A 72,089-nucleotide genomic window follows, 5' to 3' on the forward strand; every position below is an offset into this window, starting at 1 on the left:
ATTTACATAGATTAGAGAGCTATAAATTTCATTTGATTAGAAACATTTTTGCATGATTTTAGTGTTAATTATATGATTTTTCATCCATGTCATCTTCTTCAAAAGCTTAAGGATCTTTAATGGTGCATCTTAAATTTTGAAAGGAAATCCACAAATCAATGGATGTTCCAACTCAAAATGGATCTATTAAAATATTTTTGGTCTTATTTATCAAGATTAAACATGATTTATAAGGTAGTTTGAAGAAATTCGAATTTCATCATCTTCATGAACCGGTTTTCCAGATTTTTGTGAAATTGATTTAAATGTGAAATTGATGCTTAGTTATGTGTATTTGGTTTATTATTGATGTTTGGAAGTGAATAGGAGGGCTGGAGAGATCAATTTTGTGAGGAATCGAGTTTTCAACTTGATGTTACAAATTTGGTAAGGTATCTTTTTGAGGGAATTTCAATTAGCATAATTAATTAAAATTTGTGTTTAATATAGCTTTGGAAAGGTGGTAATGTATACTTTACCTCTATTGAAGCTACGAATCTTGAAGAGGACCGAGACAATCGAAATTGAAGCTTTAAATTGTCTAGTTGATAACCTATTGTGGTAGAATAAAATTGTGTGGTGAGTGTTTCTAAGGGTGATTTGGTAAATCGACCCTCAATTATGTTTAATTAGAAGCTTAATTAATGATTACAATCAATTAATTAATTAAGGTTGAATGATTAATTTTGCAATATTGGAATTAAATGTGCAATAAATTGAATTTGTATGAAAAAAAATGGTAAGTGAATTTTTGGGTGGTGTTCTGCTAATTAATTGTTTTAATTTTAAGGATGGTTTAAAGTACGTGTACTGAAATTGTTGATCATGATATACCGATGTTACATTTGGTAATTGAATATGGGAAATTGGCAAATGAATTACTTGATTTAATTGGATGATTAATGGCTATGTTACATGTTACACATAAGCATCTTGTCACATTAAATTGAGCACAATAATGATTGATTTATATACTATGTTTGATTGAATATATTGGCAACATGCATGGTGGATCCATTGGATATAGTTGGCATGCCATAGGATTTGTGGGTACTCACCTTTATTTGTGACATTGTAAGCATATGACTCTAGGTGGACTAATTTGTTTGAAGTAGATAAGGGAGTGTTGAGCATGAGTCTCCACTCAATTGGTTATTTGAGGCGCTATAAGGGAGCGTGTGCTTCGGCCCACTCAACTCAGTTGACTGTATTTGATATTTGTGGGAGTTCAGAGATCCGTTTATCCAATGTATGATCACCCGATTAAGCCATGAGAAATGAATGCCAATATATTTGTGTGTGATTGTTGCCATATCAATTGATGATTGACTGCCATGAATAGATGATTTTTGGTATTGAAAATGTTTATGGAAAATTTAATTGACATGTTTCATTATTTTGGTTGATAATTGGTGATTGATTGGTTGTGAATTAAGCATGAAATGGATGTTAATTTACTTGTCATTTTTATCAACATCCAATAAGCTTTTTAAAGCTCACACCCTCACATTCGTGCAGATAATCATCGGGATTGAGGAGCTGAGGAGTTGAGCAAGAGAGTTCCAAGAGATTTAAGCTTGGTAGAGACTTTATTACGCATTTTAGAGACTGTAGTTAGGCATTGTGGAACTCCTGGGAATTAGTTTAATTTTGGTTGTATTGGACTTTGGACATTGGACATTGGACATTTTATTTGGATGGTTTTATAATAATTTTGGGGCATGTTTGAGTTTAATTGTTGAATGATTTACGGTGTTTTGTTGCTTGATAAGACGGTGTGTGAAGTATGAAATTTTTACTAACGATTATTTAAATGAAGCTTCCATGGAGTGGTTTACTAGTGACTAAGGTACACCACTTGTTTGATTTATTCGGTGTTTGTTATACATGAAATTGATTGCCTAATTCTATTTAATTAAGGCTTAATTGTTGTCCATAAATTTAATTGAAGGTGTATGTATATATATATATCTATATGTTAATTAATCATAGTTAAATTGGGTTTAATTGGCCATTAAAATATGCAAAATCAGGTTTTAAAATAAGTTTTTCACAAAAATAGGTGCAGTATTTTTCACATAGCAAACGAACTCAAATTAAGCTGAAATTTTTAGGCTTCCATAAGTTTGACTAAAAGAAGGTCGGTAAACATTTAGATCCAAAATCAGGTTAGTTTTACCATAGGTGGTAAAATGATGAAAATACCCTTAGGTTAAATTACCTAGGAAAAGCTTAAAATTGCTTCCACGTTAATAATTAACTAATAATCAAATAAGATTGAGGTGTTATAAGGTCGGGGTGTGTCTTGGGTGGTCATTAGCTAGAGAGTCACGTAGGTGATGAATGTAATGCTTCAAATTCAGGTCGATTCGTCCTGGTCGGGTTTGCGGTGTGACACTAATATGACGTTATGTCTGGTTAACCAATCTAGCCTAAGGATAGCATCAAACTCATGAAAGCTTAGTACTAATAAATCTGCCAAAAAGATGTGTTTGCCAAAAGTTAGCGGACAGTCTTTTATTACTCTACTAACTAATGTATTTTGACCAAGGGGATTGGTTACCAACACATCTGTCTCAGAAGGGACAACCTCTAGACTCTTACCTTCCACGAACTTGGTACAAATGTACGAATGGGTTGACCTGAAGGTCTATTAATGCATAAACATCATGTCCTAAAAAGGAAAATTTACCCTAGATAACCTTTGGTAAGTCTACATCTTCCTTAGCTTTCATCACATAGGCTCTGGCGGACACCTTAGAAGTGGGCTTGGTGTAGTTCTTTTTTGAAGTTCCCTAAATTGATCCTGACTTTCCAACTATTTGAATCTTGCCTCCTGCTAAGTACCTTGAGCCCTACGCATAAATTGTTCTGAAATAGTATCAGCCTTTGAAGGGCAGTCTCTAATCTAATGATCAAATGATCCATAAGAATAATAGGCTTTCTTTTTTTTTTCAACAGTCACCCCAATAATTTCTTCCACGACGCTTGCATACTAGATCTCTCATCATCTTAGATCTACCAGTACTCACCCTTGAGGTAGTCTGTCACCCATCTCCTTCTCATCGAAAACTCGAGGGTTGAAAATCTCTCCTTAGTGCAGAAAAGCTTCTATCTTTCGGTTTCTTGAAATTTGACGAAGGTGGTGGACTAGAGAACCCCGCTTCATGCTTTCCTCATCTTGCCCTCTATTTCTTTCTTGAATAATCGTTTCCATCTTCTGAGCCTTAGCTGTTATGGCTGCTAGACTCTGGACTTCTGATGCTGCTACTAGAGCACATATTTTATCACTTAAGCCTCACTCAAATTTATCACAAAAAGTCTTTTTGGTTTGGAACATGTCCCTCACATAACGACTTAATCTGACGAATTCTTGTTCATATTCCATTATTGACATTTGTCTCTGCTTGAGATACAAAAACTCCTTTTTTCATATGCTTGACATACATTAGATTCACATATTTCTCTTTAAAATTCATTAAAAAGAACTCTCAATCTATATATTCTTTTGGGGTCATTCTTTTCAACGCTTCCTACCATTGATATGCCTCTCCTTCCAATAAAGAAGCAACGCATAATATACTATTCGCTGACGTACATTTCAGTTTTGTAATCACCCTTCCTATGCGAGATAACCACTATTCTATTGTGTCGGGGTCATCACCCTTATCCATAAGAAATTCTTTAGCACCACACTTACAGATCTCCCTCACGGGATCTCCTTTAAACTAGTTGGTGGTTATGTTAGAGATGTAAGAGCTACTGGCTGTACCACTTCGGGCTGAAGTTGTTGGGGTTGTTGAGGCACTTGGGTTGTCCCAATAAATTGGTCAAACCATTGACCCATCATTGTGAAAAAGGCATCATGGAAAACATTTTCGGTCATGCTTGAATCACTTGCAAGACCTTATCCTTGCATCGGGTGTACACGTCTCTCAATTTCCTCGTCTGCTGCTTCTCTTAAGCTTTCAAACATATTTCTTAGCTAAAAAAAAAACTCAAATAAATCAAAACTATAGGGACTAAGCTAGAGATATATCATGCATGGCAAGGCATGACTTAACCTTCGATTTTTTGAGAAGCAACTAAACCTAGGCTTTGATACCAAAAACTTGTAGCATCACGTAGTCTGTCAGGAAGACATGGCATATATCAATTAGCCAAACAACCACCTGATGAACTGGGGCATTACTAATAGACTCAAATCCCTTGGCTTAATTTAAATCTTTAAGAAATCAGTGGTAAGGGTTCTCCATTTAGTTAAAGACCATTATTCTTGGTTCATTTAATAACACCTCCTTGAAGAAAATAATAAGAATTAATAAAGGCAATATTTAAAAAATACAATGCCATATATGCCGAATACACTTAATAGAAAAGGTAAGTTTGTAAACTACGAATCAATAGAGTTTGACGTACACGTAAATAATCAAGGGCAGTTCCACTTTAAGACAAAAACTGTACAACTGTGGGATAAAACAAAGTTAAGTCCAAACACATATAAATGCCATCTGCCAACTAGCCATGCATGATACAAACACAGACAAGTGGCTCACTTGCAAGCGCAGCTTTGGTGCAATCCCTTTCTACGAATCTTCTTCTACTAATCAGTTTTTTTTTAAAAAAAAAAACCTGAAGGCCAACTTCAATTTATTGCATCACTTAAAATAATATCATGGATTTCCAAAGGATAATCCATCTCAAAATCCTTAGTATAATTATTAATAGTAGCCCATTTACAAAGATAGTCTGCTACTTTGTTACAACAACTCGTGGCCCAAAAAAAACTAAAACTAAAACATTGATCCATCAATTTTAAACTTTCCTGAATGCGGTAACCCATTGTGGAAAATTCAGCTTTCGTCCTGTTAAGCCGGTTCACCAAGCTGATGCAGTCAGATTCAAATTCCAGCTTTGGCCAATTTTTAGCCCGTGCAAAACTCATACTCTCTTTTAGCGCATATAGCTCAGCCCATTCGGCTTGAACGTTCTTGTCCCATACACCCGCTCGATCGCCAAGAATAAAGCCATCATGATCCCTCGCCACAAAACCAAAGTTCTTTTTCCTACCGTTCGTAGTGGTATCGAAGTTAATCTTAACCATCCCTGTCCAGGTTTCTTCCACGCTCTCTCCATAGTCGGCTTAGGAATCATTGGTTTCTCCAAGAAGTTGAAGATGCAAAAATCCTAGCTTAAAGTAGCAGTTTTATCCCGAGTTACTTTGGCCTCTTTCTTCACATCTCGGAAGACTCTATTATTCTGACTGTTCCAGATATTCCAAAGAACCGTGATAAAATCAGAGAATGCCTTCTTGTCCAGCGAACGAGCCACATCTTTAATCCAGTCAACACACCTACCATTGCAACCCTCAAGAACCATATTATTGAGACCACCATAAACCAACACATCTTTTACCCTTGGGCAGTTTCTCAATGCATGAAGGAGGGTTTCCTTTTCAGTCCTACATCTTGGATAGGTGCTATTAACCTCCCTAAAAATGCCAAAAATTTTCTCATACGTAGGCAAGATGTCGTGCCCCAGGCGCCAACAAAAAATCCTAATTTTCGCAAGAGTTTGCAATTTCCACATAAGCCTTCAGAAAATCCAATGGGGGCCAAACCCCACATGCTTCAGAGTCATCTAGGAGTAAGCGGACTTCGTCAAGAAGGAGCCAAGGGGATTATGGAACCAAATACGATAGTCATCAGGGCCAGTGTGAAGCATGGGAATTTTGCAAATTTGATCCCTCAAGTCAACACCGTAAATATCAAAGATCCTTCTCTAGTTCCAACTATCTTTTTTATTATTCAAAAGATCGTGCACTTTATTCTCTTGAACCTCGCTCTTGTTAAGACTAATCGAAGCACCCGAGAGCCCTTCAAATCCCCAATTGTCTTGCCAAATTTTGATCTCCCTACCACTCTCCACATTTCAGCCGAATCCCTCGTACAAAATACTAGCTGCTTTACCTATACTCTGCCATGTAAATGAGGGCTTGTCAATTTGCTTAGGATAGAGAACGTCCCCTTCCGGAAAATATTTTGCTTTCAGAACTCTAAGGCATAATGTATCTTTACAGCTCATCATTCTCTACACTTGCCTGCCTAACAAAGCCATATTAAACCACCTTAAATCCCTGAAACTAAGGCCCCCCATGCTTTTAGGGAAACACATACGGTCCCAAGCTAACATATGCCAACCTCTATTCTTTTCTTTTCCCCCACCACACATGAAAAATCATAGACTGAAGCTCCTCTAAGACACCATTAGGGACAAAGAAAATTGAGAAACCATATGTAGGGATAGACTGAAGGATCGACTTGATGAAGATCTCCTTCCCACCGTTGGACAATAACCTCTTTGACCAGCTATTGATTTTATTGGCAGCACGGTCTAATATGCTTTAGAAAGCTGCTGACCTCTTTTTACCAATTGGGATGGACAGACTACGATAGCCGTCACGATTTGTTGCCACCTTCATCCTAAGCAAGCTACTAAGAGTTGCGCGACGAGAAACTGGAGTGTTAGGGCTGAAGTAAACCATTGACTTTTCCAAGTCAATGCTTTGGCCAGACTTCCTCTCAAAAGATTCCAAAATCCTTGTGAACGCCTCCACTTCACTTTGTTTGTTCCTGACAAACAAGAGAGCATCGTCAGTAAAAAAGAGGTGATTAATTCTAGGGTCATCCTTACTAGCTCGAATGCCTTTAATTTTGTTAGTCTCTTGAGCATAAATCAACATGCGGGACAGGGTATCCATACAAAAGAGAAACAAATAAGGGGATAACGGGTCCCCTTGTCGGAGGCCCCTCTTCGGGATAATAATGTCAGAAGAGTCGTATTACATTTAACTCTATACCGAACAGTGCAAACACAATCCATAATTCTTTTAGTCCAAACATTAGAAAAACCCATTTTTTTCACCACTTTCTCAATAAAACCCCATTCCACCCGGTCTTAACTTTTCTCATGTCGAGCTTGACCACACAGCCCTTATTCGGACCATTTTTGGAGCTACGAAGATAGTGCATAAGCGTATGGGCAACTAAGACATTGTCGTGGATCATTCGGTTGGGAACAAAGGCGCTCTGATTTTGGCTAATACACATGGGGAGAACATCTTTAAGCCAGGTCGCAAGAGTCTTTAAAACAATCTTGTAGATCACCTTGCAAAGAGTAATTGGATGAAAGTTAGCCATTTCACACGGGTTCTTAATCTTAGGGATCAAAACAATCAAAGTTTCATTAATACACTCAGCACTCTTATTGCCCTTAAGGATATCGTGACACAAGCTAAGAACATCAACACCCATTGTAGGCCAATAATCCTTGAAAAAGATCTCCGAAAGACCATCAATCTTCGGGGCCTTATGGGGCTCCATTTGTTTAAAAGTCGTCAAGATTTCCTCATCAGCAAACTCTCCGTTCAACCTCTTGTTCATGTCCTCATTAATACATTCGGGAACATCATTTAAATCACGCTCGTCTTCCACATTAATAGAAGTCTCAAAAAGATCCTTAAAATAATTTCATGCAATATAGCAGATCTCCTTCTTGTCTTCATGCCAATCATCATGCGCATCTTTAAGTCTCTCAATGCCATTCTTTTTTCTTTGGCCCGACACCCCTACGTGGAAATAGCGGGTGTTCCTACCCACTTCCTTCAGCCACTAGGACCACGCCCTAATCGTCTAATATTTTTCCTCCACATCATATAAATGGCCCAGCTTACCCCGAGCATTCTTAAGAAGGCTCATAGATCTCTCATTCGTTGGAACATCCAAAAGCTTGGTAATCTCCTTTTTCAGCCCTTTTATATTATTCTTCATCCTTCTATAATGCTGATGTTTCCACGGGCCCATCTTATCCAGGACTAGCTCCATCTTTTCCAATATATTACACTCCTCATTGGACCAAACACTAGTAATAATATCTCTAGCCTCCTTCTCCTTTGCCCACCAAATATCATATCTAAACCAAGCCCTATGATCATTTCCCTTCTCTTTTGGCTTGCTCCCATTCGTATCCATTAAGATAGCCTCACGGTCAGATTTAGATTGGCGCACAATATGAGAGGTAAGATACGACATTTTTTCCATAATAACATCAGAGATAACAAATCTATCCAACCTCTCTTTGACACTGTTGTTAGTCCACGTGAATCATCCATTGTAAGTTTTAACATCAGTCAGACTTAACTCCTCTAGGATATCGCAAAAATCATCCATCGAGGTCTTCAGTTTTCTACGACCTCCTTCCTTCTCAGAGTCATTTAAGATGGCGTTGAAGTTGCCTCCCACGATCCATTCTTTATTTATCGTACTCTTCACCTTTCTCAACATATCCCAAGATTGTTGCCTTAAACATGGATCGGTCTGGCCCTAAAAGCTAATAAACCTAAACGAATCGCTATCATCCATACTAACCAGCGAGTCAATGTGAAACTTGGAATAGTTTTAGACCGTTACACTCATGCCTTCCCTCCACATCAAAGCCAGCCTTCCACTTTTCCCTTCCGAGCTAACAGCTAAACACCCCTCCATTCTGCATATAGAATAAATACGAGAAAACTTAATAGAAGTTGCTTCAATTCACGAATTGTCGCAGGGTTCCCAACCCCATGATAATTCCAGCTAAGTATTTTCATTGCTCTTGGTGGGGCTAGTCACTAGCCACCACTTTAAAAGGTGAAACATCTTCTAACAGCTTTCTCTTAACGAATCTAGATGGGCTCTCATTTGTGTTTTTGCTAATTAATCCCCTGTGTCTTTTCCGTTTACTCTTAAACCTTCCTATTCCATCCCTCATAGTCTTATGAACCCTTCTTTCCACAGGAGAGGTGGACATAGACTCCTCTTCACCAGCCTTCTCCTTTCCCCTCTGTCCATGCTATCCACTTTCCTCCCTCGAGTTGGTTTGACTCTCATCCTTATCTTTATTCATTTGAGCATTTGAAAAACCTATTTCCATGCCGTTTCTTCTCATACCCCTCTCTTGATTTGGGTTCACAATAGGTGCCCTCATCCAACTACCGTACTGGAGGTTTAAATCATTCATCCCAACACCCTCATTGTTGTTTTTGCATGTTTTAATAATATGTCCTATCAACCTATAGACATAGCAAAAATATAGAAGCCTTTCATACTTTATTACCTCTATCTTCTCCACTCCATCTTTGTCGACAACTTCCACAACCCTCTTTAAGGGTTTTAAAACATTGATCTTGACTTTAAGCCTCAAAAATTCTGTCCACCCTCCATATCGATCCTTTTAATCGATTGGCACCAGCTCCCCTATAGCATTTCCAACATCCAATGCCATTTGACGGTCCATAAGTTTTATAGGAATGTTATAGACTCTTAACCAAAAGGAAAATAGCCAGAATTTATAAGATTCTATGTCCTTCCCCTTCTCAAAAGGCAGCATTGAAAATAGGCATCTATCAAATAGCCAGGGCGTAAGGTTTAAGATTCGGCTTAGATCCTTCAGGCACCTGAACTTAACTATCACGACCCCTTCTTTTAGTGCAACAAAATCAATCTCATTTTTTGTGTACCAAAGCGATCAAAATACCCTATACATCACCTCTATATTTGGAGCCACTATCACCATGATCTTACCCACAACCTATGACTCAAAACCTTGGATATTTTTATCACCGTTTGTGCTAATAACTTGCACGACCTCTTCATCCGAGAATTTCAACCTCTCTAGGAGCTAATTAATCTCCTTTGCCATTGTTGCTGTATCATTCTCTGGCCTTTCCCCCATAGTTCAACTGAGAAAACATTACCAAGACAGACAAGAAACAAAAGGGTGAAGGCACCAAAACAAACCCACAGACCCAAAGGCCTTGCGCACGTAGGAGAAAAGACGAAAGACATGACAAAAAAATTTAATCTACAAAAGGAGAACAGAAGTGGAAAAATCTTGCGAAAACCCAAAAACAACACAGACCAAGAAAACACACCAACAGGAGAACCAACAAGAGGCGTGTAACATCTAGAAATAGGGCTTAGTCAGAACAGTGGTTTCGGGGCCACAAATCCGAGGCTAAGAAATTATTTTATTAATATTTTTGGTGTCATAGCATGATAATATAAGTGCATGAAAATTTTGGTGAATTAATTTTGCCTTTTGAGTGCTTAATTGCGAAAAAGGGGCTAAATCGCATAAAGGGTAAAAGTTTTGTTTTAGTACCCAAATGTGTTTAATGCTTGGAAAACCAAAATTGGGGGTCTTTAAGGTGCAATAAGACCCTTAATTAAGCACGGCCGGCCACAAGGGGGAACAAGCGAGTTTAAAAGTCAAAATTAGGTGCATGTTAGGTGTTTTAAATGGTAAAAGAATAAAATAAAAGAAAAAGTTGTCATCTTTTTTATTTCTTCACATATTTCACCAAAAATTGCAGCAAAGAATGGGGGTTTTGAGCTTTAAACTTTTAGCCACTTTAAGCCCTAACAAGTAAGTAATCTTTGGTTATTTCTTGATGATTTTTACATTTTTGGAACCCCTAAAGCATAAGCTTTCAAATGAGGGGTCTAGTTTGCAAAATGATAAAGAGTCTAGGGTTTTTCCATGACTGTATATATGTTTTTTGTTGAGTTTTTATGGAAGAATATGAGTTATAGTTGTCTAATAAACAACTTTTGTGAAGGAAATTTGAATGAAAATACCTTAAAAGGTTATTATGCAAATTTGTAAAATAGGTTGTTAATGTGTGTAATAATGATTTTTGTGAGTTGCCATAGTTATGAAAATGGTTTATCTAGGCTTGGATAATCAAGAAGTTGAATAAAAATCATTTTATGAGCCTAGGGGCAAAAATGTAATTTTGACAAAGTTTAGGGGTAAAATTGTAAATTTTCCAAAATATGATTTTTGGGTCAATTTGAACAATGTGAGTCCTAAATAGGTTATATTTCAAATGATAGATCAAGGAAAATCAAGATTCGAGCTAAAATCGAGAAAATACCAAGTTGTGGACAAAATAGTAAATTTGTCGTTTTCGTATTCGAGGTAAGTTTGTGTGATTTAATAAGCCGGTTATTCATGTTATTATTTTTATACATGAAATATATCTTGCTATGATTGCATTTAAATTGATGTTAATGGAAGTTTTATGGAATATGACATTTTAAATAAAATGAGCAAGTTGTATGGAAACATTATGATATGTTATTTTTATTGTATGGTTTAATACTTAATAAACATGAAAATGAGTTGGTTTGATTGTAAATTCATGGTCATCAATGCATATTGATATACTTGATAAAAAAAGAGAAAATCCGGGTTGAAAAAAAGGATGTTCGATGGGTTTCTCGAAAATAAATTGACGGTAAAAAGGATCTAGCCTAGACGGGTGTTCCTTGAGTGTCAAGCCTCCCGAAGAATATGTGTAAAGGATTTAGCCCGGACGGGTAATCCGATTAGGATCTAAATTTTTCCTGGACTAGTAATTCAGATCCGAGCTCAATAGAGTAATTGTCGTTGTAGGGGATTTAGCCTGGACTGGTAATCCCGCCATATTATGTGAGGTTCACGGGAGTACGTATTTTATGACTTGACGATAAATGAGATATCCATCGAGATTCTGAGAAATTCAACGGATTAATATGAAAGATGAATTAAAAGGTTCCTGTCATGATGAACTGATTCATGTTAAATGGTACTATTATGATGCATATGAATCGTCATGTTTGGGCGATCGTTGTGCTAAAAGATAGCACAGGTAAGTACTCGAAACTCATGGATATGTGTTGAACATGAAAAATGAAATGGACATGTAGTAAGAATGTAAATGAATGAGTGATATATATGAGAATAATTTTTGTGGCAATCCTATGAAGGTTATCATTTTGTGGCACTAAAATAGCTTTTACAACATCAGTAGTCCTATTTTGAAAATCCACTAAAAATCGTGAAAGTCGAATTAAAGGCTGAATAAAATATGGAGTTAAATATTATCGAGTCTAGTTTCTTATAAAGGGAACAATGCAAGTAAATGAATCTCATATTAGGAGATATTCGAATTTTTTTGTAAAATAGGGTCAGAGTGATTTCGGGATCCCCTGTCTCAAATTTGGAAAATTGTTAAAAATTGTATATAAATAATTATGGATCATATTTTATATGATTGAAATAATTAATGAATCTTTTTTTAAGATAAATAGACCGAAAAATTATCTGAGTCTCGTACTATAAGATAATAAATCTTTAGTGACGAAAGGTCGGAACTATTGAGCAGCGAAATAAGGGTAATTTTAATGAATAAACTATACTAATTGGATTAGAAAAAAATCCTTAAAATTTTATGGTAAGAAGATATGTGAGTCTAGTTTCTGGGAAAATTAACAAATCTTGATTTGGAGTTCCGTAGCTCCAGATATAAATAATTTAGTGACTATGACTTGAGAATACAGCATGACTGGACTATGAATAAATATGAGAATTAAGAAATAGCATGTTAATACATGGCTTATTATTTTTCATGCGAGCTGGCTAAGCGTAATGCTTACTCCCTCATTTCTATTTCTTTTAGTGTTGTAAGGTCGGCTCAGGGTTGGAGATTTTCGGAGACAGCGTCACACTATCAAGTTAACACGTTTGAAGGATTGATACATATGTGAGGAATATCAAGTGAGTTTGCCATGATAGTGTGGGTTTGCCATGCATGGAAAACCTATTTATTCATAATATGTCTAATGTTTAATATGTGATTATGTGGGTTTTCCATGCATGGTTGGTAGTATGACATGTGTGTTGGATGTATGCTCTTCGACCATTAGAGGTGGTCATAGCCATGAGAGATGGCTTACATTGACTTTATTATTATTCTTATGTATGCTAATGTCTTGGTTGTGGTTCACAGCCATGAGAGTTGGCTAAATATGATATTTATGCATGATAAATAAAGTTAGGTGGATGACATGCTATTGCATGATTGGGGTTGGTTTAATTGCATTTATATGCTTGATATTGTGCCCTATGATGTTGTACGAACATATATATGTGAGGGTGAAAAAGTGGCTTGGAAAATAGCCTTGTATTGTCCACACGGGTAGACGCACGGGCATGTGTCTAGGCTGTGTATGACACACGGCTCACTCCCATGGGTGTGTGTTATGGCCGTGCACCCTGCACTTAAAATTTTTAAGTCATTGTTGTACACAGCCAGGCCACACTGGTGTGCGCCATGGCCGTGTTTTAAATTCAGTGTTGCACACAGGCTAAGGGCACGGGCAAGTCCCAAGCCACACGGGCGTGCGTGACCACATGGCCCGTACCTACACTGGCGTATGGAGCCTTAAAGCATGAATTTTCCAAGTTTTTCTTGAGCCCTCGGTTTGACCCCGAACCATCTTGAATGTATGTTTTGGGCCTCTTAAGCCCAATTAAGGGAGAGGTTGCTTATAGAACGAAAAGTTTTAAATTGGTCAAAATTTTATGGCCCGATTTCTTAAGATTGGTTGAATTTAAGTTCAGTAGCACCTCAAACCCTATTCCAGCGCTGGATACGGGTGAAGGGTGTTACAAGGCGAAAAAAGTGCGAGAACATTATAACCCCGACTTGTAGAGAAACAACCACAGAAAAAGAAAAGAAAACCCAACAAGAATCACAAAGAAAACCAGACCGGTGTCGATAAGTCGAATAAGCCAAACTTAGGAAACTAAACAGAGGCGAAAAAAGCATAAAAAAACTATACATGCATTAAAACATGTAAACTATACGATGGATTATGTAAAAACCCTACTTTCACGTAGAGACGGATCAATTGGGATGTAGAAAAGTCAAAAAGAAATATAAATTTTCTGGTCACCGTGGGACCCTCAAACCTTTTTCAGTGCAAGAAACTGGAAAAACATGCACTACATACATAGGCATAAAAAATAGAGCCACTCAAAACACCAAGAAAACACTAAAGATAAAGAAATCAGACAAAATTCACCGTAAGCATCGAATGCGTAGCCCTACAAGAAACGTCTTGTCCGACCAAATACAAATGCCAGAACCTATTGCATCAATTCAATAGCATCGTACTATTATCGAACAAAACCAAAAAGATTAAAAAACTAACAAAAACAAGCCTCACAATCAAAGCAACACACTTAGAATCCCCCTTACTGCCATAATATTCAAGAGAATAAGGCAGACCCACAAACGAAAAACAAGAAGACAAATTGCCCGATTCTTGGAGAAAAAACACGCTACTGCTTCGTTGCTTGATCGCGTGATTCGTAACAAGTAATAAATATTTATAATGAAGATCAAACCTAGAGTAACTATTATCACAATGAAAAGGCAAGCGCACCTATCGAACAATAGTATAGTAATGGCAAGACCGGGATATTGTACCCAAGGGAACCAAAAGTACTAGTAATAACTATCTTTTTATTATCTAACCTAGAAATAAAAGGGTTTGTTTATTAAACTAATTATTTAAACTAATTAACTGATTTAATTAAAGCAAAGAGAAAATTTGGAAAAAAATACTTAAAGAAAAGCAATTGATAAAGACGACACCTAAGGAGGAATCCACCTAGATCTCACTTGTTATCTGACTCTGAACCGGACGATTTATTCACTTGACTTGATCCGTAGATATCCCTAAGTTAAGTTATTATCCCTATTCAAGACTAAAAACGTCTAATCCCTAGATTGAATAACCGAGACTTTTCTCTAATTAACACTCTAGGGTTGCATTAACTCGATCTATGGATCCCTTTATTAGGTTTCACCCTAATCCGGCAAAATCTCGTAACCCTATTTTTAGGCGTTCGATCAACTCCACTTAATTATGCCAAATCTACTCTTAGGCAGGGTCTATTCCTCCTTTGTATAAGCACATCAAATCATGAATTAATACCTGGAATATTAACTCAAGCATTAAAAACACATAATTAAGAACAAATCAAGTATTTATCATACGCTTGGATAATAATAACAAGATCCATCATAGGTTTTATCCCCTTAGGTATCTAAGGGGTTTAGTTCATAATAAAATAAGAGTACATCTCAAAAGTATAAAAATAACAAAATATAAAGAAAACTCTAAAACCTCTGAAGGAATTTTGAGAGAGATCTTCAGTTTTGGAGTAGCTCTGGCTTTTGAGATGGATCGTCTGGCTTTCTTCAAGTAATACCCGGCATGTGGTACTATATTCTAAAAAAGTTCTAAAAAGAGCAGCCTCCTTCTAGGTCACACTTAGGGTGTTTATATAGGCTTTGGATTGGCTTTCTTCCTCCCTAAGTACCCTTTTCCATGAAAAATACAACTCTTTAAAAAAGGGACACGCCTGTGTGCCACGGCCGTGTGACGTGATTACCAAGCCATGTTCGATCCGTTGAATTACACATGGCCGTGTGGGCTCAATGGCCAGGCCGTGTGAATCGTAAAAACCTTGGCCGACACCCCCGAAGGCCACGGGCGTGTGAGATGCCCGTGTGGCAAGGCTTAGGCCGTGTCATCTTCTCAATTTGGTCCGTTTTTGTCCCTTTTTAGCTCGTTTTTGGCTCCTTTCGACTCTTAGTGCTCTCCTGAGTAAAAAAACATGAAATAACCGAATTAAGAGCACCAAAATCCACAAATCTAGTAATAAACATCCATAAATATGCTAAGTATTTGGGGTATAGATATGTATAATTTGGCGTTTATCAAATACCCCACACTTAAGCATTTTCTTTGCCTTCAGCCAAAATTCTCATTTACTGCTAGAATTTATTCCTCTCAATCACATAATCATTACTGATAATGTTACAAGTTATTCCACAGAAAATCATACAGTGAGAATTCAACTATAGGGGCATTAAAAGCCTCAAACAATCTAAATTGAATACTTTGACAAAAAAATTATAGGTAATCTCCTTCCTTCAAGTAATTAACTTTAGCCCTAAATATACAAGAGATGACATCCTCACTAAAGATTCACTCAAATCACTCAAAGGGTTTAAGGTTCAAGATTAAGACTCGATTGTCTAACATGAAAAGTTATTACCATAGGCTTGCATGAAAATCAAATCTCCACCACTTGTAAATGATACGATATAATAATCAAAAGGTCTTTGCATGGTTGTAATGGGGTTTAGGTTTCAGGTATGGATACAAGCTGAAGAGAAAAGGGTTAGAATCGAGATAATTTTAATATATTACCCCACTATCAAAAACTTAATTACTGAACCACAAACAAATATCTAGAACTATTTTACATGAGTTCATGACAACTTTAGCTTGCTGAGAATTACAATAATAATACTAAGTTTTTTTCTTTTTTTTTTAAGAACAAATCAAGTCGATACAATATAGAAATCATACTTCATGATTCAGTAACAAAAAATGGTGAACATAGCGAGGTAACAATATTAAATTCAATCTCAATAAAAAGGGTCAAATTCAGTAGGAGGATTTCAACAATAATGGGTTAATGGGTTAATGATGAGGGTTAATCAACGAAAAAGGGTTAGTAGGCTCAAGGGGTTTCACTAAGGGTTTAATTATGTGGGAAGGCTTTTTATGGAGTAAATGGGTTAAATCCTAAGTGCCTTTATCATCTCAGTATATCAAATCATACGTGTGATCTCGATATGTATAATCGAAGCAAGTTCTAGAATAACAGTTCAATGTTGATACACTCAAACCACAAAAGAAGTGAGCAAGAAAGAAAGCTATATGCTCAAAAGGCTAAAAAATTTGAGTTTTTGATGTCATTCCTGTATACTTAAGATTTCAAGATAATACCTCAATTTAAGAAAATAATCTAAAAAATTTTAGTTCTCAAAATATCAACTTATCATGCTTGATTCTTTAAGGTCCTATAATCAAATAATCATGCATAATTCCCATGGTCTAATTCATGACATACCAACAATAATTATAGATTAATCAGAATTTATTCGATCAAGATTATGAGAAAATCACTTAAGCATAAGACCAACTTCAAGGATTTGAAAATAATGCAAAAAGTTAGGTTTCATGTTCACCCCCCACACTTTAGATGTACATTGCCCTCAATGTACAAAGATATATTATTCAAAATAAAGAAAATCATAAGAGGAAAGGAGGTGAAACTCCCTGTTATATGGATGTGGAGCTTGATTCTGAGGATGAAATGTTTGGGGAAAGTAGTAGCTACCATTGTTCTTGGCTAGATGAAGAAATTGGGTCATTGAACATGGCACTCATGAGGTATTGTTTCCCTTTTGTTTCCTCATTCCGTAAAATATTCCTAGCAGCTTTGCTTGGAAGTCTGTAGAATCATGAAGAGTTTATTAAGAGTTGGTGTGGAAGAGAGCGTAGTGGAATTACTTGTTAGAAATACCAGAAAATGGAAAAAGTAAAATTTACTAATATAAATATGTCTTTCAAAATAAAATAATAAAATTGAAATGAAAATAAAAATCAAAAGAAAATAAAAATAAAATAAGACTAAAAAAAAGGAGGATTTAATGATCCTCGTCGGTGGGGCCCTCAGGTGGTGGTGCTGGAGTAGCGATGTGGAAGTGCTGGCACAGCTGCTGCATCATGGCCTGCATGTCGTCCATCTGTCTATCACATCGCCGATCTCGCTCGTGAATCATCTCGAACTGTGTAGTGCAATACTGCTCGAAATAGATGAGTCGGTCGAAAAGGTGTGCCAATAAAACAGCCGCATGAGCTGGTCATTCTCTAGGTTGCACGGTAGAAGGCTCCTCATGCTATAAGGGAACATCATCAGGGATGTCCTCAAGATCCTCCACGTCAATGGCATGCGAGAGACGGTACTGGGGAGGATCGGTCCCACGTCGACGCTCGATCATCCTCATGTGTAACATAGTCGTGATGCCCTGTGGGGACATCTGACCTATCAGGGTAAGCGCTGATGACTGGGCCGCGGTGTTGAGGAGGCCGAAGTGTCTGGTAAGGCGCGTTACGTAGGGGCCGATGGAGATCACTCCCTTCCTATGCCGCTCGGTCTGATGGCAAATGGCGAAAGCAATGAAGTAGGCCAAGTCAGTCACGTGTGCATTCGCCATGCACCATAAATAGTAGGCGTCGTGGGTGTTGATGATGTCGGTTTTCTCTCTCCATCCTGTCTAGGTGTGTGCCAATATGGCATGGAGATATCGTAGGGAAGGGGGAAGAGCTGAGGCCTTCGAGCGGCTGGGGTCGTAGTTGGAAGAGAGTGGTGCCAAAGCCTTCCAGCACAAGGAGGGGGAGATGTGGATAGTGCATATTAGTGCATTCATGTCCTCCTCCTCCATAAACTCATCGGTGTAAAGTCCCAGAGCAACTCCAAACTCTGGAACACTCATCACACGAACTAGACCGCCTAATCGAAAGTGAATGGTGCCTAGGTCGTCATTGTTCGTCATCACCACTTGTAAATGAAAAGTAGAGCATAATTCTAAAGTTAGCTCTAAATAAGTTGGCTCAGTAATAGCGAAAAACTGTTTCCATGGGTCTGTGGACAGGAGGGCGTGGATGGCATCAGCGAGCTGGACTTACTCTACACAGCCCAGTCCATGCAGCTACCTGTGGTGATGGGTCGTGCGTGTAGTATTTAAAATAGCTCCTCCTGCAAAGCTTGTGGAAAGTTAAGGAACGGGTGCCGAACTTCGGTTGTAGTACGCACCGAGGAAGAACCCGGTCCTCTACGTCTCTTTGAGGATGGGACCGCGGCCTTCTTTCCTCTTGATGACGACATAATATACCTAAAAATATATGAGCAGTGATAGAATCCACGATACATCAGTAGTTAAGCAAGAGGCCCAAAACTAGTATATGCTATTCAGTGGCTTAAATAATTCAAATATAGAAAAATTTAGAGTAAATTCCTAACTTGTCTAAAGCAAAATTGTAACACCCCGAACCCGAGACCATCGCCGGTGTCGGACACGAGGGGTTAACGAGACAAATCCTCTTAAAGTACCGACCAATTTGGCATTTCCAGACAGGCTGGAAAACTGCGTCACCGTCGCCTTAAAAATCATATCTTGAGTTTCAAAACTCGGAAACTGATTCCGTAAATTTTCCATGAATTTAGACTCATATATCCATCCATGGATTTATTTCTATAATTTTTGGTCGGGCCAATTGGTACAGTTTATTAGTTAAAGTCACCCATGTTACAGGGGTCGACTACGATGACCTTTTCGTGTTAAAACTTGAATATCTCTCTGTACAGGGATTTAATACTGGTGCTGTTTGTTTCTAATGAAACTAGACTCAAAATGGAATCTGAACATATAAAGCATGATTTCTAATTCTTTCTGGATAATTTATAGTAAATTTTCAAAGTCGCGACAGGGGACCTAGAAACCATTCTGGCCCTGTCTCACGAGAACTTTAATATCTCTCGGTATACTGTTCATATTATCGTTTCGTTACTTTCATATGAAAATAGACTCGTCAAGGTTCGTTTACATAATTTATTCACAATTTAATACCCTTCCTACAAATTTTGGTGATTTTTCACATCCACGTCACTGCAACTGGAAGCATCTGTTTTTAAGGTAGGCCTTACCTATTTTGTAGTTTCCATGGACCAACTATAGTCTAGTCATACATAGGTCCACCTATGATCATGTTTAGCCATTCAATGGCTGATCATGTAATAACACTCCCATTCAATCCATAATATCATCATGAAACCATATAAATTACAAACCACAAATGGTCTAATTCCAGTACTCCACTTTTACGAACCATTTTCGCATGGCCGTACACATATACATCACAAAAACACTTGAAAACAACCGAGGGTAGTCCTATACATGCCATTTCAAAGTTCAACCAAAATTATACCAAAATGGAGGCTTTGATAGTGTGGATGACTTCGACTTCAAGGATCCCGAATCCGATAGCTAACGAGCAAAATCTATAAGACAGAGAAATAGAGGAAACGGAGTAAGCAATTTATGCTTAGTAAGTTTGAGCAAGAAATTCCAGCACAACAAAAACTTAGCATTCATAAAGCTAACGGATAATTTCATATGTACAAACTCTCAATATCATACTCATTTCACATTTCAACCCCTATGATCATACATAAGGGATCACCTTAGTCACATACCGGAAACTCATTACTCGATCGAGCGAATATTATTCAAGGAATCAAGCGATTCAAGCTCATATGAACATACCTCATTGCTGGAATTTTTCTCAAGCGCATTAACTGAAATTTTACAGCAAGATTGCTTATTCTAGAATCACGTACCTTCGGAATTTAACCGGATATAACGACTCGCTCAAATGCCTTCGGGACGAAGCCCGGTTATAGCGACTTGCACGAATGCCTTCGGACTTAACCCGGGTTTAGTAACTTGCACAAGGCCTTCGGGATTAGCCCGGATTTATTAACTCGCACGAATGCCTTCGGATCCTAGTCCGGATATAGTCACTTAGCACAAAGCCTTCGGGACTTAGCCCGGACATCATTCGAATAACCGAGCACAATTATCAATAAATTATGACACATTCAGTATTTCATTTTCAATAGCAAAACTCAAACACAAGGCACTTTTTACACTTGCAATTTCGGCTCAATAGCCACACACAAAGAGCATGATTTTAATTTGCTTTAAACATGATCTAATCATTTCGAATTTAAGCTCTATTACTCAAGAACTTACCTCGGACGTGGTCGAACGATTTCGACGGCTATTCGACGACTTTTTCCTTCCCTTATCGGATTTAGCTCCCTTTGCTCTTGAGCTTAATTTAACAAATAAATTGGTTTTATCATTTGAGCATCAAAGAGAATTCAAGATGCCTAGCCAATATATATATATATATACTCATTAGGCATCAAAGTCGCATATGTACAAAATCATGAACCGAACTCAACACATTAGTTAATATTCCTCTTAGTCAATTTTCTAAGCCAAGAATAGGCATCAATATGCTTGCCTCTAACCGAGTGCATGCACACCAATTTCCCCTCATGTGGCCGAATATGCATGTCCATGTTGAGGCCAATTATACACTTTATACCACACCAAAAAAAAACAGCATACATTTTACTAACTAATGCATTCCATAACGTAACTCAATACACATCTATCATTTCCTTCATGATCAAACATCATCACAAGCAAATATACACCTTGAAATAGTATATATGTCATACCAATACATCATGTACAACATATATACATATATATATGCTAGAGCCGAATCTCAAGTTGATTGTAACTAAACACGAACAAAATTTCAAAACACAAATCTTACTTTCCATGCAATGAGCATAAATCACACTTATGGATGTACCATGGCCGAATACATCACAACACCATAATTTTGGTCATGATTAAACAAAGAACTTAGCATCTCATTCGAAAATGCTAAAAGAAAATCTAAGAGTCCTCAATCCCCCCCATCACATGTATCATTATCAAGCTTGATATTTAGCATGCAATGGCATTTACACCACATTTACTTTGGCCGAATTTCATTCCCATGACATTGCAAAGATTTGAACCATGGGATACCAAGAACATCAAGCTAGCAACTAAAAACATGCATGAATTTCATGGCACAATCTCAAACATACCTTAATCTTGATGCAAGTTTAGCCAACCTCTCCTAATCCTCTTCCAAAACAAACATGAAGCAAAATTTCTTCCTTCCTCTAGTATTTTCGGTCAAGAGAGAATGCAAGGTTGGATGAACAATTTTTTTTTTTTTCATCTACAATACACGGCAATGGGGTTTCACACTCACACTCACATTTTTTCTTTTCTTTCTTTATTACCCATGCTTATTTGTTTATCATTTCTCCCTAATGCCCAACAAAACATGTTTCATGACATGTTTAGCCCATGATTCCTTGTCATGGCCGGCCACTACATCTTGGGGTGGGGGGGAAATTTGACATGCAAGTCCTCCCCTTTGACTACATGCACTATTAGGTCCTTATAGATTAGCCTTTCACTTTTCAAAAGTGTCACACAAGTCCTACTAACTGAATTCACATGCAATCGGCTAAATCAGAACTTGAAATTTTCACACATTCATAATTACATATTCTAGACAATAAATTTTATATTCAAACATTTCGGTGACTCGGTTTAGCAGTCCCGAAACCACTTCCCGGCTAGGGTCAATTTTGGGCTGTCACAACTCTCCCCCACTTAAGAAATTTTCGTCCCCAAAAATCTTACCGGTAAATAGGGTTGGGTATCGCTCCTTCATAGAGTTTTCGTTTTCCCAAGTAGCTTCTTCCATCCCGTGTTTGAGCCATAACACTTTCACTAGCGGAACCCGCTTATTTCGCAACTCTTTCACTTCATGTGCAAGGATACGAATCGGTTCTTCCTCATAACTCATATTGGCTTGAATTTCAACCTCTGATGGACTAATCACGTGCGATGGATTAGATCTATAGCGTCGAAGCATCGAAACATGAAAGACGTCGTGAATCTTTTCGAGTTCAGGGGGCAAAATCGACGATATGCCACCGGACCGACTCGCTTCGGATATCTCATATGGCCCAATGAACCTCGGGCTCAACTTGCCCTTACGGTAGAATCTGAGTATCTTTTCCAAGGTGAAACCTTGAGAAACACTTTATCTCCCACGATACTCGATGTCTTTACGTTTGAGATCCGCGTCGACTTCGACGATCGAGGCTATCTTCGACTTTCACGGATTACTTTCACTTTCATTCAAAGATCTCTAATCAAATCCACCCGAAAATTTTGCTTTCACCGAGCTTAGTCCAAAACAATGGTGTACGGCATTTACGACCGTACAAAGCCTCGTAAGGTGCCATCCTAATACTTGATTGAAAACTATTGTTGTAGCGAATTCAATCAAAGGCAAATACCGCTCCCATGAACCATCGAACTCGAGGATGCAACATCTCAACATATCCTCAAGTATTTGAATTATCCGCTCGGATTGACCATCGGTTTGGGGGTGAAAGGCGGTCTGAAATGCAACTTGGTACCCAAAGCTTCTTGCAACTTCTTCCAAAATCGCGAGGTAAATCTCGGATCTCTATCCGACACGATGGAAATAGGCACCCGTGTAATCTCACAACCGAGAAACGTACAATTGGCTAGTTTGTCCATTGAAAAATCCGTGCGTCGGGGATAAAGTGAGCCGACTTAGTCGGTCTATCTACAACGACCCAAATCGCATCCTTCTTACTCACCGACAATGGCGATGCGGATACAAAGTCCATTGTGACTCGATCCCATTTCCACTCGGGTATCGTGATCGGTGAAGTAATCCTCAAGGCACTTGATGTTCCGCTTTCACTTGTTGACATATTAAACATCTCAAACAAAGTCGAGATGTCTCGTTTCATACCATGCCACCAAAATCGACGTTTCAAATCGTTGTACATCTTCGTACTCCCGTGGATTGCCATTCGGCTACAATGGGCTTCGCTCGAATTATCGAAATAAGTTCAATTCTTTGGAACACACGACGACTTCAACCTCAAACAATCGTCATCATCAATTTGAAACTCCGATTCCTTGTTCGAACACACTCATTTCGTTTTGCAAGCAACTCCTCATCAACTTTCTGAGCTTCCCGAATTTGATGAGCCAACAATGGTTTGGCCTTTAATTCGGCTACTAACACATTGTCGGGTAAGATAGACAAGTGTACATTCATCGCTAGTAAAGCAAACAGTGATTTTCGGCTTAAGGCATCCACAACCACATTAGCCTTTCCCGGGTGATAATCAATGACGAGCTCATAATCTTTTAACAACTCGAGCCAACGTCTTTGTCGCAGATTTAAGTCTCTTTGGGTCATCAAATATTTGAGACTTTTGTGATCCGAATACACATGGCACTTCTCACCAAATAAGTAATGTCGCCATATCTTTAAGGCGAATACGATGGCAGCCAATTCGAGATCATGGGTCGGATAATTTTTCTCATGTGGCTTTAATTGTCTCGACGCATAGGCCACAACTCGCCCTTCTTGCATCAATATGCAACCCAACCCAAGTAGGGATGCGTCACTATAAATGACAAACTCTTTGCCCGATTCGGGTTGCACTAGAATTGGGGCTTCACCAAATAAGTTTTCATTGATCGAAACTTTTCGACATTTCTCCGTCCATTCGAACTTAACATCCTTTTGGAGTAGCCGTCATTGGCGTGGCTATCGTTGAGAAACCTTTACAAATCGTCGGTAATAACCTAAGAAGCCCCAAAAAGCTCGAACCTCGAATATTTCTGAGGCTTCCAATTAAGTATGGCTAAAATTTTGTTCGAATTCGACTCGAATACCCGATCAGATACTACATGCCCCAAGAAGCTAACCTCTCTTAACCGAACTCACACTTGCTGAACTTAGCATATAATTGCTTATCCCGTAAAATTTGCAAGACTAACCTCAAGTGTTCAAATGTTCGGTCTCATTTCTTGAATAGACCAAGATGTCATCAATGAACACGACTACGAACCGATCCAAATATGGTTTGAAGATCCGATTCATCAAATCCATAAATACTGCAGGGGCATTTGTAAGCCCAAACGGCATCACTAGGAACTCGTAGTGACCATATCTCGCTCAAGGCGCTTGGGTACGTCCGAATCTCGAATTCATGAATCGATAATACCCGATCTCAAATCTATTTTCGAGAACACCGAGGCTCCTTCGCTTGATCGAACAAATCGTCGATACGCTGTAACGGATATTTGTTCTTTATCGTCGCTTTATTAAGTCGACGATAGTCGATCTACAACCTCATGGTTCCATCCTTCTTTTTCACAAACAACACTGGCGCACCCCAAGGTGAAAAACTCGGACGAGCAAAACTTCTATCCACCAATTCTTACAACTGAGCTTTCAACTCCTTTAATTCTGTTGGTGCCATACAATACGGAGCTATCGAAATTGGAGTGGTACCAGGTACCAATTCAATGCCAAACTCTAATTCCCGAACAGGTGGTAAACCCGGCGTATTCACAAACCACTGGCACAGATTCGGGTTTCTTTTCTGACTCCTTGTCATCGAGCACATACGTAAGGTACGCTTCGCACCCTTTTCTTACATATTTCTGGGCCAACATTGCTGATATTACAGCTGGCAACCCCTTTAAGTCCGTAGACTCAACCCGAATTATCTCGTTATTCGCGCACCTCAGATCGATAGTCTTGCTTTTGCAATTTACAACCGCATCGTGCATGGTCAACCAATCCAAACCAAGAATAACGTCGAATTAAATCGAACGGCAAAAGCATCAAGTCCGCCGGAAAACAAGAACCTCGAAATACTAGGGGACTTTTCTTACACACTTTGTTGACAAGCACGTAATGACCCAAGGGTTTGACACCGAATTACAAACTCGATGAGACTCAATAGGCAAAGTCTTCTTGGATGCTAAGGTTTCGCATATATAAGAATGAGTAGAACCAGGTCAATCAAAGCAATCACATTAGTATCAAAAGAGTGAATGTACCGGTAATGACATCCGGTGAGGCAAGATCCTCGCGTCTGGCGTATGGCATAAGTCCTAGCAGAGCACGAGCCTCGGGTCTTGTTGTAGCATCTCTTGACCCCTCTCGACCGCCACTAGCGTTGCGCATTTTGGATGGCCTACCTCTAGCGGTGGTAGCACCGGTTTCCACTCGACTTACATTTTGTTCAAGCAACCTCGGGCAATCCTTGATAAAGTGGTCGGTGATCCACACTTATAGCAGAGCGATCACGGAACCTCTGACTCCCGAATGCCATTTGCCACAATGCGCACACTCGCTCTCTCTCGGCGATCATTTCCACTCTCATGCGATCGAAGTGACTCGTGTGGTCACAGGGGTCGATCGCGATCTCGCCTAGAAAAGCCCGGCGCCTCTAGACCGGCTCACATCATATCGAAATCTCTTCGATGCCTGTTGAAGAGACTTTCCCGAGGACCTTTTTCAAAATTCTCCAGTTCCCACATTAACTTTTGATTCTCCTTTCTAAGCTCTTGACTTTACAAGCTCGCTCAACAAGTATTATGAACTCGTATTTCGAGAATGCCAACAAACATCCTTATATCATCATTCAGCCCATCCTCAAGCGTTTACACATAATAGCTTGGACGAAACACATTCCCGAGCGTATCTCATGAGTCTAACAAATTTTCGCTCATAGTCGAATTCGGACATAGAGCCTTGCTTAAGATCAAGAAATTTCTTTCGTTTTTGGTCGATGAATCTCTGATTGATATACTTCTTTCGGAACTCGGTTTGGAAGAACTCCCAAGTTACTTGCTCTCTAGGCACAACAGAAGTCAGAGTACTCCACCAATAGTAGGCGGAATCGCGTAGCAAGGAGATAGTACACTTTAAGCACTCATCAGGTGTACAAGATAGCTCATCGAGCACCCGGATAGTGTTGTCCAACCAAAATTCAGCTTGCTCGGCATCGTCATCATCCGTAGCTTTAAATTCAGTGGCCCCATGTTTTGAATCCTGTCGATGGGGGCTTACTTAACCTTATTTGGTCGATTCTAAGGTATTGTAGGTCTTGGGGTTGCATTAGTCGGGAATGGAGGTTGTGGAACAGCCGTGTTAGTTCGAATGTATTGGTTGAACCAATCATTCATCACACTATAAAAGGCTTGCCTAGCCTCATCATTCGGATTGCTGGCCATAGGTTGAGAGTCCGCCGACGCTGTCCCTTGCGCGGGAGCAGGTGCCACACTCTCCACATCATCAGCTATTGCTCGGTTGGGATCGGGATCCATTGCTATAAACAAACACAAATTCAGATTGTCAGAAATCACCACACTATCAATTTATCACTATATGGCATGTATAGTTAGACCCCAAACATATCACGGTAGTCCTAGAATCGACTAAACCGTAGCTCTGATACCAATAAAATTGTAACACCCCGAACCCGAGACCATCGCCGGTGTCGGGCACGAGGGGTTAACGAGACAAATCCTCTTAAAGTACCAACCAATTTGGCATTTCCAGACAGGCTGAAAAACTGCGTCACCGTCGCCTTAAAAATCATATCTTGAGTTTCAAAACTCGGAAACTGATTCTGTAAATTTTACCTGAATTTAGACTCATATATCCATCCACGGATTTATTTCTAGAATTTTTGGTCGGGCCAATTGGTACAGTTTATTAGTTAAAGTCACCCATGTTACAGGGGTCGACTACACTGACCTTCGTGCGTTACAACTTGAATATCTCTCTGTACAGGGCTTTAATACTGGTTCCATTTGTTTCTAATGAAACTAGACTCAAAATGGAATCTGAAAATATAAAGCATGACTTCTAATTCTTTCTGGATAATTTATAGTAAATTTTCAAAGTCGCGATAGGGGACCTAGAAACCGTTCTGGCCCTGTCTCACGAGAACTTTAATATCTCTCGGTATACTGTTCATATGATCGTTTCGTTACTTTCATATGAAAATAGACTCGTCAAGGTTCGTTTACATAATTTATTCACAATTTAATACCCTTCCTAAAAATTTTGGTGATTTTTCACATCCACGTCACTGCAACTGGCAGCATCTGCTTTTAAGGTAGGCCTTACCTATTTTGTAGTTTCCATGGACCAACTATAGTCTAGTCATACATAGGTCCACCTATGATCATGTTTAGCCATTCCAATGGCTGATCATGTGGCCAACACTCCCATTCCAATCCATAATATCATCATGAAACCATATAAATTACAAACCACAAATGGTCTAATTCCGTACTCCACTTTTACGAACCATTTTCGCATGGCCGTACACATATACATCACAAAAACACTTGAAAACAACCGAGGGTAGTCCTATACATGCCATTTCAAAGTTCAACCAAAATTATACCAAAATGGAGGCTTTGATAGTGTGGATGACTTCGACTTCAAGGATCCCGAATCCGATAGCTAACGAGCAAAATCTATAAGACAGAGAAACAGAGGAAACGGAGTAAGCAATTTATGCTTAGTAAGTTTGAGCAAGAAATTCCAGCACAACAAAAACTTAGCATTCATAAAGCTAACGGATAATTTCATATGTACAAACTCTCAATATCATACTCATTTCACATTTCAACCCCTATGATCATACATAAGGGATCACCTTAGTCACATACCGGAAACTCATTACTCGACTGAGCGAATATTATTCGAAGGGAATCAACTGATTCAAGCTCATATGAACATACCTCATTGCTGGAATTTTTCTCAAGCGCATTAACTGAAATTTTACAGCAAGATTGCTTATTCTAGAATCACGTACCTTCGGAATTTAACCAGATATAACGACTCGCTCAAATGCCTTCGGGACGAAGCCCGGTTATAGCGACTTGCACGAATGCCTTCGGGACTTAACCCGGGTTTAGTAACTTGCACAAGGCCTTCGGGATTAGCCCGGATTTATTAACTCGCACGAATGCCTTCGGATCCTAGTCCGGATATAGTCACTTAGCACAAAGCCTTCGGGACTTAGCCCGGACATCATTCGAATAACCGAGCACAATTATCAATAAATTATGACACATTCGTATTTCATTTTCAATAGCAAAACTCAAACACAAGGCACTTTTTACACTTGCAATTTCGGCTCAATAGCCACACACAAAGAGCATGATTTTAATTTGCTTTAAACATGATCTAATCATTTCAGAATTTAAGCTCTATTACTCAAGAACTTACCTCGGACGTGGTCGAACGATTTCGACGGCTATTCGACGACTTTTTCCTTCCCCTTATCGGATTTAGCTCCCCTTTGCTCTTGAGCTTAATTTAACAAATAAATTGGTTTTATCATTTGAGCATCAAAAGAGGAATTCAAGATGCCTAGCCAATATATATATATATATACTCATTAGGCATCAAAGTCGCATATGTACAAAATCATGAACCGAACTCAACACATTAGTTAATATTCCTCTTAGCCGAATTTTCTAAGCCAAGAATAGGCATCAATATGCTTGCCTCTAACCGAGTGCATGCACACCAATTTCCCCTCATGTGGCCGAATATGCATGTCCATGTTGAGGCCAATTATACACTTTATACCACACCAAAAAAAAAACAGCATACATTTTACTAACTAATGCATTCCATAATGTAACTCAATACACATCTATCATTTCCTTCATGATCGAAACATCATCACAAGCAAATATACACCTTGAAATAGTATATATGTCATACCAATACATCATGTACAACATATATACATATATATATATGCTAGAGCCGAATCTCAAGTTGATTGTAACTAAACACGAACAAAATTTCAAAACACAAATCTTACTTTCCATGAAATGAGCATAAATCACACTTATGGATGTACCATGGCCGAATACATCACAACACCATAATTTTGGTCATGATTAAACAAAGAACTTAGCATCTCATTCGAAAATGCTAAAAGAAAATCTAAGAGTCCTCAATCCCCCCCATCACATGTATCATTATCAAGCTTGATATTTAGCATGCAATGGCATTTACACCACATTTACTTTGGCCGAATTTCATTCCCATGACGTTGCAAAGATTTGAACCATGGGATACCAAGAACATCAAGCTAGCAACTAAAAACATGCATGAATTTCGTGGCACAATCTCAAACATACCTTAATCTTGATGCAAGTTTAGCCAACCTCTCCCTAATCCTCTTCCAAAACAAACATGAAGCAAAATTTCTTCCTTCCTCTAGTATTTTCGGTCAAGAGAGAATGCAAGGTTGGATGAACAATTTTTTCTTTTTTCATCTACAATACACGGCAATGGGGTTTCACACTCACACTCACATTTTTTTCTTTTCTTTCTTTATTACCCATGCTTATTTGTTTATTATTTCTCCCTAATGCCCAACAAAACATGTTTCATGACATGTTTAGCCCATGATTCCTTGTCATGGCCGGCCACTACATCTTAGGGGGGGAAATTTGACATGCAAGTCCTCCCCTTTGACTACATGCACTATTAGGTCCTTATAGATTAGCCTTTCACTTTTCAAAAGTGTCACACAAGTCCTACTAACTGAATTCACATGCAATCGGCTAAATCGGAACTTGAAATTTTCACACATTCATAATTACATATTCTAGACAATAAATTTTATATTCAAACATTTCGGTGACTCGGTTTAGCGGTCCCGAAACCACTTCCCGGCTAGGGTCAATTTTGGGCTGTCACAAAAATAGTACAATATCTATGTAAAGCATGTAGAATACTAATGTAGCAATTCAAATTGTAAAAATAAAGTTGAGAAAGTGAACCAAGGGCTGTTGTATGGCGGCACACGGGCGTGTGATGGCGAGCACGGGCGTGTGACGCGGAGAGGAAGCCGTGTGGTGGAAAAAATTGAGGGTATAGAGAGGGGAAAGTGGGGATTAATGCAAGGGAAATGGATTTCAGGGTAGTTTGAGGGTTGGGAAGTGAGAATCGTGGGAATGGTGGCCAGAATAGAGATTAGGGAGTGGGGAGGAGGAATTTTCGACTAGGGTTTAGAAAGGTGGAAGAAGATGAACAGTGGTTTGTTTATATAGGAGAGGGTCACATGGCCTAGGGCCACGCCCGTGTGCTTTGAGTGTGAGCCCGTGTTTTTCAAATTTTTCAATTTAGGTCATGCCCGGCTACTGTTCCACGCCCGTGTGTCTTGGGCGTGTGTGGCACACTGCCATGTCGCACGGCCGTGCCTAGCTTTGTTCGCTTCTCCCACGCCCATGTGTTATGGTAGCACGCCTGTGTATTGCTGTAAACGGCTGATTGGCACGGGCGTGTCGCACACCCGTATATCGAAGAAACAGAATCGAGCCTTGTCCCTGGCACGCCCATGGGTTTTCATTCCCACGCCCGTGTGTTCTTATCAAGTTCACCCACGGCCATGTCGCACAGCCGGGGATTTATCGCACCCCGTGTTTTGGGGAACTCATGTCCTTCTTCAACACGGTCGTATCGCACGGTCATGTCTCTTCCCCTGTTTGGCCACTGTTTTAGGCACGCCCGTGTGCCTGGCCGTGCGGGCTGAAAAACTTTGCAATTCAAAGATTAAGTTAATTGATTCGAAATGTGAAAAAATAAAAATAAAGAAATAAAAATATGTTAGTGCTCGGGTTGCCTCTCGAGAAGCGCTTATTTATAGCCTAAGCTCGACTTACCTCTCCGTTGAATGATCAAGGTGGTTCAAGGAGTTCATACTCCTCATTCCTATTGTCAATTTTAAAATAAGGTTTTAAACGGGTGTTGTTTACCTTAAAAGTGCCGAACTTGGTATGACTCACCTCCACTGTACCGAATGGAAAAATACTAAGTACCATAAGAGAGATTTCCTCATTTGGTGTGGTAGTGAGAATGTGAGGATCAACGGCATCTAGTAAGACTGTATCGCCGACTTGAAGTTGATTAGGAGAGGTATCGGGCTTATTTCTGCGTACTTTTGGTTTATCATGTATTCTCGGTTTGTGTTCTCGCCATTCGTCTAGCTCCTCTATTCGTAGTCTTCGTTTTTCATGGACGTCTTTGTTCTCTTCATGATAGTAGCTCACTGTCTCTGTTGTCTTTGTTTGAGGAAATTCCTGCAAGGACGATTGAATATTAGTTTTATCATCGACAGGTTTTATAGCATTAGCTTGAGTCTTAGAGGTTTTGACTGAGTCGCATGCTTAGAGTGTTACTGCGTCGTCACCTGCACGAAGTGTTAGCTCTCCTGTGCCTACATTAATAATGGTCCTGGCAGTTGCTAAAAATAGTCGTCCTAAAATTAAAGGTACCTCGTTATCCTCATCCATATCTAAGACAACGAAGTCTACTGGGTAAATAAATTTATCAATTTTAATGAGAACGTCTTCAATAATACCCTTAGGAAATCTAACTATTTTGTCAGCCAATTGTATGCTCATCCTAGTCTATCTGGGTTTACCGAGACCTAGTCGTTTAAACATTTTATATGGCATAACATTTATACTTGCCCCTAGATCAACTAAATCATTATTCACAGATAGACTACCAATTAAGCAAGGAATTATAAAACTCTCTGGATCTTTCAATTTGTTAGGTATCTCATTCTTTAGAATAGTTGAGCAGACTGCATTGAGTTCCACATGTGATGTAGCGTCTAATTTCCTTTTATTGCTCGAAGTTCCTTTAAGAATTTTTCTGAGTTAGGCATCTGCGAAAGAACTTCAATAAAGGGTAAGTTAATATGTAATTTCTTTAAGAGTTTGACAAACTTACCGAATTGTTCTTCTGTTCTTTCTTTCGTCATCGCTTTAGGATATGGCACACGAGGTTCATGATTCGTACTTACCTGTTTGGGATCATTATTGTGTACCTCTTTTCGTCCTTTGTTCATCGTGTTGTCTTGCTATATTTCTGGCTCGGGTGCAATGAATCCTTCCTTATCTTGAGTGCTAATTGCATTGAGGTGTTCCCTCAGATTCGGTTTAGCATTACTTGGTAGGCTACCTTGTGGTCGTTTGGAGATTAGTTTGGACAGCTGGCCTATTTGAGTTTCGAGTCCTTAGATCGATGCTTGTTGATTCTTAAGTGCTGTCTCGGTATTTTAGAAACGAGTTTCTGACACCGAGATAATTTAGAAAGCATCTCTTCAACGTTTGGTTTTTTCTCCTGTTGATAAAGTGGCTGTTGAAAACCCTGAGGATTTTGTGGCTTTGGATTTCCTTGACCTCCCCAGGTAAATTTTGGGTGGTTCCTCCAACCTGCATTATAAGTATTACTGTATGGTTATTTTGAGATCTACAGTTATTATTGCCCATATAGTTGACTTATTCCTCTTCGGTTGTGGGATTGAAGGATTAATATTCTGTATGCACACCTCCTCCGCTTGAGTCACACCTCATTACTGGATGTACCTGGATAGAACCAAGTAAACCGTTAATCTTTTTATTTAGAAGTTCTACCTGATTAGAGAGCATGGTGACTGAATCAATGTTATAGACGCCGATTGTTTTCATTGGCTTTGTCCTCACAGCTTGCCACTGATAGTTGTTCAGTGACATCTCCTCTATGAATTCATAGGCATCTTTTGGTGTTTTATTGTTAATGGTTCCGCCAGCAGCTGCGTCAATCATTTGTCTTGTCGAGGGATTCACACATTGTAGAACGTTTGAACTTGCAGCCAAAGCGGTAATCCATGGTGAGGGCACCTTCTCAGTAAGTCCTTGTATCTCTCCCATGCATCGTAAAGTGTTTCTAAATCCATCTGCACAAAAGAAGAGATATCATTACGCAATTTAGCCATTTTAGCCGGTGGAAAATATACTTCTCGGTCATTTGTTCCCAAGTAGTGATAGACCATCGTGGTAACGAGTTCAACCACTGTTTAGCTTTGTTTCTCAGTGAAAAGGGAAATAACTGAAGACGAATGGCATCATCAGAAACGCCATTCATCTTGAATGTATCACAAAATTTCAGAAAATTCGCCAAGTGTGTTTTGGGATCCTCATCCTGCAAACCATCAAACTGAACAAACTGTTGTATCATCTGAATTATGTTAGGTTTTAGTTCGAAATTATTTGCAGCAATAGCAGGTCTAACTATACTAGACTCAGTTCCTGTTAAAGAAGGTTTAGCATAATCATACATAGTACGTGGAGCAAGATTTTGATTGTAGGAGGCAGCTGATCACCTGGGTTTTTGGTCATCTCTTCGGTTGGGGGTTGAGTATCGTCTTCTCGCTTGTTCTTCATGTATCGTAAACTACGCCTTATTTCTCTTTGATTTTTGCGAATTGTACGATCGATTTCTTCGTCAAAGAGTAATGGTCTTGACGGGTTTCTTCTAGTCATAAACTATAAAAAACCTGCCAAGAGAGAGAAGAAAAAAATAAATTAATAAATAATAAAATAAAATAAAATTGTAAGAAAAATAAATGGCTAAATTAATAAAAATTTAATGTTCCTAATATTTCAGTTCCCCGGCAACGGCGCCAAAAACTTGATCGCGTGATTCGTAACAAGTAATAAATATTTCTAATGAAGATCAAACCTAGACTAACTATTATCACGACGAAAAGGCAAGCGCATCTATCAAACAATAGTATAGTAATGGCAAGATCGGGATATCGTACCCAAGGGAACCAAAAGTACTAGTAATAACTATCTTTTTATTATCTAACCTAGAAATAAAAGGGTTTGTTTATTAAACTAATTATTTAAACTAATTAACTGATTTAATTAAAGCAAAGAGAAAATTTGGAAAAAAAGACTTGAAGAAAAGCAATTGATAAAGACGACACCTAAGGAGGAATCCATTTAGATCTCACTTGTTATCTGACTTTGAACCGGACGATTTATTCACTTGACTTAATCCGTAGAGATCCCTAAATTAAGTTATTATCCCTATTCAAGACTAATAACGTCTAATCCTTAGATTGAATAATCGAGACTTTTCTCTAATTAACACTCTAAGGTTGTATTAACTCGATCTGTGGATCCCCTTATTAGGTTTCACCCTAATCCGGCAAAATCTCGTAACCCTATTTTTAGGCGTTCGATCAACTCCACTTAACTATGCCAAATCTACTCTTAGGCAGGGTCTATTCCTCCTCTGCATAAGCACATCAAATCATGAATTAATACCCAGAATATTAACTCAAGCATTAAAAACACATAATTAAGAACAAATCAAGTATTTATCATACAATTCAGATAATAATAACAAGATCCATCATAGGTTTTATCCCCCTTAGGTATCTAAGGGGTTTAGTTCATAATAAAATAAGAGTATATCTCAAAAGTATAAATATAACAAAACATAAAGAAAACTCTAAAACCCCTGAAGGAATTCTGAGAAAGATATTCAGTCTTGGAGTAGCTTCGGCTTTTGAGATGGATCGTCTGGCTTTCTTCAAGTTATTCTCAGCGTGTGATACTGTATTCCAGAAAAGTTCTGGAAAGAGCAACCTCCTTCTAGGTCACACTTAGGGTGTTTATATAGGTTTTGGATGGGCTTTCTTCCTCCCTAAGTACCCTTTTCCGTGAAAAATACAAGTCTTCGAAAAAGGGACACGCCCGTGTGACGTGATTACTAGGCTGTGTTCGATCCGTTGAATTGCACATGACCATGTGGGCTCAATGGCTAGGCCGTGTGAATCGTGAAAACCTTGGTCGACACCCCCGAAGGCCACGAGCGTGTGAGATGCCCGTGTGGCAAGGCTTCGGCCATGTTATCTTCTCGATTTGGTCCGTTTTTGTCCCTTTTTAGCTTGTTTTTGGCTCCTTTAGACTCTTAATGCTCTCCTGGGTACAAAACATGAAATAACAGGATTAAAAGCACCAAAATCCACAAATCTATTAATAAACATCCATAAATATGCTAAGTATTTGGGGTATAGATATGTATAATTTGGCGTTTATCACTGCTACTAGGCGACTACTAATCAGTTACTTGAGAAAGAAAGGTAACAGAGTAAGTTCAATTGAACTTAGTGAGTTCCAAGTAAACACATATTGTTTATCGGATTACTGATAATCGACCCAAAAATAAAGACATTTTTGAGACTCAGTCTTAAAGACACATTACGCCAAGTTACCAGTATAGTTTTTGATAACAAAAATTAATCAAAACAATGCACACAGTATCCTTGAAAGACACATGCTGCCAATTTATACACACTTCTTAAAGTCACGTATGTTTACCTATAACCCAACCTCGGGCTCATTTTCAGAATCTAGAATCGTATATCAACCAACCATATTTTTTTCGTATTCCTTGTTAAATAAACATTTATTCTCCCGTAAGATCGGGCCGTGATCTACCAGTCCAGTTTGCAATAAAGTTGTCTTACCGGATCCATCACAAATAAGTTTATTTCTATATTTTCACATATCACAAATAGTCTAGCATTGGGCTCACACACAAGGTGGTTATTTTTACCTCGACAATGGCCATGCTTACACACACAACATAAACTTATTACACACTTGTTAATGCAAGAGACATCGATCCATCTTTAATAGGGACAACTTACCCTTCATAGCTTACATATCATAGAATTTTCATAACTCAAAGGAAGAAAGAAGGAACTCACCAAGAACTTCAGGATAAAATCTACTCTATTGGTCTTTTACCTCAATTGCTCGAACACTAGTTAGCTTTTTGAGATAAGAAACAATCATAATTATCAAACCATTCATCAACTAAAAATTTGATCATGCATGCACTAATACTAAGACGTAAATTTTCTCAACAACATCTTAAGTGTTTCCCAAGAATTACTAGTCAGTAGTACTTATCAATGGCCTTTTGACAAGCTTCTGGAAACTTTTCTCATCTCCTCTAGCAAAGATAACTAAAAATTTTAGAGATGTATGAAAGACCATAAAGAAACAAAGGTGAAACATGTTGGCTATAGGCATTTTATATAGCACAAACAATGGAAAAATAAGCTTAGTGGGAAGGTCAGACATCCTATTATCACCCTTGAAAATTGAGGCTAAACTTGAGTAACAAGATTTGAAGTCTAATCTTTTTACCAAACAGTCTAATCCTTTTACCAAACACAACTACTACCATTAATCAAAGTGGTAAAACATTGCTTGTACACTTAAACAACCAATTAAATAGGTCATTCGGCTATCTAAAAATATCAAGTTTTCATCTACAATACTCTATTTCAATTCCAACTAGATCTCAACTAAACTCTAACGATACTCACCAAGCTAATGTTTCCATAAAAAGCAATCCTATCACTCCACGAACATCTGAGGTTGGCGGATCTTGTCATAAAAAAAGTCTGCCAAACCTTAGAGTTCACCAAATGGAGAATTCCAACAGGGCGTCCCTCATAAGGGCATACTGATAAATTCAAGCAATACGCCAACCCAATACCTTAATTGATAATCCACTCCATTACTACTTTAACTTACTCAATTATACGCCAAGAACATATTAGTATGATCTATGCCTGGCGAGCTGTTACATGTTTAAACTAAGTATGTTTGTGGATAAATTATAATGGAAAATTTGATGGATTTTGATCTCTCTTGTAAAATTTGTAACACCCCTAACCTACCTCTATTGTAACACCCCTTACCCATAACCGTTGTTGGAATAGGTTAAAAGGCATTACCTAAATTATAACTCAAATCAGAACCACTATACAACAAATATCATTTCATTACTAATAAATTCATTCATTCACATTCAATATTCACATAAAATCAAGTATACAAAGTTGAAACATGCATTCGGGATCAAATTGATAACATATGAAAGTTTCCAAACTTATAAGAAATTTTCCAATTTTAAAAGGTCACACGCTTGTGTGATCAGGTCGTGTGTCTCACACGGCCTAGACACACCCGTGTGTCAAAGCCATGGCAAAACAGAGCATGCATACTGACTTTTCCCCACGGCCAACAGACACGCCCGTGTGCTATAGCCGCGTGATACTTAGCTAGCTACTGATTTAAGCCCAACCATAAAGCACGCCCGTGTTCCCTAACCGTGTCGCACAATGCAGGCTTGGTTTAAGCCAACTTGCCACCCCTTTTTGGGTCAATCCTACAAGAAATTTAAACAAGCATAATTCTACCTCCAATTCAGCCAATCTTTATGCTATGGCATTCATCGTTTATAACATAATAATATCAACCAGTTCTCTACTCATTAACCTTACCAATTCATACTAAACACAAGGTATATTCACACCCAAAACATTTCCTTCTATTCATCATCCAAAACCAAACTAAATCTACCAGAACTTACCAACATTTACCATTTCTTCTGTCCAACTAAAACATACCACAATAGCAACTTAACATCACATACCATAAGCCATTCTCAACTTTGAATTCAAACAAAAACTAGCCAAATCACATGACTAAATATATATATACATCACAAAACATATTTCCTTAACTACTAGCCTATACATGTCATACTTCAAAATATACAATTTCAAAAGTACCAAAATGAGGTTCGATAGTGTGGCGACGATCCTTGACAATCCCTGATCTTGTAGCAGCCTTGAAATCTATAAAACAATGTAAACACACACCAAGTAAGCTTTCAAAAGCTTTGTAATCTCGTACCAAAATATTAACAATAAGAAATATGAAACATCATCACATAAATACTTATAACATCTCAACTAATCCATCAAATTTAGGCCAACACCAACTATATGTTTTTACATATTCAATAAACTTTTAAAAATTTTACCACTTACCTCATAGGTAACAAACTTACCAGAATAATTTCATATTTATTCTTTTTCAATCTCACCCTTTTGTTCGACTACTTTAAAACTTTCCAAAGATCATATTCACCTTAAATATCAGCACACTTAGTGCTTAGAGATTAACCGAAGCTAGAATGATCCCACACACTTAGTGCCATCTCAATTGACCGAGAATAAATTGGTATTGCACACTTAGTGCCTTCTATAGCTGAAGCTATGCCAATTCGCACACTTAGTGCCATTTATAGCCGAAGCTATATTAAACCGCACACTTAGTGCCAGTCATAGTCAAATATCATTCTACTCAAAATCGTAATCAAATATCTATACAATTTATGCATTACCCTCGTAATAAAACATATTTTAACAACATTTATTATGTACGAACTTACCTCGTACTCGAAGTTGTCGACTTGAACGTTTATTCAACAATCTTCGACTTCCCTCAGTCTAAATCTAAATTCCTCTTTTCTTGATCTATATGTATTCAAAATTAACCCTTTTATTCACCAAATCATTCAAAACAATCCATATACACACAATTAGGGCATTTTGCAAATTATCCCTCACATTTTTACATTTTAACACTTTAGTCCCTAATTCACCAAATCACCAAATACAGTAAATTTAAATATACTCATGCTTGGCTGAATTCTCCTAGCTCTTATACGAATCTATACATTTCATTTATTTTACATTTTAGTCCCTCAAAATAATATTTTTACAATTTAGCCCAAATTACTCTATTTCACCAAAAATTCAAAGACAATACATGTAAACCCAACATCAAGCTTTCATATTTCAACATATAGCATCACCAAGCTCATGAATTCATACATGGTACATTTCTAAATCATCAAAAATCTCATGAATTTAAGCATGGGCTAGCTAGAACACTTAACAGCTATCACAAAAACGTAGAAATTATCAAAAAGCTAGTCAAAACCATACTTTAATTTAGTTTGGAAGTAGCCGAATATCAAAACACAAGAACCCTAGCCTTTCTTTCTTTTGTTTCAGCAAAATGGGATGAAAATAATATGAATTGTGGCTTTTTTTTATTAATATAAACTTAATAATAAATTTCCAAATTTAACCTTACTAAATCACTTAAAATCAACTTAATGGATGGTCATAAATGTCCATTATACAAGGAAATGGCTTAATAACCACATAAGGACCTCTCAAATATAAAGCCAAGTCAACTAAGCACTTTTAATAACCAGCATATAGTTTTTACCTTTTACGCGATTAGGTCCTTTTTACAAATTAAACACACAAACAATTAAATTTCTACTAGAGACTTTCACATATATCAATTCACTTATAATGGGCACAAAAAATAATATAAAAATATTTTTTTCTAACTCAAATATGTGGTCCCAAAACCAATATTCCGACTAGGGTCAAAACTGGACTGTTACATCTATCGTCGGATTAGGGTCACAAGCATTACTAAACAATCAAAATATTTAATTTCAACATAATCAAAGGTGCAAGCTAACTATTAACATTCATATTATACAGAGAGTAGAACATGCTAATCTAATACTTCCATATTATTATATTATACAATAGAGTAATGAGATATGCTATGCAATGCTAAACATAGTCTTCCATTATTTACATTTTGATCACTATTTATCCTCACTTGAAAGCTAGAAGTTGGATATCTAATAAGACTATTCCAATTATTAGCATCAAAAAATTGGATTATACTCTGGCTATCTACATTCGACGATATTAGTAGAATGACCTCCTTCACCTAGTTAAGGTAGGCTACTTCATTTAAAATTAGCATAAAAATACTCTTAAAGTTCTTAATACGAGTTTATAGGACTCTAAAAATAATCAAAAAATAAATAGGGACTAATTTGAAACAATTCAAAAGGTTTTATGGAAACTTTTCAAAAAAATTAGAAATAGGGGTCACACGGCCGTGTTTTAGCCCATGTCTCAGCTCTTATAACTCACTAACTTCGGTTACATGGCCGTGTCGCGAGCCGTGTGCCAGACTGTGTGAAACCTGCACTTAAATTAACAAGACACACAACCGTATGGCCAAGACGTGTGTGTCACACGGTTGTGTGATAGATCATGTCACAGACCGTGTGTGCTTAAATGTACCTTAAAACTTAAGTTTACCAAATCATGCTTACTTGGACATTAAACAACTCAATTACCAGCAAATTAATCTATTCAAAACACAATTAAACATGCTTAATACATGTCAAAACATCCATCTTAAGTGCCTAACCAATGTACCTCATTGGTACTACATTTTATATTTGCAAACACATTAGTAAGGCATCAACCATCCAAACTCTCATTCATAGTAAGTTGCCATAATTGAACTAATGTTTTAACTATTTAGGCTACCAAGCTTAAAACTAAAACACATGCAAAACGTTAAGCTTGACTAACATACCAAAACATAGATTTAACCACAACGATATGAACACATAAATACCATTACACATAGAACTCAAAATAACATCAACTAAAAGACCTCTTAGGTACATGCCATTACAAAACAAAACATCACCACACTTGAGTCCGAGATCGTTGATGGATGCTGAGTTGGCGATAAGCTTATAAGTACCTAACCTGCGCACGGGAAGAAAAAATGTACACTGAGTATAACTCAGTGGTATTTTTATAATCCAAAAATTTAAAACTTGATATAAATGATTAAAATGTAAAAAAGCAAATAATTAATGTTATGTACTTACTCATTCCTTGTCCACATCTGTAACACCCCTTGCTTGTACCCGAGACCAGGACAAGGTACATTACTGAAAAATACAAGCTATAAAATTTCGTTTCAATTTAAAACTGATTAAACAAAATCTTATTGACCTAATTACGGATTTACGAGGTCCAAAACATGCAATAAAAGCGATCTGGGACTAAACCAAGAACTTTATAAAACTTTAGGGAATTTCTAGGTTTAAGCCTCACATGCTCGTGTAGAGGCAATGCACACGCCAGTGTGCATTGGGACACGCCCGTGTCCCTTACCTATGTTGAATTATTGGAATTTATTTTTCATTTTGAACCTACAAGGGTTTTCACACAGTCGAGCACACGCTCGTGTCCTTAGCCCATATCCTTCACACAGCCTAGACACGCCCGTGTCATCACCCATGTCCAAAATCTTAGACATTCTATTTATGACGTCATCATCCATCTAGGGGCAGACGACCAAAGCACACGTTCTTGTGCAAGGCCATGTCCTCCACACTGTTGGGACACACAGTCGTGTCTCTTCCCATGTATTTACTATCATGTGTACTGACCTAAAAATTCATAGTGTAGGGGTCACACGGCTGAGCAACATGCCCAAGGGGTAGGCCGTGTGTCACACACGGCCTAGACACATGCCCGTGTGTCTACCCGTGTGGACCCTTCTGTAGGCTATATTCCAAGTCTTTGGTCACCCTCAAACATCCATACACACTAATATAGTCCTTAAGCATCTATCATGGTATAAATATACCCTTAAAACCTTCTTAGCCAAGTCATGCATGTTGCTTCATGTCTCTTCTTACCTTATACTAAAATTACTCTCTTTGTGTTAAGGTTACCATTTTACAATTCATATTATAAACTTAGCTCATTTCATGCGTCATACCAATTATGACCTAAGCCATCTTTAAGTGATTTGGTCACATTACACATATTCATTTATGGTATAACACATTTACCAACTCATGAAATATTCAAGCATAAACATGCAAAATTAGTAGGTTTACAACTTACACCAATATAAGCCATATCCCATGGCCATATACAAAATGAATAAGCATATCATTCAAGCCCTTACATTGGCTAGCCAAATGACACATATAACAGAATGACCAAGAATCCTATACATGCCATTGTAATAAAATAAAAGTTTCCATATACCCAAGCAAAACAAGTTGATAGTGTTGACAATGCTCGAACCATCTTCTAATCTTCATGAGTCCGGGAGCTCTGTAAGATGAGGGAAAAGAGAAGGGGTAAGCATTTACATGCTTAGTAAGTTCGGATAACGGGAAGGTAAAATTACCGGTTATTTAGCATACAACCATAATGGATATTCATGCCAAACATGCATAGTATAATTTTTCTATCACATACACTCAATCATCATGTTAGTTTCATGTCAATACAAATAAACATTGATCTTAGATGAGCTCATCATTTCAAGCATTTCTATTTCCATTCCTCATTTTAATCTCATTGAACTTCTCGGAATCTCGATGGATATCTCATTTACCATCAAATTGTGTAAGTGATCATTTTAAATACGCATTCTCGTGAACCTCGCTCTTATAGCAAGATTACCAGTCCAGCTTAAATCCCCTGAAATGTAAACTCATAGAGTAATGTCGAGATTAGCAGTCTAGGCTAAATCCCTTACAACGACATGTACTCTAATGAGCTCAGATATGAATTACCAGTCCAAGCTAAATTCAGACCCTCATCGGATTACTTGTCTGGCCTAGATCCTTTTTACCGTCAATTCATTTTGAAAAATCCATCAGATATCCTTTTATTTCAATCGGGAAATTTCAATTCTCTTTGAAACTATACTACCACATTTCATGGATATTCATGCAATGAATGTCCAAATTTTCATACATTCAAGTATATACATTTTGTGTATATTAAGAGTTTACTTTGAGTTACACGAACTTACCTGGGAATTACTTCAGGTTCGTATTTCGTTTATCCCAAAACCTTTTGTTTTCCACGGTCGACCTCCGGAATTGGTTCCTCGGGGTTATTGAGCTTCAAAATGTTAAAAACCCTAACTATGGAGACCCTTTAATTTTCGGTAGCCATGGAGAAGAAAATGGCTGAATTTTGCTTCTTTTTTCCCTTTTTATTAATTTTATTACCAAATGACCAAAATGCCCTTCCTTAATAACCTTTCAAATTTTTCCATGCATGCCCACTTTTGTCCAGAAACTTAGAAATTGGGCAAATTTCTATTTAAGGCTTCCTAATTAATAATCCATAGCAATTTCATACTAACTGCTTCTAGAACCCAAGTTTTGCAATTTATTCAATTTGGTCCCTAATTTCCAATTGGACACTTTATACTTAAAATTTCTTCATGAAACTTTAACAAATGCTTATTTTCATATCCTAGACCTCATAATAATCATAAAAAAAATTTTAATGTAGGATTTGTGGCCTCGAAACCACTATTCCGACTAGGCCTAATTTTGGGATGTTACAACATCCAATAGTTTTCACAAATTCTACCATATGGCAATAACATTTCATATGGCATTTGATAATTCAACTTATGCAATGGCATAATTCATATCTATGTTCAATTTATGAATTCATTTCTCATAATTCATTCAATATTCACAATAGATTTCACCATTTCATATTCCATTTCACATCTCATTTTCCCATTTTCCATTTCTCATCCTTATCATTTCAATATTAAATACATCAATTTTTATCATTTACTTTCCCGTATACATGAATCCAACCAACACACCAGTTTGGCACCCAATGCCTTATCGAATAAATCCAAAGCAATAATTGCGCTCAACACTATAATAAGTTGACACCCAGTGTCTCATCAGTTAAACCGAAGCAAATTGGTACCCAGTGCCTTATTGACTTGAAGTCGAAGAAATCCCTAAACTCTTCTTATCCTATGGAATGTCATCTATATCCGACTAAGCTCGAAATAGTTAATAAGGTTTCATTTCACATTTTAAAACAATCAATGTCTCATTTTCATTTATGTACATTCTCACATACAAGCATATATTCAATTTGAAAGCAACCAACTTTTCTCAATACACATATTCCATTCAATATTCATAAAAACACTTCATTTCTTAATATTCATAATTAATTCTTTCTAATAACCAATTGATTCAATTCAACCTAAATTACAAAAATGTTCACCTCAAATCCTTACCATATGCAAACAATTTAATATGCAATAATTTATAATTTGTTTCGGTTTATAGAAATCCAAACCGTATATTCTCAGCTACTCGAAGTTGACCTTGTTGTTCCCTTTCTTACTCGAGGGTTTTGGAATGACGTTTGTTACAGAATAAAATAATTAAAATATATCAATATTACACAACTAAATTTTCTTTAAATTTCAAATTTTATACTACATTTTGCTTAATCTTCAATTTAGTCCCTAAACTGAGACTAATTAAATCTTCACATTTAACCTTCAATTTTTTATACTAATTTCACTCTAAGTTAAATTTAGCTCCCTATTTTTAATTCTACTCCTCAATTTTAAATTTTTCACAATTTAGTCCCTATTGCTCAAAATCAAAAATTAATTTCACTATTTAGTCCTTTTTCACTTCTAACTTAAAAATCTATCAAATAAACCCTTAATGCTTTAACTACTCAACATTGGCAACATCATCAATCTTGAACAATGCCAAAAATTATAACATGGGTCGGCTAGTTCTAAGTATTGAGATTCCAAAAATGTAAAAATTACAAGAAAATAGACTAAATTGACTAACCAATTAAAGCTTGAATGCCTAAAACTCTTATGGCCGTGCGTTTTCTTCCTTTCTTTCTTTCTCAATTTGGTTTTGCATGTAAAAATAAAGAAAGAAATGGTTTTGGTTGTTTATTACCATTATCTATTAAAAAAATAGAACGTCGGTAATGACAATATATCGTAAAGAAAAGAGAAATAAAAATAAAGAACACACAGATTTTACGTGGAAACCTTTTCGAGAAAAAACCATGAGCAGATGAGAAGAAAATTCACTATGTCGAATTTGAATTAGTACAAGAGGAATAGACTATGTCCATTTATAGGCTTTGTAAAGCCTTATTCTAATAGGAGTGTAGTAAGATTGAAACACCTTATTCTAATCAATATAAAATAGATGGGGTTTAATAAGGTTTAAAAAACCTTATTCTAAAATAAAATAAAATAAATGTAGTTCTATATGGATTTTATTTTTATTTTATTTTACCACTATATTTTATTTAAATAAGGATTCGGCTCACTTAATTCTAGTAATTTCCACCTTGGTACGAATTCTAAATGAACAAGTTCGTCATCGCGAACTCTCAACGAATAAGTTCTCCACCTCTTCCATAAAACCTATTAAGGATTTAACTTCAACAATGAACACCAACCAAGTCTTAAGCAATGCTCAAACTTGGTTATAGGAAGTGACTTAGTCATTATATCTGCAGGATTTTCATGAGTACTAATTTTGCTCACAACAATATCACCACGAGCAAAAATATCACGAACAAAATGATACCAAACATCAATGTGTTTTGTTCTCTCATGAAACATTTGATCTTTTGTAAGAAAGATTGCACTCTGACTGTCACAAAATACTGTACTGATTTGAAGGTCTTCATTGAGTTCACTAAAAAGTCCCTTCAACAAAATAGCTTCTTTACAAGCCTCGGTAATCGCCATGTACTCAGCTTCAGTGGTAGACAAAGTGATTGTAGTTTGCAAAGTGGCTTTCCAACTGATTGCACAACCTCCAATTGTAAAGAAATAACCTATGAGAGATCTTCTTCGATCAAGGTCTCTAGTAAAATCGGCATCAACATACCCAATGACTCCATCTCTAGTTCTTCCAAACTGTTAGAAAACATCAATAGTACCTCTTAAGTATCTTAAAATCCATTGAACTGTTTTCCAGTGTTCTTTACCAGAATTTGTTATATATCTGCTAACTGCACTGATTGCATATGATAAATCTAGACGTGAACAAACTATAGCATACATGAGAGATCCGACTGCATTAGAGTATGGAACATGTGGCATTTACTCAATCTCATCATCTAATTATGAAGACAAAGCCGATGAAAGTCTGAAAAGGGCTGCTAAAGAAGTACTAGCAGGCTTAGCACTCTGCATATTGAACCTGCAAAGAACTTTCTCAATATACCCTTTCTGACTTAGGTACAATTTACTTACTTTTCTATCTCTAAGAATTTCCATACCAAGTATTTTCTTTGCCGGTCCCAAATCTTTCATCTCAAATTCTTCACTTAGTTAGGCTTTAACCTTTCTTATCTCTTCTTTATCTTTTGTTGCTATCAACATGTCATCAACATAAAGAAGTAGATATACAAAGAACCATCATTGTTTTTCTTAAAGTAAATACAACTGTCAAAACTACTTCTTTTGAAATCATGAGAAGTCATAAATGAATCAAACCTCTTGTACCACTATCTTGGTAACTGTTTCAAACCGTAAAAGGAGTTTTTTAGCAAACAAACATAGTCCTCTTTTTCTGATACTGTAAAACCCTCTAGTTGTTGCATATAAATATCCTCCTCAAGTTCTCTATGCAAAAATACAGCTTTTACATCTAACTGCTCAAGCTCCAAATCACGCATGGCCACAATACCAAGCAAATCTTGAATTGAACTATGCTTCACAACTGGGGAGAACACATCTGTGAAGTCCACTCCTGGAATTTGACTGTAACCCTTTGCAACAAGCCTTGCTTTATTTCTGGATTCTTTAACTCCTGGAGCCCCTTCTTTCTTTTTAAACACCCATTTACAACGAAAGCCTTTTTACCTTTAGGAAGTTTCACAAGATCCTATGTTTCGTATTTGTAAGGTGATTCCATCTCCTCTTGCATAGCAAACATCCACTTTTCTAAGTCTTCACAGCTAACTACCTTAGAATAATTAGATAGCTCTTGGTTTGCATCTATATCTTCAGCCACATTTAAAACATAAGCAACTAGATCAGCCTCGACATACTTCTTTGGAGGTTTAATTTCTATTCTAGTTCTATTTTTGGTGATAGAGTATTGTGGTGAAAAAGCAACTCTATTCTCAATTCTTGCACTAGCTTGAAGAGTCGACTCTGTATTAATTTGATGCTCCACCTGCTTTTGATTTTCTTTATTGGAAGAGTCTTTAAGAGATAAGTTAGGTAGCATAACAGTTTCATCAAAAACAACATCTCTGCTAATCAAAACTTTTCTATTTTCAGGACACCATAACTTATACCTTTTTACACCGGCTTTATGACCAAGAAAAACAAATTTAATGGATCTCGATTCCAATTTTCCATTATCAACATGAGCGTATGCAAGACACCTAAAGATCTTTAAATCAGAATAATTAGCATGATTACCAGACCATACCTCTTGTGGAGTCTTTTTCTCAGTGGCAATGAATGGAGATTGGATGATAAAAAAACATGCAGTAGAGGCTGCTTCTGCCCAAAACGACTTTGGTAAGTGGCATTTGACAACATACATCGAACCTTCTCCATGATAGTTCTGTTTATTCATTCTGCAAAGCCATTTTGCTGTGGAGTATGGCGAACTGTCAAGTGTCTCGCGATCCCTTCTAACTGCCATTGTCTGTGTGGAGGTATTTTATTTTTTTTCCCCGTCTGTTTTTCAATCATAATTTTCCAAGACTTAAATGCGAAAAACACATCGCTTTTCTTCTTCAGAAAGAACGTCCAAACTTTTCTGAAAAAATCATCAATAAAAGTTAGCATATAATTAGCTCCCCCTCTCGAAGGCACTCTGGATGGCCCCCACAAATTAGAATGAATATACTCTAATGTTCCCTTTGTGTTATGGATTCATCTGGTAAATCGAACTCTCTTTTGCTTCCCAAAAACACAATGCTCACAGAACTTCAGTTTGTAAATTCCTTGCCCATCAAAAAGTCCTCTTTTGCTCAATTCTGCCATGCCATTCTCACTCATATTCTCTAGGCATATATGCCAAAGTTTAGTAATATCATCATCTGAAAAAGTAAAGGAAACGAAAGCTGCATCACCAATAACAGTAGAACCTTGCAAAACATATAACTTGGCAGTCTTTTTGTACTCTTTCATCACAACAAGGGAACTTTTGGAAATCTTCAAAACCCTACTTTCAACTGTGTATCTGTACCCTTTTGAATTAAGAGTACTCAACAAAATTAAATTTCTCTTCAATTTTGGAACATGTCATACGTCACTAAGTATTCTGATAACTCCGTCAAACATCTTAACTTTAATCGTTCTAACGCTTACAATTTTACACGAAACATTATTTCTCATCAAAACAACACCTTCAGACATTGTTTCGTAAGTTGTAAACCAATCTCGATTAGGACTCATGTGGAAGGAGCAGCCCGAATTAAGGATTCAGTCCTCCCTCACTTTAGAATTGTTGATAGAATTAACTAGAAGTTCACCATCGCTGTAGTCTTCTACAATATCAGCTTCTCCGGAATTTTCTGGTTGTTTTCCCTTTTGATTCGTAGCTTCCCTTTTGATCTTATTCTGTAGCTTATAACACTCAGATTTAATGTGCCCTTTCTTCTTGTAGAAGTTACAAATTTTACTTCTGTTTAAAGACTTCGATCTACCCTTAGATTTACTGTGAGGATTCTGTTCCTGTGTCCTCCCACAATCATCATCAATATTCTGATCTTGTCTCTCACGAACAATGAGACCCTCAACCTGAGAGTCTTTTTTAACCACAAGATGCTTCATCTTATCATACAAGGTCAAAGAATCATAAACGTCATCAACTGTGAGAGACTCATGGCTATATAAAATCATGTCTCTAAAAGTTGAATAAGACGGGGGCAACGAACAAAGTAGAATCAACCTTAGATTTTCCTTATCATACTGAACCTCTATGGCCTCCAAGTTTGAGAGAATTTCTTTAAACACTATTAAGTGTTCTTGCACAGATGCGCCTTCCTCCAAATGATGAGCATAATGACGCTGCTTCATATGCAAGTTGCTAGTTAGAGTTTTTGACATACATATTTGTTCCAGCCTCTTCCATAATGCAGCAACGGTCTTTTCCTTTACCACATCCTGTAAAATTTCGTTGGACAAATACAGATGTAACTGTGTTAACGCCTTTCGATCATTGTGCTTCTTCTCTTCCTCCATCGATGTCAAAGGCATCTTATCTACCCCTAGCAGGGCTTCCTCTAAATCCATCTGTGCAAGAACTGCTCGTATCTTTATCTGCCACAATGCAAATCTGGTGTTGCGATCCAACAGCGAAATTTCATACTTCAAAGACGCCATTACCGTGATCGATATGAAAAACCAAGAAGCTCTGATACCAATTTGAAAAAAATAAAACGTTGGTAATGACAATATATCACAAAGAAAAGAGAAATAAAAATAAAAAACACACAGATTTTACGTAAAAACCCTTTCGGAAAAAACTACGGGTAGAGGAAAAGAAAATTCACTATGTCGAATTCGAATTAATACAAGAGGAATAGACTATGTCTATTTATAGGCTTTGTAAAGCCATATTCTAATAGGAGTGTAGTAAGATTGAAACACCTTACTCTAACCAATATAAAATAGATGGAGTTTAATAAGGTTTAAAAAATCTTATTCTAAAATAAAATAAAAGAAGTGTAGTTCTATATGGATTTTACGTTTATTTTATTTTACCACTTGTATTTTATTTAAATAAGGATTCGGTCACTTAATTCTAACATCTATTATTATTTTAGTTAACTTATAAATATAACATATATATGTAATATATACATGCATATATCAGTAAAACCATGACAGGCCATCACCCAACCATTTAATTAATGGTATAATTGCTACATTAGTCACTTTTATTTAATTTAATCTATACTTCAACTTTTAACCCTTTCGTGATTTAGTCCTCACACCTTAATAACTCTTAATTTCATGAAGTATACTTATCTAAAATTTAATTCGCCTCATATATAACTCCATAAATATTTAATAAAAATATTTACTAGTCCGATTTACGAAAACGAAGTCTCAAAACTACACTTTTCGTCACCACTGACTATCGAGTCGTTACAGAATTTTCAAACTTGGTCTTGTTCGATTGAGTATTAAGTTGAATTATGTGATGTTGTGATGAAGAATTATGTTTTATAATATTTATGAAATGATTTGGGAATGGTTGATGGCAGTGAAGATTTGGTTTTAAACATTTCAAACAAGTTTTGGGCATTCTATCTTTGGTGTCGCGACATCTAACCTTCAGTGTTGCAACATTAAAGTCAATAAGAGTAATCTGTATTCAATGGCGCAACATTAAAGTCATAAGGGTAAACTATCCTCGGTGTCATGACATCAGGACGTCAATGTCGCGACATCAGTTCGGTGTTGCAACACCCAATTTCCAACGTTGCAACATTGACCCTGTTTACCCTGTTTTGACCCAAATAAGCCTCGATTGGCTCCTGATTGTAACCAAACTTTAATGAAAACCTAGAAATGACTTAAATGACAACAAAGGAGTCCAATTATGTTAAAACAAAGTTTTAAAATTTATGATAGAGGTAGCTTAGTGTATTAATGTAACATCACTTACTCGTGAGGAAATCGGCTCACTTCGAGTAAGGGGTGTTATAATTAAAGTTAATTAAGTTAATTAATTTTTATTTTGAATAATGTTACTTTTTATCAATTACATAAAGTAAAATTACATTATATGTTGAATATATTAAAAATATTTTTAATTATTATTTTAAAAAATCTATTATAATATTAATTTGAATTGACAAATTAATATATTTTAGTTATAATTAATATTTTAAATAATAAATATTATTTTATATTAATTATTGTACTTAAAAATATAATATTTAAATATTTAATTAAATATTAATTAGATAAATCACTTATAACACAGAGAAATATATAAAGATGCCATAAGTTTGTTGGTAAATGTCATAATTTGGGCTAATGTGGGTGGCAGTTAGGAAAGACTTACGTCTGAATTGAATTATAAATTAAAAAATAAATAAAATTTTAGCCTTATGTTAATTAAATTTATAATTTTATCATTTTTTTTGACGGCAAGGTTGGGGCCACCGCCCCTGGCCGCACTGAGTCAATCGACTGAGTAATCAAACTGGAAAATTTCCACTCATTTCAATTCAATGACGCCACTTGGGTTTAACCACTTATGGAGAGTTTTGGGTTAATTTCATTAGATGTCCCCACTCCATAGCCTAAAATTTTAAATTAGTCCTTAAATTTTAAAATATTTTAATTGAGTCAATATCAAATCAATCAAATTTTTCTCTAATAAGTTGTCAATTTTGACTTTAAATTCTAGCTCAGATATAATGTGCAATATATGCAAAAGATGTGAAACCAACTTTAAACACATATACACTAATTGCATAGACAAACTGTAGCTAATATGTTAATAAAAGAAAGTTTCATTAAAATTAGGTTTATTTTTAATATGCTAGATTCAAGTTGTCTACATGATAAGTGTACATGTATTTTAAATTTAAGCAATGCATTCTAAATACACTCACTTGTCTGATTCGAGCCAACATTTATAACAAAAGTTGACAACTAGGCCAACAGAATCACTTGATTAATACGATGCTGTTATATTAAGGAGTCAATTAGAACATTTTGAAATTTAGGGATCAATTGATAATATGGGTCATAGTTTAGGGATATGGTGGATTTAACCCTTGATTTTTTTATGGTTTTCCGGACAAACGACGTCACTTGCACAAAAGAAAGTGAGCCAATCTAGCCCACAGAAAAAACCGGGATATAGGTCGAAATTCCAGATTTGCTCCAGATTTTAGAATAACAAGAGTTATTGTTCTTTTTTTCTTTTTTTTTCCAATATTAGCCCTCCCAGTGCCTCCCTCTCGTTTTCTTGATTTTGGGGTAAAAATTTGATCCTTTTCTTCTATGATATGAAGTGGATGATGCCTTGAATTGCAACGATATCTCACCGTCCTCCACTCTCAGATCGTCGCAGTTTTCTAGCTCGATCCGTTTGATTTTCCGGAACCCGAAATCCGACCCGGAGGTTGAAACGATGTTTCTCTTGGATTGGTTCTACGGCGTTCTTGCTTCCCTCGGTCTATGGCAGAAAGAGGCTAAGATCTTGTTTCTCGGCCTCGATAATGCCGGTAAAACCACACTGCTTCACATGTTGAAAGACGAGGTTCGTTGTTTTTTTCCTTTTTGTTACTTAGCCTCATACATTGAAGTCTGTTTTTTTTTTAATCCTCAAAAACCCCTAAATTGAAAGTATAATTTTGGATCTCCAAATCAACTCCGATTCCTGTATCATCTACTTCAGAGTTCTGGGTTTTTTTTTGGAAGATATTAAAATCCTTTTAAATGCTTTATCATTTAGAAAAATGACGAAATTTTGAGGTAATTAACGATGTTGATAATTGTTTTTACTGTTTCCAGAGATTGGTTCAACATCAGCCAACTCAGTATCCCACATCTGAGGAACTTAGTATTGGGAAAATTAAGTTTAAAGCTTTTGACTTGGGTGGCCATCAAATTGCTCGCCGAGTCTGGAAAGATTACTATGCTAAGGTAACCCTAAAGCTGAAATTCATGCCTATTTTTTCATTAACATTTCCTTGATTTTAGGTTTCAATGTTTATTAGTTTTAATTATTCTCTGCATTCAGTGAAATCTGTTTTTCTTTTAATTCATTTTCAGTGGTTTTACAATCTCAGTTTGGAAGGGTTTTATTAGTTTTGTTAACAGAATTTTCTTTATGTTCGTACGTCTCTCTGATGTTTTCATGCCTCGGCTATCTTTTCGCACTTCTTGATGGATTTTTTTTTACCGATGATCAATTGTTGTATGCTAAATTTCAAATTGTTTCATGGTCATTAATTTCAGTGAGGCTGGTGTTATGATCACCTTACGAAAATGCCTAATGTAATGCTTTAGCAGATTGATTTGTTTCTCTAGTTGTCTTGGAAAGGTGGCCATTGGCCCAGTATTATCTGTTAGCTGTAGCTTTCTGCAACCTTATAGCTTGCTGTTGGTTGATTTTTATGAAGATATTTCAAAAGCATATAAAACAAAAATCATAAAAAAGAAAGAAGAGATTCCTTGGGTGCTTGGGTGCCTGGTTCCTTGGGTGTTTGTTATGGGTGTAACAAAGAAGTTGTCTGTACGAATGTGCCGTTTTTACACTTCATTGCTTCCAAGCGACGTACAATTTAGGATGAGACTGGGTTCAGATGACATTTTCTACATCATGCTGCGGTTGCAATTATGTTGCCTTACTCTCATGTCGATTGTTCTTTTTGCTGCTTTTGTTCCCATTGGTTTCTTGTTAGAACCAATGATTGCCTGGTCTCAAGTGAATACTTTGAACCGTATGTTTTATGGGTTCCAGGTGGATGCTGTGGTTTACCTTGTAGATGCCTATGATAAAGAGAGGTTTGCAGAATCGAAGAAGGAACTCGATGCACTGCTTTCGGACGAGGCCCTTGCCAATGTCCCGTTTCTTATCCTAGGAAACAAGATCGATATACCATACGCTGCCTCGGAGGATGAATTACGTTACCATCTGGGCCTCACAAACTTTACCACAGGCAAGGGGAAGGTAAACCTAGCAGACTCAAATGTCCGTCCGCTAGAGGTATTTATGTGCAGCATAGTCCGCAAAATGGGATATGGGGACGGCTTTAAGTGGATGTCTCAGTATATCAAGTAGGGTAATGGCTAGAAAGATGCATTAAGACGATCTTAGACTTCCAAGCCCCAATTTCAGGTATAAAAAAATGTATTCTTTTAAACTGTTTGAGCTGACCCCTAAGTGGGTTTTAAATTTGATGCTATTTGGTGTTGGATGTATATAGGAAGGGAGGTTATATTCTCACTGCTCTGTAAAATCTCTACTTGTGGCGGCATATCTCTGGTACTGTAGTTGTCTCAATGAACTTCCATATCTTCTTACTATAATGAGTTTGTTTTCGCTAGAAAGTAATGTTTTCATTAGTTGCGTTATGTTGTAGCTATGTCATTGAGTCATAGGGTTAGTGGCAAAGATGGAAAAGTTAACTGTTAAAATTAGGCTTTTTGTCAACTTTCTCATCATTTGAGCATATTTAAAATTTGTACATCAAATTGGACGGTTCAGATTTGTAAAGATAATGTTAATAAATCTGAGGAAGGTTAATTCTCTTTCTAATACGTTAGATATCGGTATGCATTTACGTGTTCTACATAAACTTTATGTTAGATTTGGATCAAGATATAATGCCGAAGTTAATGACCAGGTTGACATAATTACTTGATACTATTGTAAGATTTCGTAATTTTGTATAACGTTTATAAAAAAAATATTTAAAATTTTAACTTCTTTTGGAATTAACCCTATTTTTATAAATATTATTGATATAAATCATATAGAATGGAGTGGAATACAATGAACAAAGCCGACTCTCTATTCATGTAAGGCCACAATTTGGATAATCGGAGGGTGAGATTAATTATTATATGATAATATTTTAATACTATAATAGTGAGATTAAAATTAAAATTAATGGTGAAATATATATTTGGATGAAATTGCAATAATAATGGTGCAGTGAAAATATAAAAGGACTATTAAGCATATTAAATTTAAGGGTAAATTACACCAACAGTCATCCAACTTTTGGGTAACTGACAAAACAGTTATCTAGGTCTCACTTCAATCACTTAACTTTCAAAAAGTAACAAAACGGTCACCAACGTTATTAAAAAGTGACAAAATAGTCACCGGTTAACGATTGTCGTTAGGGTTTTAACGGGATTGCTAATGTGGCAAGTTAACCAGCTGATGTGACAAGTTAACTTGCCACGTTGGCGAAACGGTTGATTGGGGCGGGTTTAGGGAAAAAAATGGGTAAGGGTTATGAGTTAATGTAATGTTTTAGGGTTAGAAATAGATTAGGGAAAGGGATTTGAGGGGAGAAAAAGGAAAATCGATTTGGGAAATTTTGATCTTGATTTAGGGTTTTTTAGGGTTTAAACTGAATTGAGAATCGATTAAGAAGGGTTTAGGGTTAGAAATTCGTTTAATAATCCATTAATAGGGTATAAGGTTTAGGGTACGATTGTCTATTTTGTTTGGGGAGAAAAGAAGACGAACCAGAAACCATTCAATTTTTTTATTGCCAGCGACAATGGGCAATAGAAAAGAAGCTACCAGTGGTGTTACATCCACTTTAACGGGTAAGTTGTTGCATTTAGTTTTAAATTTTTTGGATTTCAATGTTGCTATTTCGATTTAAGGTTATTTCTATTTCAATTTTAGTTTCGATTCTGATTTCGATTTTGATTTCAATTTTAAAATACTCACTGATTTTGATTTTGATTTTGATTCTAATTTTGATCTCGATTTAGATTTAGAATTTGATTTTGATTTCGATCTGGATTTCGATTTTGTATTGTATGTCATGTGCATGATGTTTATTGTTTGTTTCTGCCATTGTATGAATGCCATTATCAAATTGATGTTTATTGTGTATATCTGCCATTGTATGAATGTCATTATCAAATTGATGTGTATTGCATATATCTGCTATTGTATGAATGCCTTATCAAACTGATGTTTATTGTGTATATCTGCCATGATGTTTATTGTGTATATTGTGTATAACTACCATTATCAAACTGGTTGTTGCCTATTATTGACTGCCATGTGCATGACAAAAATGGTTGTGTTTGTTGTCTGCCATTATTAAATTATTTTTTTTATTGGTTGTTGTCTGTCATGTGCATGACAGAAGTGTTTGTATTAAATTATTGGGCATTTTGTATTGGTTATTGTCTGACATAAATGGTTAAAGTGTTTGCCTATATTGTCTGCCTTTATTGATGAGTACTTTGTTTGGCAGGTTTAATTGATGAAAATTTTAATGAGAATGAAGAAAACATGTCTGGTAGTGATGTGTCTGGTAGTGATAGTGATGCATCTGAAAGAGTTAGTTTAGATGGTTTAGACATGGATGGTATAGAAGTAGATGAACTGTGTGATAGTGATGATTCTGTAAGGTTAGATAGTGCACATGAATCTGACTCAGATGGCCAAAATTGGCCTGAGTTTAACTTAGAGAATGACATGAGTAATCCTAGACTTAAGGTTGGAATGTTTTTTAAGTCTAAAGATAGTCTAAAAGAAGCTGCCAAGCAGTATGGTAGGTTGAATAGTTATTTTATTAAGTTTCCAAAAAATGATTTAAAAAGGTTAAAGGTAGTCTGCAATGAAAAATGTTCTTGGTTCATATGGGCTTCTAGGCTAAACCCTAATGACCCTACTGACTAGACTTGGTATATTAGGAGTTCAAACCCTAACCATACTTGTTCTAAAGTCTATAAAAATAGGAATGTAGCCTCAACTTGGATAGGTGAACAGTATAAAGAAAAATTCATTACTGATCCTGATTATTCTCTGAAATCATTACAGCAAGATGTCAAAAGAGATTTTTGTTGCTTGGTCTCACTAACCAAATGTAGGAGGGCTAAACTTAGGGCATTGGAATTAATTGAAGGAGCTCATAAGGCTCATTATAAGAAGATTTATGAGTACTTTTGGAGGTTAGGACCCAAAATGAGGGAACAACAACAATCTGTTATTTGGATAACAGATTAGTTCAAATGATGTATGTCTGTTTGCAGGCATGCAAAGATGGCTATAGGGCTGGTTGTACAAGGATAGTAGGTTTAGATGGATGTTTCTTAAAGGGCTACTATGGTGGCTACTTGCTTGCAGTTGTTGGGATAGATGCAAATAATGGCATCTATCCACTTGCATATACTGCTATCGAAAGTGAAAACCAAGCATCATGGCTTTGGTTCTTGGAGTTGCTTGTAATAGACTTGGAAATTGTGAGCTCGTACCAGATATCTTTATGTCTGAAAAACAAAAGGTAAAACTCAAGTTATATATATTTTTTATGTTGTTTCTATTTAGGGTTTGTCAAAGAATTAAACTATTTTTTTCCTAATTGCAGGGACTTTTGGAAGCAATATGTATGTTGTTTCCTAATGCAGAAACAAGACACTGTGTTAGACACCTACATTCCAATTTCAAGAATGTTGGTTTCCGAACAAAGGAGTTGAAAGATTTGCTTTGGAAAGCTGCCAAAGCAAGCACTACAAGGGAGTTCGATAATGCCATGGATGAACTGAGAAAAATCAATCAGCATGCTTATGACTGGTTAAAGAAGAAGAACCCTACTCACTGGTTAAGGTCTCACTTCTCAATTAGGAGCCATTCTGACATGTTGGTGAATAATCTATCTGAATCATTTAACAAGGTAAATCCCTATGTTTTATATTTCTTATTGATCATTAGCAATTCACTAATCATTTATGTGGTTTATGGATAGATGATACTGGAAGCAAGATGTAAACCTATTCTGACCATGATAAAAACAATAAGGACCAAGATTATGTTACTTATTGTCAAGAAGAAAGAAGAAGCTGACAAATGGAAAGGAATTTTGTGTCCAAAGATCAAGAAAAAACTGGATGTAAATATAAAAGATTCATTAAGGTAAAGATTGTTTCTAATGTCTATATTCTGACTTAATGTTGCTGATCACATGCACTGATTTTTGGAAAGCTATTGACTTTTTTTAATACGTATGCAATGATTGTTGGAAAGTTGTTGACTATTTTTTAATATGCATGCAATGATTGTTGGAAAGCTGTTGACTATTTTTTAATATGCATGCAATGATTGTTGGAAAGCTGTAGACTATTTTTTAATATGCATGCAATGATTGTTAGTGTGTTGCTTATTTTTTAGTATGCATGCAATGAGTTTTTTTTATAATATACATGTAGTGACTGCTTTTTTAGGGGGGGTGTGTGTCATTGTATGTTTTAACCAAGATGCTCACTGTTTTTTAGGTGTGTTCCATCATATGCTGGTGGGGACAAGTATCAAGTTGAATGTGGTCCAAGTAGCCAGCATGTGGTGGACTTAGTTTAGAATTCTTACTCCTGCAGGAATTGGGATCTCACTGGCATCCTTGCATGCATGCATTAGCTGTCATTCATGTAAAAAATGAGTTCCTAGAGACCTATGTGCAAACTTGGTACACCAAGCAAACGCAGCTTCAAATTTACTCAAATTTTGTAAGTCCAGTAAGGGGTCCTAAACAATGGGCCTATGTGTCAAACATGCTACCAATACTACCTCCTCCACTAAGAAGGCCACCTGGTAGACCTATTAAAGTGAGAAGGAAAGAACCTGATGAACCACAAACAACAGAAAGGTTGAGCAAGAGAGGGGTGGAGATGAGGTGCAGTAAATGCAAAATAATAGGCCACAATAAGAGGAGTTGCAAAGGGGAAGTTGGCCAAAATATTCTAGTAAGTAATTTTCCTTAATTTATAGTATACTTATATCTATGAATTTGTTTGTTTTTCACATTTCTTTTATTCTTGTAGGCTAAAAGGCATCAAATTGGTGTTAGAACCCAGCAACAGGCTACCCCAAGTCAGCAAGAGGGTACCCCAACTCAACAAGGTGCCCCAACTCAGTTACCTACTGCCCCAACTCATCAAGAAGCTGCCCTAAGACAAAGCTCCCATTAAAGAGAAAATCAACCACAACCACTGTTAGATGGATGCCTTCTACTCAAGAGTCATCCATGACAGACCATTGATGATGATGTGAACAGACTGTATTTTGTTAACCTTTTAAAACTGTGTAAATTTGCCTGCTACTGATTATTAATTTAGGCAGATATTTTTTGGGAAATTTGCCTATGATTGCTACTGTTGATAAACTTAGGCATAGTCACTGAATTTTTTTGTAAATTTCCCTACAATTCACATATGCTCAATTGTAATGAATTGTAGGAAAATTTGGCAATATTTTGCCCCTCATTCCTTTTGAAAACAGTTTGGCATTTTGGCCTTAATATATGAGCAATTATCCATGCTATTTGTTATCCAACTGTTAAGCAATTTGTATACCAACTGTTATCTTTTCTAACTAGCAGCCATGTATACCAACTGTTAAGAAATTTGTATATCAATTGTTATCTTTTCTAACCAGCAGCTATGTATACCAAGTGTTAAGTAATTTGTAAACAACAACATGAGCTAGTTAGCTATGTATACTAACAGCCATTTTTAACACATGTTAAGCAACAAAAATATTCCAACACAATTTGTAATCAACAAAAATTTTCCATTTCATTCAAGTGTTTGTAAACAACATGATATGGTTAGCCATGTATAACAGCAGCCATCTATACCAATATAAGCTACAATTTACCAGCAACAAAATTACAAAACATAAGCTGGTTTTCAATTAACATAAAATAATTTTTAAGGTTTTGAAAACAACAAAACAATAACAATTACAAGCACCAAAAACCAGGTTCTTCTCTCCCTTTTCCTTACATCCTCTAATGTCTTCATTTTTTTCAGCAGACCCAACAACACAACTCTTAAACAGGGCGTCAATGGTGGATTAAACCAGCTGAAAAACTGACATGGTTTTTGAAATCCACTGCCGAATTTCTTACACCCAAAAAACCTCCTACCTGGGTTGTCATTGGACCAAGACGTGTTTAATTTGGTTGGGTTTCCACAATAGCACACCGGAATCACTTCAGGCATATCCATTTTCCCTCTTCTCCTTCTTTTCTTCTTCTTCTTTTTCTTTTTCTCAAACCCTAAAATGGTGCTAGTACTATTGTTAAAGTGTTACTAACTGGCCAGCTAGACTTAAGGTTGACAGCAAGGACTCCATCACCTACCACGTCACTTTACTGTGACGTCTGTGAGGGAAAACGGTAAAAATGACCGTTTTGTTACTTTTTGAAAGTTAAGTGACTGAAATGAAACTTAGGTGACTATTTTGTCAGTTACCCCAAAGTTGGGTGACTGTTGGTGTAACTTACCCTAAATTCAATTATAGATGTAAAATAAATAATTATTTTTCATATTAAAAGATAAAAATATATACTAAGTTTGTACTTATCTTAAAATAATTTTATTGATAAATAATTAAAGTTTCATTAATTATATTTGTATTTATTTTTATTATTTACATAATACTTATTTATGTTAAATTATATATTTTATATAATAAAAGTAATCAATCATTTTTAACATTTTTGACATATATATTTAACATATATTTATATTAAATATTAAACTACATTAAAATAATGGGATAAATTCCAAAATTATAATCAACTATGGTTTAATGTGTAATTGTATACATGAACTTTGATTTTGTGCAATTTTATACATGAAATTTTGATTTGATCCAATTCTTATAAATTATTAACACAATTATTGATATAACATCATTTTATGTTTATATATTGCATACATAAATAATTCTATTTATCCAATATAAAAGTAAATTGAAATATTTATTTCTTTAAAAGTGTATGATTAACTCAAAATTAAAGTTTCAAATATACATTTGAAACACAATTAGAGTTCCATGTGTACAATTGCACCAAGTTAAAGTTCATGCACATAATTGCACATTAAATCAAATTTATGTAAAATTTTGAGATTTATCTTGAAAATAATAATTAAAAATTATTTATGATAATGAATTTATATATTATTAGATTGTTTGTATAAAAATAAAATTTTATATAATAAAACTTATAATATGTTTTTGTTTATTTTTATATTTATATAATATATGTATTATTATGATAAATTATTTTATGGATTTTTCCCACTACATCATTCATGGTCCCTTTCAAATTATTTAACTCGAACCCTTAACCTTAAACTTTGAATCCCAAACTCGAATCTGAACTTGAACCCAAACCTTGAACCTTGGACCTTGGGCCTAGGGTCCAAAGTTTGAGGTTTGGGTTTAAGGTTTAGAGTTTAAGATTTGGGATTCATAATTTAAGGTTTTGGGTTCGAGGTTTAAAGTTTAATATTTAAGGTATAAGACAAAAAAAACTAAAATTGTATATCAATAACATGAAAAAATTATTAAAACGTCATTATATAATTAAAAAGAGGACATAAACAATGTAGTGGGAAAAATACATAAAATAATTTCTCGTATTTTATAATAGCAATATAAGGTTAAACTTGGAAAAATATTTCCCACTCTAAATTTTTTTTTCTTAATTGGAACAGAATACTTCTATCTAAAATTCCATCTTCGATGCGTTGAAAATTTTACTGGCCAAAATTAAAATGTTATTCAAAGGGATGATAATGGTGCGTTTGCACCGAAACCTATAACAATGGCCAAAGTTAAAAATATAACTTACTTTTTATGCATGTACACTTTCAAACCAATATGATATTTCTATCATGTTGATTTAAAATATTGTATATATTAATATTTATTGAGTGATTAAAAATTTTTTATATAAAATAAATAATTTTTTAATTTACATTAAATTTAATATACGTAATTTATATAAATAAAATATAAAATTTAACGATTAAATTATTAAAATAATAATCATAAAAAGTTTAGGAAAGAATGAATTAAATATTTATCTATATAAATAGATTATCTAAATCAGCCTGATCCAATGGGATCATCTTCAAAACGAAATTGGCTCGACTACCTAATTCTTTTGTGTAGATTTCCACGCACTAAAAGAAAGCGTGCCAAAACTTTGTTTAGTTTAAAAATCATTTATTCAAAACTCACCATATTTGTAACTAATTTCCATCGGTAAAATTGTGATTTTTTATTTAATATTTATATTTTAATTTGATATAAAAATTTTATCAATTTTATGAGTTGAAAATAAATTATAATAATTAAATTTCATATTTGATTATGTTAAAAGACATTTCAATTTAGAGAGAGAAATTATCAAATTAATAGTAATAAAATTAATTAAGTCTTAACTCGGTTAACATTGACATTGTTACTAATATAAGAAAATATAAGTTCGAGCGAACTGAAATATGTTTATTTTAATTTAAAGATTGTGGAGAGGTTATAAATAATTCAAGATATTATATAAAAAATAATTAATTAAGTTACCCAATTGCTTGTCAATAGAATAACATCAAGTTTGATTTAGCCCTGCCATGAAATCATATAAAAGAGAAGTTATTTGAGCTCCGGTGGTGGACTAAACAGAGACCTAGTAAACTAATACCTAAAATACAGTGTGCCCCCAACACGAAAAGCACCATTCAATTTCTTTACCTTTGGATCTTTATTTTATAACGCAACTTGGTACGTTCGACCATAACGTTTACGAAGGTTTAATTCTAAAAGTGGTCCTTAAATTATATTATTTTTTCATTTAAGTACCTAAACTTTTTTTTATTGTCAAAAGTAATATCTAAATTATTAATTTCGTCCCATTTTACCCCAAAATAATGATACCAACCAATAAAAACGTAACACATGGTACATTTAAAGTGAGACCAAATTAATAATTTAGATATAATATTTTACCAAAAAAAAATTAAATATCTAAGTAGGAAATTTGATATAGTTTAAGGGTCAATCTTGCATTTAAGCCTCTACAAAGTTATGCAGTTGTTTTCATTTGACATTTTATTGTATTTGCATCAACAAAACCTTTACCAATAAAATGCATGCCACCAATTTTACCAATATCTTCCTTATGGTATTACAACCCACAAAACCAACACAACGCTGGAACATCACCAATAGACCAAGGGTCTCAACATTATCGGTTTGATAATCAGCAATACTTAGACATGCAAGAGAGAATAAGAGTTATGGAGGAATTGTAACAGCCCGTTTTAAGGCCTAGTCGGATTAGTGGTCTGGGGACCACAAATTCGATGTCAAGAAAATAATTTATTATTATTTTGATGTATTAGCATGTTTTTAAGAGTACGTGAAAAATTTGGTGAGTCAATTTTAGCATTTGGAAGCCTTATTGCGAAAAAGGACTAAATCGCATAAAATGCAAAAGTCCTAAATTGATAGCTAAAAGTGTCAAATATCTAGAGAACCTAAATTTGGGGTCTTTAAAGGGCAATTAGACCCTATAGAGATAGCTTGGCTGACCTTAGGAGGTAATTTGGTCAAAAAATCCAAGTTTGGTGGGTTTGGTGGCTAATTTGACTAAAATAGAAATAAAATAAAAGAAAGATGATATCATCCTATATCCTATTTTCTTCTCCATTGATTTTTCAGAAATTTTTGGGGGTTTTGAGCTTCAAAAATTTCAGCAACTTTAAGTCTTTACAAGTAAGTGGTTTTAATGGTTTTTCTTGAATATTTTTGTACTTTTGAGACCCTCAAAGCATGAGCTTTCAAATGAGGGTACTATTTTGCAAAATGGTTGAAAGTATAGGGTTTTTTCATGAGAGAACCTAGGGTGTTTCTTGAAATTTTATGGAAGAATATGAAGCTTAGTGGTGTGGTAAACAACTTTTGTGAAAGGATTTTCATGAAGATACCTAAAAAGGATTAGTTTGCATAAGTTGTAAAGTAGATGATTAATGTGTAATATAGAGGGAATTTGGAGTTGGTATAAGAGTAAAAATTGTTCGGCTAGGCTTAAGATGCGAATAAATCCGATAAAAATCAATTTTCAAGTCTAAGGGTAAAATGGTCATTTTGTCAAGGTATAGGGGCAAAATGGTCATTATACCAAAGAAGTGAATCTTCGATTGCCTAATTTTATTGAGTGATTAAATAAGTGTATTTTTCTATTATAGATCAAGAAATACCGAATCTGAACCTAGACCGAGGGAAAGCTAAGCAAATCGACTAAATCGACTAGTCGCCACATTTTGTAATCCGAGGTAAGTTGCATGTAAATAATACAACTACATTGATAATACATGTGTTTGAATTGTGTCAAAATTATTATAGCATAAATTGCTTGAGTTGTGGAAATGAGAGAATGTGATGAGAATAGAGATAGTAGAATTCCCGTTGGAACCCTAGGGAAATAAATCAGATATTCAGGCCATGACGATTGGGTCATTTGTGTGAGTTAGTGTAAGACCATATCTAGGACATGACATCGGCATTGAGACGAGTGCTAGTGTAAGACATGTCTGGGACATGCATCGGCCTCGAGATGTAAGCCAGTGTAAAACATGTCTGGGACATGCGTCGGCTACGAGATGATAGTCAGTGTAAGACCATGTCTGGGACATGGCTTCGACTTAAGATATGAGCCAGTGTAAGACCGTGTCTGGGACATGGCATCGACACCTTACCTCACATTTGAGACTATAGAATATCCAATAGCATTCCGAATGGTTCAACGGTGAAAGTTTTGATTTCTAGTTAATGAGGAAAGTATAACTGTGTTGTGAGTGATACAGGTACCTATTTGGTATGTATAAAATGTAAGCCACATTATATGCTATATGATGTGTATTGAATATTGATGAATAAGTTTTGCTTATACCTACTTGTGTATTATGATACTTGTTGATGAATGGTAGAGTATTGTTGTATAATTATTTATATGCAACTTACTAAGCTATATGCTTACTCCCTCTCCTTTCTTTTTTCTTATAGAGGATCAACAGAAGTCAGAGATTTCGATCACATTATCAATCGAAGCATTCGGTATAGTTTGATTTATATTTTTGAATATGGCATGTATAGGGAAGTAGACTTGTGTTTTGTGTTGTTATTAATTTGGCCAAATGTGTTGGCTTGGGATAAATTCCTCATTTTGTACTAAGCCTTGAATGATGGCTAATATTCATTTTTATATATGCAAATGGTGTTATGTTCATGGATGAGTAGAATGCACAAATGACATGTTGTCTATTGTGGCTGATTTTATTGCATGAAATAGTCTTGTATTGATTTTGGTTGCTTTTGTGTAGGTTGTGTAAGTAAGGATGGCAAAGAGGCTTGATAAATAGCCTGATTTTGTCCACACGGGTAGACACACGGGCGTGTGCCTAGGCCGTGTGTGACACACGGTTAGCACCATGGGCCTGTTGTTCAACCGTGTGTCCCCTGCACATAAAAATTTCAAGTCAGTATGCATGATAGTAAACAAACGGGCAGAGACACGGCTGTGTGTCTCAGCCGTGTGAGGGGCACGGTTCAGCACACGGGCGTATGCCTCAGCCGTGTGACCCTTAAGGAATGCTAATGTCAGAAACAGAATGTTCAAGTTTTTGCACATGGGCTAGGACACAGGTGTGTCATGGCCGTGTGAAGGACACGGGCGTGTACCAAGCCGTGCGAAAACCCCTGGAGGTGTGTATTTAGAATTAATTCCACATGGGTGCCAGACACGGGCGTGTCCCTGTATTGCCTAGGCCTTGTGAGCCACATAGGCCAACCACACGACCATGTCAAATTGATCACACGGGTGTGTTGCCCCTTCCACAAGGGCGTGTGCCCCTGTACCAAGTGTCATTTTTCTAAAGTTGACTAAAGAACCCGAGGTGTTTTCGAATAATTTTCGATAGGTATTTTGGGTCTCATAGGCCCATATTAAGGATGTGTTGATAAGCTTGAGAAAGTTTTAAATTTTTCCAAGTCTTAGAGACTCGGAATTGGTAGTAGGCACGAGTTTAAGTTATGTAACACCTTGTACTCTATCCTGACATAGGATACGGGTATGGGGTGTTATATTTAGTGGTGTCAGAGCTATGGTTTAGTCGGTTCTAGGACTAACCTTGCGAAAGTATGAGTCTAGCTATACATGTCATAATTGTATATTGATAGTGTGGCGATTTCTGACAATTATAAATTGTATTTTTATATAGTAAATGGATCTTGATAGAGCTACGGTGGATGACGTGGAGAGTAACACACTGTCTCCCACTGAAGGGACCGCGCTAGTGGAAAATGAGCCCGTGACTATGGGCCAAGGCGGAGGGGCTAGAGAAGCATACCTCCAAATGATGGATGCTTGGTATATGAAGTTCATTCGTGAGAATACGAACACTCCACCTCCCCCACCTCTTTCGATTTCTTAGTATGCCCCGGTAGCTTTGCAAGCCATCGACATGTTTATGTGAAAGAAGCCTCCGGTAGACAAGATCTGAAAATAAGGGTTGAGGAATTTTGGGCTAACATAGATAACGACCCGGAGAAAGCAGAGTTTTGGTTAGAGAATACCATCAAGGTATTTGATGAACTGTCGTGCACACCTGAGGAGTGCGTGAAGTGTGCCATATCGCTCTTGTGAGATTCGACTTACCAGTGGTAGAACAAACTCGTATCTATGGTACCGAGAGAGAGAATAATGTGGGAATTTTTCCAAGAAGAGTTCCGAAATAAGTATATTAGCTAGAGGTTCATAAACTAGAAAAGGAAGGAATTTCTAGAGTTGAAACAAGGTAATAAGACTGTGATGGACTATGAACAAGAGTTTGTGAAACTCAGCAAATACGCGCGGGAGTGCGTGTCCTCAGAAGTTGCTATGTGCAAAAGGTTTGAGGATGGTCTAAATGAGGATATCCAAGTATTTTTTGGTATTTTAGAGCTAAGAGAATTTGTGGTGCTCATTGAGAGAGCTTGCAAGGCAGAAGAGTTGGTCAAAGAAAGGAAGAGCGCTACTATTGAGTCACGAGACTCAAAGAAGAGACAGATAGGGAAATTATATCAGCACCCATCCAAGAGATCGAAGGAATTCACTACCTAATCTAATGCTTTGGTAGGGTTTTCTAATAGGAAAAAGAATCAGCAGAACGTAACTTCTAGAGCCCAGACCACTTCTGCTGCAAGCGTGGGTAGTGCTCGACCAATTAGGCCAAGATGTTCGCAATGTGGTAGACGCCATTTCGGTAAGTGCCGAGGTAAAGAAAAAGGGTGTTTTAAATGTGGGTCACTGGACCATTTCATCCGAGACTATCTCGAATTAGAAAAAGGAGAGAAAAAGCAAGAAGTAAAGGCAAGTAATGCTCCATTAAGGGGTAGACTACAGAAGAACCCGAGAAGTGAGGTTACTAGTAAAGGTACGCCAAGAGATGCTACAGTGGGTTCTAAGGGCAGAGCGCCCGCAAGGACTTACGCTATTCGTACCCGTTAAGAGGCAAAGCTTCCCGATATGATCACGGGTACCTTTTCTATTCATGATATATCTGTTGTTGCTTTAATTGACCCGGGGTCTACCCACTCCTATATTTATATAGAATTGATACCTCGTATGAGCATGATAGTAGAGTCAACTGAATTTATGATAAAAGTGTCCAACCTCTTAGGAAAACATGTACTTGTAGACCAAATGTGTAGAAATTGTCCTTTGGCAATTAGAGGTCATTGTTTTCCGGCTAAGTTGATGTTATTGCTGTTTAATGAACTTGATATAATCCTTGGGATAGATTGGTTAACTTCTCATAGTGTTGTAGTGGACTGTGGGAGGAAAATTATTGAGTTGAAATGTGCAGATGGAAATGTCCTTCGGATTGGACCAGATGAACCAAATGAATCGCCTAGAGTAATATCATCTTTGGTTGCTGAAAAATATCTAAGGAAAATATATGAGGCTTATCTCAATTTTTTTGTGAATACTCAAGTGTCTGAGTCAAAGATTGAATCGGTACTAGTGGTTTGTGAGTTTATAGATGTTCCTGGAAGAGTTACCTGGATTACCTCCAGCTAGAGAAGTTGAATTTGGTATCGAGTTGGTCCCTGGTACAGCACCTATCTCGATCGCTCCTTATAGAACGGCCCCAACAGAGCTGAAAGTACAGCTGCAAGAGTTAACAGATAAAGGTTTTGCGAGACCTAGTTATTCACCATGGGGTGCACCAGTGTTGTTTGTGAAAAACAAAGACGGGTCGATGAGGTTATGTATCGACTATAGACAGCTTAATAAGGTAACTGTGAAGAACAAGTATCCTTTGCGAAGGATTGATGATTTATTCGATCAGTTGAAGGGAGCCACGGAGTTCTCCAAGATAGACTTGAGGTCTGGTTATCAGTTGAGAGTTAAAGAGCAAGATGTACAGGTGTTTATAGATTTGATGAACTCGGTCGTATTTGGATAAGTTCGTAGTGGTCTTCATTGACGACATACTGATTTACTCGCGTGATGAAGGTAAACACGTGGAGCATTTAAGAATGGTTCTACAAACTTTGAGAGATAAGCAGCTTTAAGAGTTTTGGCTTGAAGAGGTCAGATTTCTAGGACACACTGTGTCGGGTGACGGGATCAGAGTTGACCCAAGCAAGATCTCGGCTATTGTTGAGTGGAAATCGTTGAGGAATGTAACTGAAGTTTGAAACTTTTTGGGTTTGGCTGGACATTATAGACGTTTGTAAACAGATTCTCTATGATAGCTACGCCGATAACAAGGCTATTGCAAAAGGGTGTCAAGTTTGAATGGACAAAAAAGTGCCAACAGAGTTTCGAAAAATTAAAGGCCTTGTTGACCGAAGCCTCGGTGTTAGTGCAACCGAAGTCAGGCAAGGAGTTTGTGATATATAGCGATGCCTCCTTGAATGGTTTCGGGTGCGTGCTTATGCAAGAGGGTAAGGTCATAGCTTACGCTTCGAGACAACTAAAGCCTTATGAGAAAAATTACCCGACATATGATTTAGAGTTGGCTAGCATCGTATTCGCGTTGAAAATTTGGAGACACCATCTGTATGGCGAGAAGTGTCGGGTGCTCACTGATCACAAGAGCGTCAAGTACTTAATGACTCAAAAAGAATTGAATCTACGACAACGAAAGTGGCTAGAGCTGATAAAGGATTACGAGTTGGTGATTGACTATCTCCCGAGCAAGGTGAACGTGGTCGCTGATGCCCTGAGTAGGAAATCATTATTTACTTTAAGAGAAATGGATGCCTGATTGGCTTTATTAGATGATGGTTCGGTTCTAGTAGAGTTGAGAGCTAGACCGATGTTTCTACAAGAGATTCGGGAAGCTCAAAATAACGATAGTGATTTGCAAGCCAAGAGAACGTAGTGTGAGTCAAGCGTCGAGCCATATTTTCGTATTGGTACTGATTGATGTATAATGTTTAAAGATAGAGTTTGTGTACCCAAGGGCAGCAAGCTTATTTGGAAGATTCTACAAGAGGTGCATAGTAGTTGTTTGTCCGTCCACCCGAGTAGTGTGAAAATGTTCAACGACCTAAAGAAAATGTACTGGTGGTCGGGAATGAGAAGAGACATTTTAGAATTCGTTTCCAAGTGCCTTATGTGTCAGCAAGTGAAAGTCGAACACTATATACCTTCGGGTCTACTTCAGCCTATCACAGTCCCTGAGTGGAAGTGGGATCAGATTACTATGGATTTCGTGACGGGTTTGCCATTAACCCCGAAGAAAAAGAATGTTGTTTGGGTTATTGTGGATAAGCTAACAAAGTCGGTGCATTTTGTACCAGTGCGTACCGACTACTCCCTTGAAAGATTGGTCGACTTATACGTATCTGAGATCGTGAGGCTTCATAGCGTGCAATTATCGATTATTTCAGATCGGGATCCGAGATTTACCTCGAGGTTTTGGAGAAAGATACAAGAGGAATTGGGAACAAAGTTGAGTTTTAGCACGACATTTCACCCGCAAACCGACGGTCAGTCGAAAAGAGTAATTCAGATCTTAGAAGACATGTTGCGGTGTCGTGTTCTCGAGTTTCAGAGAAGTTGGGAAAGGTACTTACCATTGGTAGAATTCACCTATAACAATAGCTATCAGTCAAGTTTGAAGATGGCACCTTATGAGGCATTGTATGGGCGAAAGTGTCAAAGGCCCTTATATTGGGCCGAGCTCAGAGAGGGTCAGATTCACGGGGTCGATGTAGTCAAGGAAACTGAAGAGAAAGTTAAAGTGATTCGCGACTGTTTAAAGGCTGCCTCGGATAGACAAAAATCCTATGCGGATAGGATCGGTTGCCTATCGTTTGGCTTTTGCACCAGAATTGGAAAGGACTCATGAGGTGTTTCATGTATCCATGCTATGTTAGTATAGATTAGACCCTTCGAATGTGATTGCGCCAACCGAGGTTAAAATTTATCCGGACATGACTTATGGCGAAAAGCTGGTCAAGATTTTAGCTCGAGAAGTTAAATAGCTAAGGAACAAGAGTATAGCACTCGTGAAAGTTTTGTGGAATAGACATAGAGTCAAGGAAGGCACATGGGAACCTGTGGATACTATGAGAGATCAATACTCGAACTTATTCACCAGTAAGATTTTTCGAGACAAAAATCTCTAAGGGGGAGAAATGTAACAACCCGATTTAGGGCTTAGTCAGATTAGTGGCCTCGGGACCACAAATTCGATGTCAGGAAAATTATTTTATTATCATTATTATGTATTAGCATGTTTTTAAGAGTACGTTAAAAATTTGGTGAGTCAATTTTAGCATTTGGAAGCCTTATTGCGAAAAAAGACCAAATCGTATTAAATGCAAAAGTCCTAAATCGATAGCTAAAAGTGTCAAATAGCTGGAGAACCTAAATTGGGGGTCTTTAAAGGGAAATTAAACCCTATATAGATAGATTGGCCGACCATAGGAGGTAATTTGGTCAAAAAGTCTAAGTGTGGTGGGTTTAGTGGTTAATTTGACTAAAATAGAAATAAAATAAAAGAAAGATGATATCATCCTATTTCCCATTTTCTTCTCCACCTATTTTTCAGCCATTTTTGGGGTTTTGAGCTTCAAAACTTTCAGCAACTTTAAGTCTTCACAAGTAAGTGATTTTAATGGCTTTTCTTGAATATTTTTGTACTTTTGAGACCCTTGAAGCATGAGCTTTCAAATGAGGGTACTATTTTGCAAAATGGTTGAAAGTCTAGGGTTTTGTCATGAGAGCATCTAGGGTGTTTTCTAAAGTTTTATGGAAGAATATGAAGCTTAGTGGTGTGGTAAACAAGTTTTGTGAAATGATTTTCATGAAGATACATAAAAAGGACTAGTTTGCATAAGTTGCAAAGTAGATAATTAATGTGTAATAAAGTGGGAATTTGGAGTTGCTATAAGATTAAAAAGGGTTCGGCTAAGCTTAAGATGTGAATCAATTCGATAAAAATTGATTTTTGAGTCTAGGGATAAAATGGTCATTTTGTCAAGGTTTAGGGGCAAAATGGTTATTTTACCAAAAAAGTGAATTTTTGATTACCTAATTTTATTGAGTGATCAAATAAGTGTATTTTGCTACTATAGATCAAAAAATACCGAATCCGAACCTAGACCGAGGGAAAGCCAAGCAAATCGACTAAATCGACTAGTCGCCACATTCTATAATCCGAGGTGAGTTGTATGTAAATAATACAACAACATCGATAATATATGTGTTTGAATTGTATCAAAATTATTATAGCATAAATTGCTTGAATTGTGGAAATGAGAGAATGTGATGAGAATAGAGATAGTAAAATTCCCATTGGAACCCTAGGGAAATAAATTGGATATTCAGGCCATGACGATTGGGTCATTTGTGTGAGCTAGTGTAAGACCATGTTTGGGACATGGCATCGACATTGAGATGAATGCTAGTGTAAGACATATCTGGGACATGCATTGGCCTCGAGATGTAAGCCAGTGTAAAACATGTCTGGGACATGTGTCAGCTACGAGATGATAGTCAGTGTAAGACCATGTCTGGGACATGGCTTCGACTTGAGATATGAGCCAGTGTAAGACCGTGTCTGGGACATGGCATCAGCATCTTACCCCCCATTTGAGGCTATGGAATATCCGATAGCATTCTGAATGGTTCAACGGTGAAAGTTCTAATTTCTAGTTAATGAGGAAAGTATAACCGTGTTGTGAGTAACACAGGTACCTATTTGGTATGTATAAAATGTAAGCCACATTATATGCTATATGATGTGAATTGAATATTGATGAGTAAGTTTTGCTTATGCCCATTTGTGTATTATGATACTTGTTGATGAATGGTAAAGTATTGTTGTATAATTATTTATATGCAACTTACTAAGCTATATGCTTACTCCCTCTCCTTTCCTTTTTCTTATAGTGCCGCCTATCTAGCTCAAGGATCAACGGAAGTCAAAAATATCGATCACACTATCAATTGAAGCATTCGGTATAGTTTGATTTATATTTTTGAATATGGCATGTATAGGGAAGTAGACTTGTGTTTTGTGTTGTTATTAATTTGGCCAAATGTGTTGGCTTGGGATAAATTCCTCATTTTGTACTGAGCCTTGAATGATGGCTAATATTCATTTTGATATATACAAACGGTGTTATGTTCATGGATGAGTAGAATGCACAAATGAAATGTTGTCTATTGTGGCTGATTTTATTGCATGAAATAGTCTTGTACTA

At 36.6% G+C, this 72,089-nt stretch overlaps 3 protein-coding genes and 1 non-coding gene across 5 annotated transcripts; all 4 read left to right on the forward strand.

Moving 5' to 3' along the window:
- Nucleotides 1–33,085: 33,085 nt before the first annotated feature.
- LOC128280052 (small nucleolar RNA R71) lies at nt 33,086–33,192 on the forward strand. The gene has a single exon (XR_008270233.1). It is a non-coding gene; the product is annotated as a small nucleolar RNA R71 (small nucleolar RNA).
- An 18,358-nt stretch (nt 33,193–51,550) lies between these two features.
- LOC108457648 (GTP-binding protein SAR1A-like) lies at nt 51,551–54,095 on the forward strand. Of its 2 annotated transcripts, XR_001867124.2 has the most exons (4): nt 51,613–52,091; nt 52,346–52,477; nt 53,298–53,675; nt 53,764–54,095. XR_001867124.2 is itself a non-coding variant. In XM_017756704.2 (3 exons), exons 1-3 carry the CDS (start codon nt 51,963–51,965, stop codon nt 53,616–53,618), a joined length of 582 nt encoding a protein of 193 aa, XP_017612193.1. In that variant the 5' UTR covers nt 51,551–51,962; the 3' UTR covers nt 53,619–54,095. The 2 variants fall into 2 exon arrangements, 1 of the variants encoding a protein (XP_017612193.1); XM_017756704.2 differs by having other exon boundaries at nt 51,551–52,091; nt 53,298–54,095.
- A 2,814-nt stretch (nt 54,096–56,909) lies between these two features.
- Nucleotides 56,910–57,559, forward strand: LOC128296459 (uncharacterized). The gene is made up of 2 exons (XM_053031678.1): nt 56,910–57,210; nt 57,283–57,559. The coding sequence occupies exons 1-2, from the start codon at nt 56,926–56,928 to the stop codon at nt 57,451–57,453; spliced, it is 456 nt and encodes a 151-aa protein (XP_052887638.1). The 5' UTR covers nt 56,910–56,925; the 3' UTR covers nt 57,454–57,559.
- Nucleotides 57,560–57,781: 222 nt separating this feature from the next.
- On the forward strand, nt 57,782–58,664 carry LOC128296296 (uncharacterized). The gene is made up of 2 exons (XM_053031431.1): nt 57,782–58,273; nt 58,352–58,664. Exons 1-2 carry the CDS (start codon nt 57,935–57,937, stop codon nt 58,496–58,498), a joined length of 486 nt encoding a protein of 161 aa, XP_052887391.1. The 5' UTR covers nt 57,782–57,934; the 3' UTR covers nt 58,499–58,664.
- The last annotated feature ends 13,425 nt before the right edge of the window (nt 58,665–72,089 follow it).

Source organism: Gossypium arboreum, chromosome 8, assembly GCF_025698485.1.
Source record: "Gossypium arboreum isolate Shixiya-1 chromosome 8, ASM2569848v2, whole genome shotgun sequence".
NCBI classification, from domain to species: Eukaryota; Viridiplantae; Streptophyta; class Magnoliopsida; order Malvales; family Malvaceae; genus Gossypium; species Gossypium arboreum.

What these genes read in the sequence shown, in the direction of transcription:
- LOC108457648 (XM_017756704.2), top strand. Translation starts at nt 51,963, where the DNA reads ATGTTTCTCTTGGATTGGTTCTACGGCGTTCTTGCTTCCCTCGGTCTA. An exon ending in TTCACATGTTGAAAGACGAG is followed by an intron (nt 52,092 to 52,345) that starts GTTCGTTGTTTT and finishes TACTGTTTCCAG; the next exon opens with AGATTGGTTCAACATCAGCC. An exon ending in GGAAAGATTACTATGCTAAG is followed by an intron (nt 52,478 to 53,297) that starts GTAACCCTAAAG and finishes TATGGGTTCCAG; the next exon opens with GTGGATGCTGTGGTTTACCT.
- LOC128296459 (XM_053031678.1), top strand. Translation starts at nt 56,926, where the DNA reads ATGTTGTTTCCTAATGCAGAAACAAGACACTGTGTTAGACACCTACAT. An exon ending in TATCTGAATCATTTAACAAG is followed by an intron (nt 57,211 to 57,282) that starts GTAAATCCCTAT and finishes GTTTATGGATAG; the next exon opens with ATGATACTGGAAGCAAGATG.
- LOC128296296 (XM_053031431.1), top strand. Translation starts at nt 57,935, where the DNA reads ATGCATGCATTAGCTGTCATTCATGTAAAAAATGAGTTCCTAGAGACC. An exon ending in AAGTTGGCCAAAATATTCTA is followed by an intron (nt 58,274 to 58,351) that starts GTAAGTAATTTT and finishes TTATTCTTGTAG; the next exon opens with GCTAAAAGGCATCAAATTGG.